The 72,089-nt window shown below is 32.4% G+C and overlaps 2 protein-coding genes and 1 non-coding gene across 4 annotated transcripts; all 3 read left to right on the forward strand.

The window, feature by feature from the left end:
• Positions 1-13,603: 13,603 nt before the first annotated feature.
• On the forward strand, positions 13,604-13,710 carry LOC121218744 (small nucleolar RNA R71). The gene has a single exon (XR_005915221.1). It is a non-coding gene; the product is annotated as a small nucleolar RNA R71 (small nucleolar RNA).
• Positions 13,711-25,857: 12,147 nt separating this feature from the next.
• Positions 25,858-31,454, forward strand: LOC107963026 (ATP synthase subunit gamma, mitochondrial). Its single transcript, XM_016899626.2, has 6 exons — positions 25,858-25,879; positions 29,509-29,540; positions 29,698-29,820; positions 29,920-30,039; positions 30,890-31,011; positions 31,181-31,454. The coding sequence occupies exons 1-6, from the start codon at positions 25,858-25,860 to the stop codon at positions 31,248-31,250; spliced, it is 489 nt and encodes a 162-aa protein (XP_016755115.1). The 3' UTR covers positions 31,251-31,454.
• A 1,310-nt stretch (positions 31,455-32,764) lies between these two features.
• On the forward strand, positions 32,765-34,879 carry LOC107961713 (probable WRKY transcription factor 17). 2 transcript variants are annotated; one of them, XM_016897786.2, is made up of 3 exons: positions 32,765-33,825; positions 34,327-34,452; positions 34,541-34,879. In XM_016897786.2, the coding sequence occupies exons 1-3, from the start codon at positions 33,101-33,103 to the stop codon at positions 34,740-34,742; spliced, it is 1,053 nt and encodes a 350-aa protein (XP_016753275.1). In that variant the 5' UTR covers positions 32,765-33,100; the 3' UTR covers positions 34,743-34,879.
• The last annotated feature ends 37,210 nt before the right edge of the window (positions 34,880-72,089 follow it).

Raw genomic sequence — 72,089 nt, forward strand, 5'->3', positions numbered from 1 at the left:
TTTAATTCTGTACCCAAAGATTTGTGCAACTATTTCCAGAATCTTGCAGTAAATCGAAGATCTAAATCAGAGATAACCAATATGGGTACGCCATGCAATCTAACAATTTATTGAATGTAAACTTCAACTAACTTTGGAAGTGAGCAATCAATTCTAACGACAATGAAATGAGTTGATTTCCTAAATCTATCAACTATTACCTAAATAATATTTCTTTTGCTCGGAGACAAAGGTAACCCTGTCACGAAATCCATCATTATGTGCTCCCATTTCCATTTAGGAATCGAAATAGGCTGAAAAAGTTCAGTGGGAACCTGATGTTCTGTCTTAACTTGCTAACAAGTTAAACAATTAGCCATTAACTCAACTATTTATCTTTTCATTCCATACAACTAATACAGTTCGCGCAAATCGTGATACAATTTCGTTCTGCCAGGATACATAGCGAAAGGGATATCGTGAGCTTTATGAAGTATTAACTCTTTCAAATCGATAACGTGTGCAATAAAATTTGATTACGACACCTCAAACAATTACAATCATCAATACTGAAGTTTTCTATCGAGCCATTCTAAGCCATTTCTCTTTTTCCTAACAACTTGGCATCAACTAATTGCGTTTCTCTGATTTGGTCAAACAAAATTGGTTTAACTTTAAATTCAGCCAACAAACTATCGTCATTTCTAATACTGAGTTGAGCGAATATCGCTCGCAACTCAACTGATGCCTTTCTACTCAACACGTCAACTACAACGTTAGCTTTACTAGGGTGGTACTTAATAACACAATTAGAATATTTCAACTATTCAACCCAACAACGTTGTCTTAAATTCAACTCCTTTCGGGTTAGGAGCTATTTAAGACTTTTGTGATTGGTATAAATATGAGACTTTTCACCATACAGATAGTGGTTCTAGATCTTTAGAACAAAAACCATATTTGCAAGCTCCAAATCTTGTGTCGGATAGTTGTGTTCAAGTGTTTTAAGCTAGTGGACTGTATATTCAATCACTTTCTCATCTTGCATCAAAACACAGCTTAGACCGTTCAACGAAGTGTCACTGTAAACCACGAAGTCTTTCCCCGATTCAGGCAAGGTTAGAATTGGCATTTCAATCAATATCTTTTTCAATTTCTCAAAACTTTCCTTGCACAAATCACTCCAAAAGAACTGAACATTCTTTTGAAATAACTTCGTCAATGGCATAGCTATCTTTAAAAACCCATTTAGGAAACTTCAGTAGTAACCAACTAATCCAAGACAACTGTGAACTTCTGACACATTTCTCAGTTCTTTCCACTGTATTATAGCCTTGATCTTTTTCCAATAAACCCTAATCCCATAAGCTAAAATAACATGCCCAAGAAACACAACTTCGGGTAACCAGAATTCGCATTTACTAAGCTTTTCATACAATTATTTTTCTTGTAACACGTACAAAATGATTCAGAGGTGTTGCTCGTGCTCAAATTCAAATTTCGAATAGATCAAAATGTCGTCGATGAAAACTACCATAAACTGATCTAGATAGGCCTAGAAAATATAGTTAATGAGATCCATGAATTTCGCAGGTACATTTGTGAAACCAATAGGCATCACCAAGAATTTGTATTGGTTATAACACGTACAAAACATTGTTTTCGATACGCCGTTATCTTTCACTTTCAACAGATTGTAACCCAATCTCAAGTCAATCTTGGAAAAAACTTAAGCTTATTCCAATAGATCGAATTAATCATCATTATGAGGTAGGGGGTATCAATTCCTAATTGTCAGTTTAGTCAGTTGTCGATAATCTATAAAAATTGCATCGAACCGTCTTTCTTTTGAACAAACAATACTAGAGCTCCCCAGGACGATATACTAAAGCGTACAAATACATGGTCTAATAAATCTTGCAACTGAACTTTTAGTTCCTTCAGCTCCGTCAGTGCCATACAATAAGGGGAAATTGACACCGGAACCTAACCGAAGAACACTTCAATTGTTAACTGAACTTCTCAATCCGGTGGTAATCCCAATGATACTTCGCAAAACACATCAAGGAATTTATAAACAATTCGAACCTTGCTGATCTGACTATCACCAACATTCGAGTTAACATCATAGGCTAGAAAAGCTTCATAACCTTGAGTAAGGAGTTTTTTAGCTTGAACTACTAAAATAATATGAGTTGAACCACTCATTCTAACACCATTCACCTCAATCATGCTACCATTGAAACTCTAAACCAAAAAACTTCTTTTTATGGTAGTCCAAAATCCCTTTGTGCTCAATTAGCCAATCCATTCACAAAATCAGATCAAACTCACGAATGGATAATCAGCAAGTCAATTAGAAAAGTTACGTTCTTAATATTTAAAAGACATCACCTACACACTCGATTGACTAACACTGATTACCCCAAAGGACTTGACACAACCATAGCTACTTTCGACGTCTCAAGCTCTAGATTCCTTGATTTAACCAGTTCAACATTATATAATAATGTAAGGATCCAGGGTCTATCATAGTGTAAACATGCCTAGAGAATAGTAAAAAAATATCTGCTACAACATCAATAGCATCTCCCTTATCGTGAGTTCATACAACATATGCTCAAGCCAGCGCTCTGGCCTCTGTCTAACGAACAACAGCTTCACACCCTTTCTCGCACCACCACTAGAAACAAAACCACCACCACTAATTCCAGAACCCCTAATCGCAGGAGCAAACTTTTAAGTAGAGACAGGATTAGCATTATCACTTCTTGGACACTCTCGAGGTAAATGCTTTAAAGATCCACAACAAAAATAAGCTCGCAACAATTTTCAGCATTCACCTCGATGCTTTTTCCCGCGAACCTACGAGCATGAAACGCCTACTAAGTATATGAGAAAGTTTTAGGAGCACTAAAGTGTATTTAAGACCACACCACATTCGAGTTACTGCCAAGGGTATGGTACGTTCGGTTTGCTCGAACACTGTGCAAATTGGTTTTGCGATGGGATTAGTCCAGAGTCAATTAAATGGACTTGACTAGTTAAATAGTATTTGCATCTTGATTTCCTTTTATATTTAAGAAACAATTTCAATATTCATTTAACACTTCTCAAGATACATTGAAAGGATATTGAGCATATAGAGTAGGAAGGGAACATTTCAAATGGTATTTATTTCCTTCTACTCTACGTTCTAGTTTTTCTTCCTAAACCTAAATAATATCTTCTTCTTCTTCATTAGGACTAGAAGCTAAGATTTTTTGTTTTATCATTGGATGTTTCAATCTCCTAGTAAGTTCTATAACTCTGCATGTTGAGATTTTTAATGAATAGGGATGTTATAAGGTGTAATCACAGTATAGTGTGAGTGGGAGGCCCTGCATAAGGGTCGCATGAAATTGATATGTTGGGAAAGTGTTTATAAATATATTTTTAATGGAATTTTCATGATCTTTTAAGTAGTTATTGCTGCTGGTTCTGGTAGAACTATCAGAACAAGAACTCTGAGCTAAAGTAAAGGTGAGTTTCATGTGAGTCTTTAACCTAACTCGTGCATGTTAATTTACAATGGTTGTCCGTACGTTGATGTCTTCTAGGATAATTGATAAGTGTGTGTGTGTGTAAAGTATCGTAAAGTTCTACATGTTCACAAATGAGGTATATGATGTGTTGCATGAATAAGATGATGTGTGGTATGTATTCATGTGAAATTAGGTATTAGAAAGTACGAATCTATCAGGAGTATGAATGAAATCTAAGTAAGTGCGTTCAATGTTAAATGAGAAATGGCTGACAATTATGAGTTATGTTAAAAGGTGAGAAAGAGATCCATTTGTGTTGCCTCGAATAAGGCAAGTACATTGCTAACCGGACAAGCAGATCAGTGTAAAAATGTAGATTTATTGTGTAGCCCCCGGTGGGACAGCTATAACGCTAATCGGATTGGCAAATCACGAAATAAACCTGTGGAAAGTTCATGACCATGGCACTTTCTAAAAAATCAATATGATAAGATCAATTCTGTGATGCCTTTTTGGCGTATTCTATGCTGCCTTTGTGTCGTATTCTGCGATGCCTTTGTGGTGTATTCTATGATGCCTTTGTGGCGTATTTTGTAACGTCCTTAGGGAAAAATCTGGTTAATCGCCTTTGTTGTGAGATCTGGGTAAGCTTTAAGACTTTTCTGCTAGTGGATTCTATGACAGAGGTTTGGGAAAGTTTGAAGATATCCCTGTCTAATTAGCCTTGTGGAGAAAATTGAATATGTCCTAGGGGCATTTCCTGAAAAGAGTTATCAACAATGTTTCTGAAAAGTGAATTCACCATAGTGGTTCGTCAGTACAAAAAATTTGGTGTATTCATAATTATGAGTGGTCTAAGTGCTCGCTATTACTGAGTTTGTCTATGTTATGTATAGAAGTTATCTAAATATTATGGTATCCACCAAACCTAAGTATTTTCACATTATGTATAGAGGTTATTTAGAGTTTAAGTTGTCCACCAAACATGGGCATTCTCATGATATGTAACATGGATGTCTAGGATTCCATGGGATGACTTAGAATGTTTCATCCATCAGAATAAGTTGTGGTCTGGAGTGATTTAAGATATGACCTAACTAGTATCTTGATATTTTCCAAATTCAGTATGAGAATCCACCAATGGTAGGACTAAAGTTCATCTTAAAAGATCAATTAGTAAAAGTATCTTCCAAAAATAACAACTGTGAGTATACCATCCTGGGTGAAGTGTTCAACATCCATCTAAGTGAGAATCCGCTGAAGGTAGATTCTATATGAATATCTTTCTGAGTAACACGTTTGTTTTCCAAAGAGAAAATGAGATCTACATTAAATGGTGAAATCTATAATTTTCCTAATGAGTGAATTAGCCTATATGTATACATTCGGTATTAGAAAAGTATTCGCCAAAAGACTGAAAAGAAATCCAAAATCTTCAAGTTGAGGAATTCAACAATAAATGCTCAAAGGTGACCTAGGTTAAAATTCACTAAGTTCATTTAAACTTACAAGCGTCTGTTTGTGATACAGGTTTTGATTAAAGAGTAGGTATGACAAATGGGACTAAGCCAGGAATGCACCAATGTGCAGTTCAAGTTACGATATTATGCATCATAGGACACTGTAACGCTGGGGTTAGTGCAAGTGTACCCAGTCGTTATCAAGTAATAAGTAAGTATTGAGTTATCGTCTTCACAAGGATTGTATTTGTGCTAAATCACTTACATTGTAAAATTATATTAGCAATTTGATAAATAAAAACACAATATAGATGAAAAGTGGTGATTATAATATATTAAATTAAATGCAATGATCCCTAATGCAAATGATCCTAAGGATGCAAACTATATGAATGAAATATATTTTAGTTAAATTAAACACAACTTGCAACAATTATAACATAAATAAACTAGGACAATTACTTTAATTAAACTCAATTTATTATCAACATGCTTAATAACATTCGGAAAAACATTCCATGGCAACTCGATCTTTCATGAGTTTGGAAACCACATTAGGTCCTTTCGGAATCCTTTCCTTAGTAAATACGCATTTTACTGATCCTTATTTACTAAGGGTTTCTTAGCATTTGTGTGAGGTAACAAAGACGTGTTAGGTTTGAAATAATTTAATCACACAAATCGAAAAACTATGCAGATAACAGAGCTTGGTTAGAGTTGTTATGCAACCTACAATTCAATCGGGTTAGGATCTAAATTAAGCATGCACATTTCACTTATGCATCCATTAGCCATTGTTTGGTTAGGATCGCTCAGCTAATTTAGATGCATTTCAATCACGTATGAACAAAATACAGACTTGATTTTAATTAAAAATATGATCGATTGAGGCACAAACATTATAAGCATGAATCAAATAAATATTATTTAATCAAAATAATCATCCTAGCTTAAATAAAATTAAGCTATCATTGTTGTAAACAATAAAAAATAACACGTATCAAACATCTTTAAATTAGATTTTAAAAAAATAAAGATTAAACCCAATTCAGAGTGGTTGTCACCCAAGACTCTGACTGACGAGGCTCTTTCACTTCTTTGCGTAGCTCTTTTGCTGATGGCTCTCCAAGGTGGCCGACCAAGTGTTTTTTAAGAGGCTTAATTGCTAAAATCCTTATGCAAGGATTATGAAGGGGAAATATAGCTAAAAGAGTTGAGAGAATGATGAATAAGTGAGAGATGATGGGATGAGGGATGATTGAAAAAGTGAGAAATGAGCTCTTATTTATAGGTGAGGCAATGGAGCTAGTTTGCTAAAAATAGGAGTGGTCATCCTTTGAAACTTCCTCCAAGAGTGGCCGGCCATGAATTGAGGAAAGGTGGCTGATTTTTCCATGATTTTTGGTCAATTTGAGTACCACAACAACTCAGGACTAAGACTTGGTCATCAGCAAATCTTCGGGAGAATCTCTGATTTCTTTAACTCTTCAAGGACTTTGTATAATTAAACCGAAAAATGTTTTATGACATCCATGTGCAGCCAAAAATTGGGTTGACTTGGTCCCCAATTTGGACGGTTTTACAATTAGAAGAAAATTCTCAAACCTGTCCAAAAATAATAGATAGTTTAGAGGACCAAATAATATAATTTAACGACTTTAATTAATCAATTTACTTAATTAATTAAAACCCAATTTATTAATGAATTATTAAAAATGAATTATTAAATATAACTTTATATTTTATTATTTAATTTAATCATGCATAGCCCACTTTATAGCTTAAAAATATAATATGCTCAAATTAACATAATATAAGCCATTTTATGCATGAAAACTATATAATAAAGTATAAAATCACATTTTAATAATTTCTGTCCTAATTTCATATTTTCGCATATTTCATTAATTTATTAAACAATTACTTGGTTTTAACAACAAATTTAAGTAAAAAGGTGATGAAATATATAGGAAAAATCCTATATATTTTTTAGTTTACACACCCCCTAAACTTAAATCATTGCTCGTCCCCAATAATGTTCATGCACAGCACAAGGTCTTGCTAAGGCAAATTTTGCTAAGAGCGTAAGTAGCATCAATCTTTGTCTCATAATCATGCATCAATAAATTCATGCTCATAGATCTTCTTTATTAACAAGTAACTCATATACAAACATTTTGAAAATTGTATTCTAAGTTTCAAGATATGTCAACATGAATCATAGTTTGCATGTATGTCACGGCTATAGATAATATTCTCCATTCAACACAATTTCTCATCAACCAAGCAAAACAACCATAAGGCTTATTTATGATCTTCATATGTTGAACTTAATACTTTGTCTCCACTATTGTAGGTAACATAATCATCAAATCAATAGGTCTTTTATAAGGTTGTAATGGGGCTTGGTTAAAGGTGGGGATTTTAAGAGATGGGACATTTCGGTTTCAAAATCTTAACCTTTAACTTGTCTTGTATTTCTCGAAATTCAACATTTTTCTTCAAGTGAACCTGTGGAATTCCCCCAAACTTATTTTGAACTCATACTCATACATTTTCTTTGTGGAGACTGAGCAAATTTTTCTTCACTCTTTCTTTGTCTTTGTTATTGTTTTTTTTTTAAGCATGAGCACATTCATCTTTATGAAAATTTCTCAAATGTTGATTCCCAAGACAACTTTAGTTAAGATTGGTGCACAAAATTAGGATAATTTAAAAAAGATGGTACTGGCTTATAATGTAGGTTTATTACAATGAACAGGCCTTTAAGCTCAAAATTAGAGTTTCAAGGGTCTAATATCATAAGGTGGGCTTGAAAAGGCTCAAATGATCCAAAGAAAAATGATGCATATATCATTTTAGATTTTTATGTCCCCTAGGATTTCGCCTCAAGAAATTTATTAAGTCAATTCTAAAAATATAAACCTTCATGCATGTCTAATCTCAAGAGAAACTAAGTTTTCATAGCAAACATTACCTAAGACTAAGATCATAAAAACATTCCATTTTTCATGATAACATACAATCACTCAGATAAAATCATCATTCATGCTTGCATACAAGCTATCTTATTAAAAAGAATTTCTCTAAACATTCATTAATTAAAACATACTTCTAAAAGAAATGATTTGAAACATACTTGAAAATTTTAAAAATTTTGAGCAATTATTTGCCTTACCCCCTTTAAAAACAAACAATGTCCTCATTGCGTGAATAAAGTAATGAATGAAAACTGAACACCAGGTAGGGTTGTAAAGAAAGAGAGGTGAGTCATTAAGACTGCTTAAATACCAAGTCTTTCCTAATAACCCAATCTTAGACATGTTTATTCTCATTGCCACATCACTTAATCTATTTCTTTCTAAAGAAGTATTTATTCATGCTTGCTATGTTTTATTTTGAAAAAATTAAATCCTAATTACTAAATAAATAAATTCCTAAAGACCTAAAAATAATTAAATAAATAACAAGACAAGAATCCCCCCTTTTATTTTTCTAACTTATTCCCCTTGTCTTCTTTAGCTCCGTCTTCACTTGCATCGCCAGTCTCTTCCGTCCATGTGTCAAAGATAGCATCTGAGAACTCAGGAACAAAAGTATTAGAGACATTCTTAAAAGTATTTTGAATTGAATCGTCTCTAATTTTTGCATATTTCCAGTAAGTTTGTTGCTGATTGTGCATGAATTTGCACATATCCATCAAAATTGACAACTCTGATTTCCTTGAAGTACTTGTAGAAGTCGGCATGGGAGTTGTATATTCAGGTTCAACACTTAGCTTGACTGGTTTTTCTTTTGGCTCAACCCTAGGTTCAGGTTTTTCAGCTCCTTCAACTGGTTGAGGACTATTTGGTTCCTTATTAGATTCTTCTTCTTTAGTGTTTGTAACTGAATCAGCTTCAGTTTCTATTTTATTTGTTGACTCTTCGGTTTCTAGCTCACTTGGTTCCTCTTGCTCACCTTGGTTCAACTCATGTACTCTTTCTACCAACATTTCAAGATCATGACTTGTAATACACCCTTGAACATACTGCCCCTTCAGATTTGCTTGTGTTTTAACACAACCCTTAAGCAAAGTGAAGTGATTAATGATGGGAAATAAGCACTTACTGTCTTCTTTTTAGCACAACCATGAATCTTCTTGAGGATAATTTTCCCAAAATTAATGGACTTTTTTGTCAAAATTACATATAACAAAAGCATCTGTTGCATCGAGATGGTAGAACTGTGTGAGATAGGTATAAAACTGTAGCGAACAAAATAAAACCATACCTTTGCTACTGGTTTCAAGTATTCTCTTCGACAAGAATGGCTCCCGTACTTTTTTATAATCCATTGGGGTCCTGGATTTGTCACCACATCAAGCACTTGTTGAAGAAAATCCCAATTGATATTGTTTATCATAGGGTAGTACTCATCTTCTTCAACATCAAGTAAATTAAACAAATCATTGATGGACTTAGAAGTAAGAGGTACCTTTTTCTTTCGAACAATGACTTCAGTAGCATCTTACATTGTCAAACTAGTATAAAATTCTCGAACTAGTTCATCATCGAGAAGTGAACGAGCATCACAGAATCGTTCCCATTTGAGAGCATTGATTATCTTTCTAATTGGCACAAGAACAACCATCACATCATTGCTCTTTAGATTAAAACCTTTTTTGGCATCATATGTTGATGCTTGAAAATTGAATCAAATCGCTCTTTCAGTTCTTCATCAACCACAGTCAGGTTTTAGGGAGTAGTCTTTGATGATCTAGTTCTTTTGCGAGACATGGTACTTTCCCGAAAATTCGACAGAATTTCTACACAAGAGAGAAAACGGAAATCGGCAAAGTTGGTATAACTTGCTACGGCAAATATCTTGCAACAGCAAGGATGGTGCAGCGGCGATCTCTTTGCGGTAGCAATAGGGAATTTCGGTAAAAAGAAAGAAAAGGACTAGGGTTTCTTTCGGGATTTGAGGTTGATGGCACAAAGAAGAGATTTAGGGATTTTTAGGGTGGAAGTAAATTGCTTTGAGGGATATAAAAATTAGTAGAATGAATAGGTGTTTATATAGGGAAAAATTAGGACAACATGTAGCAAAAATTTAGCTGCATTAAAGTTACTTGGGCTGCAAGTAATGGGTGTGACGGCAGGGCCTAATTTTTTCCCTCCTTTTTGTTGCCTTGGGCCTCAAACTCAGACTGTATCTTGAAAAAACTTGATTAGTACTTGGGTCAAATTTGACCCCTTTTATTAACATAAAAATTTAAAATTTAAACTGAACAAAATGAAACTTAAAAATTTTAATTAGAAAATTTCTTCTTAACAAATTACATTAAATTAATTCCCAAGAAAGGTTGAATGGGTCACAACAGTCCCGCTTAAGTTCCAATCTCCTAAGACAGAATTAATTAAATGTAATAAATTAAGAAAATAAGTTCTAATTATTTGTTTATTTACACAATGAGTTCATGAAAAATTAAGGGTCTGCTAAGATGAGTGAGGATTCAATTCGCTCAACTTCACCATCCCAGTAGTGTTTGAGACGTTGACTATTAACTTTAAACGTACCTCCATAATTATCGTATAATTCAATAGCTCTGTAAGGATAAACTTAGTAAATGGTATAAGGTCCCTTCCATCGGGATTTCAGCTTCCCAAGAAATAACTTCAGCCTTGAATTAAACAACAACACCTTCTGACCTTCTTTAAACTTGCGAAACTGTATATGAGCATCATGCCATCTCTTTGATCTTTCTTTACACATTTTGGCATTCTCATAGGAAAACAACCTCAGCTCTTCCAACCCATCCAATTGTAACATCCTTCTCTCACTGGCCTGTTTTAGATCAAAATTTAACTGCTTCAAATCCCAGTGAGCTTTATTCTCCAACTCTAATGGCAAATGGAATGCCTTTCCAAATACTAACCGATAAGTATTCATTCCTACCGGAGTCTTAAATGTTGTTCAATAGGCCCATAATGCATCACCGAGCCATTGAGGCCAATCTTTTCTACTAGGGCGTACTACCTTTTCAAGGATACCTTTGATTTCACGGTTCACTCTTTCAACTTGCCCATTGGACTAGGGGTGATAGGCAGTAGCAATCTTATGCTTCACATCATATTTTTCAAGCAACTACTTAAGCCATTTGTTCACAAAGTGAGAACCTTCATCACTAATAATAGCTCTTGGTGTCCCAAATCATGTAAACACATGCTTATGTAAGAATCGCATGACTACCTTAGGATCTAACATCTTATCCAAAAAATGGTCCTTTCGAGTGGCTTTGTTCAACTATCTGTAATCAATACTGATTCTCCAATCGGTAACAGTTCTCATTGGAATTAACTTGTTACGTTCATTTTCAACAATCGTGATTCCACCTTTCTTCGGCACACACTACACTAGACTTACCCACAAACTATCTGAAATAGGATAGATGATTCCCACTTCTAACCATTTGATCACTTCCTTTCTCACAACTTCTTAAATAATAAGATTGACCCTCCTTTGCCCATCAATCTGAGCTCTTTCACCTTCCTCTAAAATAATTTTGTGCATGCAAAAAGAAGGGCTTATACCTCGAATATCAACTATGGTCCAACCATGTGTTTTCTTAAATTTTTTTAGAATAGCAATTAGTTGCTCCTCTGGATCTTTCGTTAGTTCTGCTGAAATAATCATAGGCAAAGTAGAACAGTCACCTAAATAAACATATTTCAAATAGGAAGGAAGCACCTTTAGTTCGAGTGTAGGTGGTTCTTTGATTGACAACTTGAGTTGCAAAAATTCTCTGACTTCCAACTCCAACAGTTCAACCCGTGTGGATTGAATAAAATTTCTCAGATTGGCTTCCATTAAAGCCATGTTTTCTTCACCTTCTTCATTCTCCGAAGGTTCAAGATCTAAAGCTTTCTCCAATGGATTTTCTTCAAAAAAATTTTCCATAGAAACCAAGGTTTCTATCTCTTCCATAACTGAACACTTTTCTACCGGATCGGGAAATTTTGTTGCTTTAAGAATGTTAAAAGTTACCTGGTTGTTTTGAACTCGCATGGTGAGTTTGCCTTTCTGCACATCAATTAACGTTCTCCCCATGGCTAGAAAAGGTCTCCTAAGGATAATTGGCACTTTCTTATCTGCTTCAAAATCTAAAATAATGAAATTAGCAGGAAAAATAAATTTATCGACTCTTACGAAAACATCCTCGATCTTTCCTTTGGGATATGCTAAAGATCGATCCGCTAGCTAAAGCGTCACAGTTGTAGGTCTTACTTCACCTATCCCTAACATCTTGAAAATAGACTTAGGCATCAAGTTGATACTCGCTCCTAAGTCACACAAAGCTTTACCACAGTAAGATTCACCAATGTTACAGGGTATAGTAAAGCTTCCTAGGTCTTTCAATTTGGGTGGCAGTTTGTTTTGTAGGAACGCACTGCACTCCTTTTTCAAGGCAACAGTCTCATACTCACTCAGTCGTTTCTTCTTGGATAGTATATCCTTCATAAACTTCACATAATTCAGCATTTGTTCTAAAGCCTCCACCAAAAGAATATTGATGTGTAACTACTTTAGAACATCCAAAAACTTCTTGAATTGCATTTCTGCTTGTGTTGCTGCAATCTTTGCGGATATGGAGGTGATGGAACTTTTGGTTGAACCGGACAACTTTTTTGAGTAGGTAAATCTGCATCCAAAGAAGATGTTAAAATATCTGAATTCATTAAGTCAGGGTTTACCTAGTTAGACTTTGTAGATTCTGATTCCTTTGGTGTAGGAACTTCAACATCTGGTTGACTTTCCTCCTTTTCAACATGTTCATCTTCGACATCAATCAATCGGGGTTCCAAAGTCTTACTAGTTCGTATTTCCACTACCTTGATATGTTCTTTACCCAAATTCCTTAGATTCTCAGTATTGCTTGGCAAGGTTCCTTACGGTCTATTACGAAGCTCCGTAGCCAACTGACCTATTTGGTTTTCCAAATTTTTCAGTGTTGCTACTTGGCTTTGAATCAAAGTGTCATTCTTTGCCATGTACGCTTTCAACAAGTTCTCCAAACTGTCTGATGCATCAGCTTGATGTGGTTTTGGAGTTTGCTGATTAAACCCTTGAGATTGGTTGGGTCTTTGCTGTAACAAGTTGTTGCTCAGTCCATTTCCTTGGTTGCTTCAAGAAAATTTAGGATGATTACACCATAAAGGATTGTAGAAGTTAGACTGAGGGACTCCTATTTTGATATTGGTTCCCCACATAGTACACTGACTCGGGATTTGATAGACAATTCTTAAAAGAATGACCTTCCCCACAGTATACACAGAAAACTACTTCAAACGGACTTGGTGGCTGAGCTGCAAAATTATTAGTACTATTAGCGGTTAACTGTTTTAACATAGAGAAAATAGACGATACCTGAGCTAATAACGAAGTGAGGGAGTCAACTTCATGAACTTCGGCTATATGTCTTCCTGAAGCTGTTCGATTTGTTGGCCATTGATAGTTATTACTCGCGATCCTCTCGATGATCTCATAAGCCTCATTATAAGACTTAGACAAAATTGCACCATTCGTGGAAGCATCTACCATCAATCTTGTATGTGCATTAAGACCATTATAGAATTCTCCAACTAGATACAGTGAGAAATCCCATGATGAGGACACTTACGAAGTAAATCCTTGAATCGCTCTAAAGCCTCATACAAAGACTCGTCATCCAATTGTTGGAAAGTTGTGATCTCATTCCTCAACTTAGCGTTTTTGCTATGTGGGAAATACTTAACCAAAAATCTCTCTACTAATTCTTGCCATGTAAATATGGAACTTGGTGGCAATAAATTGAGCCATGCTCGTGCTCGATCTCGCAATGAGTACAAAAACAACTTCAACCTCAGTGCGTCTTTAGTCACATCGGCTATCTTGAATGAATCACTCACCTCCATAAACAATCGAAGGTGGAGATGTGGATCTTTCGTGGGCATACCACTAAATTGGCCCACCGTTTGTAGCATTTGAAACATCATTGGTTTCAATTCAAACTGGATTGCCACAATATCTAACCTTTTAATTCCTGGGTTTAACTTACTGAAAAGTGGCACAACATATTTTCTGATACATCAATCCCTATCATCAGCAATGAGAATAGGATTTCGTACATTATCGGCTTCATTGACTTGGTCTTAATTCTGATTTCCAAAGTCCATCTCGACTTGTCTTTGAGCTATTCAATCAAATCATCTTTTTCTGAAATTTTGCTCAATTTCAGGGTCTACAAGGAGTAAATCGATAATTTGATCTATGCTCATAAACACCTGAGATGAAAATCACAAAAATTAAAAATAATAAGTTAGTAATGTTAGAAATAAATAAAATGAAAATAAATAATTTCACGAAAAAATGACTATGGCAACAGTTAACAATCCCCGGCAATGGCGCCAAAAACTTGTAACGCTAGGGTTTGTCCAAGTGTACACAGTTGTTATCAAGTAATAAGTAAGTATCGAGTTACCGTCTCCACAGGGATTGTATTTGTGCTAAGTCACTTAATTTGTAAAATTATATTAGCAATTTGATAAATAAAAACACAATATAGATGAAAAGTGGTGATTATAATATATTAAATTAAATGCAATGATCCATAATGCAAATTATCCTAAGTATACAAACTATATGAATGAAATAGATTTTAGTAAAATTAAACACAACTTGCAACACTTATAACATAAATAAACTAGGACAATTACTTTAATTAAACTCAATTTATTATCAACATGCTTAATAACATTCGGAAAAATATTCCATGGCAATTCGATCTTTCATGAGTTTGGAAACCATATTAGGTCCTTTCGGAATCCTTTCCTTAGTAAATACGCATTTTACTGATAGCATTCGTGTGAGGTAATAGGGACGTGTTAGGTTTGAAATAATTTAATCACACAAATCTAAAAACTATGCAGATAACAGAGCTTGGTTAGAGTTGTTATGCAACCTACAATTCAATCGGGTTAGGATCTAAATTGAGCTTGCACATTTCACTTATGCGTCCATTAGCCATTGTCTGGTTAGGATCGCTCAGCTAATTCAGGTGCATTTCAATCACGTATGAACAAAATACAGACTTGATTTTAATTGAAAACATGATCGATTGAGGCACAAACATTATAAGCATAAATCAAATAAATATTATTTAGTCAAAATAATCATCCTAGCTTAAATAAAATTAAGCTATCATTGTTGTAAACAAGAACAAAGAACACATAGAAAACATCTTTAATTTAGATTTAAGGAAAAGAAAGATTAAACTCAATTCAAAGTGGCTGTCACCCAAGACTCTGACTATTGAGGCTCCTTCGCTTCTTTGCGTAGCTCCTTTGCTAATGGCTCTCCAAGGTGGCCGACCAAGTGTTCTTTAAGAGGCTTAATTGCTAAAATCCTTATGCAAGGATTATGAAGGGGAAAGATAGCTAAAAGAGTTGAGAGAATGATGAATGAGTGAGAGATGATGGGATGAGGGACGATTGAAAAAGTGAGAAATGAGCTCTTATTTATAGGTGAGACAAGGGAGCTAGTTTGCTAAAAATAGGAGTGTCCATCCTTTGAAACTTCCGCCAAGAGTAGTCTGCCATGAATTGAGGAAAGGTGGCTGATTTTTCCTTGATTTTTGGACAATTTGAGTGCCACAACAACTCAGGACTAAGACTCGGTCATCAGTAAATCTTCGGCAAAATCTCTGATTTCTTGAACTCTTCAAGGACTTTGTATAATTAAACCAAAAAATGGTTTATGACTTCCACGTGCAGCAAAAAATTAGGTTGACTTGGTCCCCAATTTGGACGGTTTTGCAATTAGAAGAAAATTCTCAAGCCTGTCCAAAAATAGTAGATAGTTTAGAGGACCAAATAATATAATTTAACCACTTTAATTAATCAATTTACTTAATTAATTAAAACCAAATTTATTAATGAATTATTAAAAATGAATTATTAAATATAAATTTATATTTTATTATTTAATTTAATCATGCATGGCCCACTTTAAAGCTTAAAAATATAATATGCTCAAATTAACATAAAATAAGCCATTTTATGCATGAAAACTATATAATAAAGTATAAAATCACATTTTAATAATTTCTATGTCCTAATTTCATATTTTCGCATATTTCATTAATTTATTAAACAATTACTTGGTTTTAACAACAAATTTAAGTAAAAAGGTGATGAATTATATAGGAAAAATCATATATATTTTTCAATTTATAGACACCATAGAGATATGGTGCTTAGTACTTTATGCCATGAAAAGAAATTGTCTTTAACAAGGTTTTAAGTTGTAACGTCATATGTTGCTTTTGAAAACTTGATGTAATTTTTAAACATTTTCTTTTCTTAATCTTTTGTTTTAAGAACAGTATATAAAGAAATAAGAAGTATGTTTTAAAATGGTTTGACGCCTGTTGAAAAAATTTTGCTAAGTGTTTAAGTTTTGTAACATCCAATATTTGGATCTGATAATTCAAGTCAGGTATAAGGTGTTACACGAACCGCTGTCGACCACAGTCGTCAGCCATCACCGTTGGCCCTTGCCATTGATCATCACCTATCAGAGCATTGGCATCCTCTGCTACTAGACTACCGTTGGTTTATTTTCGATTTTGGCTGGGTTAGGTTTGTGTCGTCTCGGTCAGCCTAGGTGTTTCTCGGTTCTCTGAGTTTCACCAAAAATTATAGGTTACAAAAGTTTTATGTCTGTTTCTGACTCACATAATTTATTCTAAAATAATAAAATCAATCCAACATGGAGGTGATGGTCCATATTCTAATTTTACATACCCGAAAATTAATAATAATTACATTCAATTTTCTAAAAATCACAAGTTTTGCAAAATTACTTTATCATATATAATAAAATAATAGCATACATTCATTCACATACATATCCATAAACATGCTAATAATTACAAAAATATCACACCTTATCAAAATAAATTATAGATGAAGAAAAGATAAAAGTTTTAGTATTAGTTTATACTATAAACATAGCACAACCTGATTCTGATACCAATTGTTGGAAAAAAATCTGGTTTGAAAACGATTTTCTTACATAGAGGAAAATTAAAATTTTGAAAACAGAGTCAGTTTGTGATATTTATAGCAATAAACTTTTTTCCGAAATTACACCCATGTTTTTAGCTAAATAGCTCCTAGTCATTCCTAGCTTTCAACTGAACGGCCTTCTTTGTTATTCTCGTACCACAAATTGCTTCGAGTGTGAGCTTGAATGAATTCGAATCAAACATAGAACAATAAATTATTTGCTTTACTTTCAGTGAGAAAGCAAAAATCTCTCTTCAATAGAAACCGATAAAATTGTTATTCCAAAAAAAAGAATTTACACTTAGAAAATAAATTCTCACTATTTTTGGGCAGAATAACAATATCTCAAGGTTTTTTCAAACTTATTATATGTTTTTTGCCCTATCAGTGCAATCTATTTATATGGAGAAGAAGTAAAACCCTTGTTGAATTAGTAGAAGTCTATTTAATAGAAAAACAACTTCCTAGTTGAACTAGAAGAAAGAAGGGTGGCAACCTTAGTTAAATATACTAGGGTTTGTCATCTCATGTATTAACATGAGCATCTTTTTGGCCTCTCCTGTATCAAGTCAATTATAAGTGCTTCTTGAACTTTTAATCGAGTACTTTATAATTCAATCCAACCCAATAAATGTTTTTCTATTTTCCAAATTAAACATCATAAATTAATTTCCAAATTAAATAGTTTTCTCAACCCGATTCTAATTCCATTAAAATCATGAAAACTTTTACCGTAAAAGAATATATGAAAAATATATTTAATATTTCTACATTCAATGGGTTCACAATTACCAATTAATTTAATTCTATTTTTAAAATTAATTAATTAATTAATTAATTAATAATTTAAAAAACCATAAATTAATTACATGACAACCAAGTGAGTATTTTTTATTTAAAAATGTGACTTCAACAAAATTGACAAAAAAAATTTAACGATGTCAACAGTTAGACTTGATTTTCAAATTTGAAAAGTAAAGGGACTAAATTCTTGAAAATAAAAGTACAAAGACTAAATTGCAAATCTGTGAAGTGTACATAGACTTATGACATATTTTAACCTTTATACTACAAAACATTTATTATTAATATATTTATAATTGTAATAAATATTTATTATTAAAACATTAATATTGAATATTTTCAATAATATGTGAATAATATTACTTAAAATTATTTTTTAAAATTTATTATTAAAATAAAATTGAAATTTTAAATAATTTATTATATGACTAAATATAAATAATTAAATATGTATGTTTAATAATATTGAAAAATATAATATTTTAATAATTTTAAATATTTTTAAAAATAAAAATAAAATTTATTATCAATATAATAATATTAAGCTTGGTTTAAGTTAATTTTTATATAAAAATAAAATTATCTATAGAGGAGCTCTTTTTCGGAAAATGACTTATGTTTTTCAAAAGAGTAAGTCATTTTACAGAAAAAATGGCTTATTTTACATTGACCTGTAAGTCATTTTCCGTTGATCAAGCCGTTTTTTATTAAACAAACACAGTAAAATGTAGAAAATATTTTCCGTAAAATCTTTTACATCTAAACAAACGGACCCTTAGTGAGAAAGCCACATTCTTTTCTGAATGTCTCTCATTTCTCTAACTTTACCATTTCTATCCATTTCTGTTCATTTGATTCAACATGGAATTTATTTTTAGTTTTAACGAGCTAGCGGAGGGACCGATTGGACATATGTAATTAGGGATCAAATTATTTATAATTTAAGTTTTGGGCTTTTGTCTATTACTTATAAACTCATTTAGTCACGGAGTCATTCTACTATAGTATCGTGACTGAGCTCTCCCTAATGATATACCATTACAAAAACAATTCGAATGCTCGTCTAATGACCTTATCATAAGTGTGTTACTCTCATAAGATATCCTTAATCTCTTTGGGATAAATCCACTCTCCTAATATGATCCTATTTTATCTCATGGTAATCATTACATCTTCCTCTATAAAAGTCGATTACTACCAAATAGTAATTAAGTCATTCATCACAAAGATGAACGACCCGTGGTCAAGTTTGCTTTTCATCTACCATGTAATGCCAATGAGATGATATCATTTACTTATGTATCGAGCTATGAATGCCACTTTGTGAATGATGTTACGTATTGTAGAAGTTGTATGCCCAATGCACCAGCTTTTGGTTCCTTATCTATTTAAACCCAAGCTTTTACTTACATCAAATTATGTGAGTCAAACATACATAGTCCATCATCCACTCAGGATTAAGGTATGTCACACTATGAATGTCACAAGTGAATAAATTCATAAACAGATTCAAGATTTATTCTTCTTGGGTCCAATATGATGTACTGTTAGTCCAATCAGTCACATATATGTCTCTATCTTCTGAGATACATCCGCTCCGATGCCCAAGATAAAGCATTTCCCCAAGTGGACTTGATAGACGACATATTATTCTTTCAACCAGTTTCCTCATTTCCAATTAGACTAAGGACGTGTTTAGGTTCATCTACTAATATAAGCAATCTTTTCGTATTACGATCCAAGCGTGTAATACCGCTTAGTATTAGTGAACCAGTGAGCTAATATTTGCTTCTAATTTACTTTGCATGCAAAAACCACATGAGGACATTATACAAAGAATGTTAATGTAATTCATGGATCATTTTATTAACCAATTTGTTTGAAAAAATTACAAGTTTACAAACAAATAGACTACACTTAGTGTACCAGATGCAACACAGACCTACCATCATCTTTTGCTGGAACATTACTTGATCTACTCCTCACTCTCACCATGATTTTCATAGAAAAAGCGCTAAAGATGCTAAAATAAAGAGTAAAAAGGAAATGTCGCACCATAAATCAAAACAAGAACTCGACGCATAAATTGAGCAAAAAACCTAGAAACCAAAAAACTTAGAAAGTAAGAACACAATTGCATATCAAGAAGAAAAAAAATGAATTTTGAAAAAATACGCAAAAGAAAAATAATTTCAATGAAAGAACAAACAAAGAATATATAGAGGTTCTTTTTAAAATGCATCATTTCATTATTTTTTAAACAACCAATAATACTTCAACACATGTCACTACAAACTAATGTTCATTGTTATCCCTATTCTCTAGGCATGGTCTCCAGATTATAATTATTGTAAACACTCTAGAAGCTTTCATAGCGACTCTTCAATTTCCATGTCAACCTACACTTGCATCTTCAACCATCTGTTGTTGCACCTTTTGTAGAAACCGCAACAACAATTTGTCTTAAGGCAGGCCACTTTATGATCTACATCTCCACTTGAGGGGGGAAAGTCTTCACTCAGCACCTACTCTTCTGTTTAGAATGTGACTCTTTAGGCCAGCAAATCTCATGTGAGCTTAATCACTCTCCACCATGGTTCAGAGTGAATGACAAAATGTTTCCCATAATGAACATATTTCCCATACATTCCACAATAATGGCATGATAACAGATCCACCACGTCAACACCACCAAACAAGGAACCTTCCCTATAAATACCCCCTAGTGAAATGAAGAAGGGATCAACCCTCAAGCATTCAAGCATCCTTATTGCCTTTAGCATATTCCATCGCAACCTTAGCCTTCTTACTCACTTTCCTCATCCGACTCTCCGCCCAGACTAGATGAATCGACCTCTACTAGCATCATCCTATCCTCCTTCATGTTTCCTCTCTTGTTGATATCCAACATCAACAAAATCAATTAAATTGAACTTTTAAATTTTAGTGAAAATCAACATGTTTAAATCTTCGTGGATAGTGAACCAATTTAATTTAAAATTTGGAGTCAAATATGAAGATGTGCTTTGGCTATAATAATAATCACTTCAAGCATTTTTATTTATTTTTTGGGGGTGGGATACCGTTGAACAATACATGGTAGAAAAGATGTTTTACTAACACAACCACCATGTAAGTAAATGAGTATTAAAATGCTAAACTCTTTATTTCGCTCTCCACAAAGGCAATGGAATCCACAAAAGCAATGAGTATTAAATATTGTAAAAAGAAGTCGGATCTTTTATCTCTTTAAAGGGTTTCCAATAAAGCAATCCCACTATTATTCCAAAGCAACCATCAAAAGTTTCCCAGCAATGTTATAGCTTCCAAATTCCGTCAATTTCAATTATTAGTCCTTATTTTTTATGTTGTAGATTTAATTTGATCAAATTTAATTCATGTATCTTTTTAAATTAGTTAGTTTTATTCTTTATATTTTTTTGAATTTTGAAATTTTAAATATAACCGAACAATAGCAATTAAATCCTTTTGGTTAAATTCTTTTATTACTCATGTACGTACTATGCATAAAGTTCTAAATTTAATCCATGTTCTTCCAATTGGATCGTTCTTAGTTCTTATACTTTTTGAAATTCAAAATTTCAATTTAGAGGCAAACAAAAATTGTTAATCTCATTAGCTAGCTTTTTTTTAAGTAATATGTAGAAATAGCAATCTGGTAAAGCATTACATATGTGATAAAACATTTTGCCACACCAAAATTTGGAAATACTTGAACTTAACTTAATTAATTTAACAACAATCATTTGGTTAGAGTTGAAATTTTAAAATTCAAAAAGTATGAAGACTAAAAATAACTATATTAAAGTACAAGGACTAATGAAAAATAACATCTAATTCCAATAATAATTGTAGGCCTAATTATAATTTCATAAATTTTATTATCTTGAAATTTAAGTTTGATTTGGTATAATTTGATTTTTCTACTTTTTATAATGTTATTGATATATTTAAATTTATAGCTTTATTAATTGTTGTTGTTAAAATGATAAATTCTTTTTCTTCATTCTCACAATTAGCATCACATGAAAATCTAATAAATTATATTCAAATTAATAATATATTTACGTATACTTTAAGTTCTTTTTTCACCATAACAATAGCAATTAATGATCTTATTTATCTATCTACACCTACTCATATACTTATAAAAATAGAGTAATTAAATTATTGTAAATTAAATCATTAAATTCCATATAGTACAGACTTAAACCAGAAGTAGACTATTAACTATATTATATATTTATTTCCATGCATGGTGTAGGCCACGTGACGTGAATAACCTTTAATTATCCTATAAGTCAAAGTCAAAAAACGAGGAAATTGATGGATTTACAAAACAAGTTAAACATGATTTAAAGCCCCAAAAATCAAAAAGAAAGTTTGTTCACCCACCTACCATAGAATAATGCAATATATACGATGCCTAATGGAGTGGCCAAGAAACATCTTAGTTTAACCAATAAATTTAGTCCCCTTTGTGGGCTCTTTCATTTCACCCTCATGTTTTAAGTTGACTTCTAGAGATCATAAAGACTTTTAGAAAGTTAAAACCAACAAAAAATAATAAAAAATATTAATTATATTTCAAAAGTAAATAAATTAAAACTCGTGTTATATTTATATCTAGCAACCTCACTTCACATCTTATTAATTTTATTGATGAATATCATAGACTAGAATCATTTTGCAAGCTAAGGACACCTACGAGCCTAAGACTTTGAAATCACAAGCCATGGGATCTCATTCTTGATACAGACAGAATACTTGCCATTCATATATCTCATTCATCCATTATTCTGATATCACAACCTATACTTATAAAAACAAGACATTCATAAATCGGTTGAGCTCCAAAAAATACAAAATCAATACAGAAAAGACACGTGACATTTTGGGAATGATGAAAGAGGCTCCTATGATCATTGAAATAGAACAACTTTTGTCTCTCCTCTTACCGTCTTTGCTATATCTCTTTTTATTCCTGTTCAACTTCAATTCTTTTGAAAATGTAAAATTTCGATTACCTTAAATTATTTACGATCTATATAGTATGAATAAATCGTCACAAACTACTATAATCTCTATCGTATGTAAATAAAGTGAATCATTTGTTAATGGATATGTTAGGTTGGCACTATTTTAAAATTAATATATAATTACATTTGTTTCAATGCCAAGTTGTATGAATTAACATATCAAAGGAATCAAATCCTCAACAAAATCCTGTAGAATGTTGCTTAGTGACACCAACTAAAGTTTTTTTATCTATATTCTCCTTCAGCATTTACTTTAATTTAATTAACCAAAGTCAAACTAATATACATATTATTTTTTTAGCTAAGAGATGCCAACTGGTATATTGTATAATTTAAAATTTGTTTAAAATAAATAAAATTATAGATATTGATCTTTGTTTTTTTTTTCAGCACAACCTTAGTTAATACCGGTCTACTTAGAGCTATTTAATTGAATTTAATTAGGCGGTTTCATATTAATAATATAAATAGTGTAAAGTTAGTGTACATCATTATTTTAGGATATTTTCATCACTCTATTTTATAAAAATTTAAAAATAAAAATTAGTTCTTCAATTTTAATTAGCTAAATTTTGATTTTTTAATTTATAAAAATTAAAAGGTTAGTTCAATATGTTAATACTGTTAAACCTTATTATTAGATTGATATCATAAAAATCAACGTTTAGAAATTTAAATACAAAATATTAGCAAAAATAATCGCGTCATGTACAAAAAATTGGTACTTGAATTTGTCCATTTATCTTAGACTGATACTTATAGGTTTTTTTTTTCAGATTGGTACCCAAACTTTTTTCCATCCGCTATATTAGTACCTGAGACTAATGACATTAATTTTTTTTCCTGACATGGCAGCGTTGGCCAATCGCGTGTTGTCATGTACTATCTTCTTGTATTTGTTTTTGTTTTTTGTTTTTACTTTTCCTCTTTTTCTTCCAATTTTTTCTTTTCTTTTTTGTTCTTTTTTTGGCTTAATCTTTCTTCTTTCTTCTTTCTTCTTTCTTTCTTCCATCAAGTACCCCAAAATTTTTCCCTCACTTTCTCACCATCCAATCACCACCAAAATCACATCTCTTAAACCCCTTTCGTTTTACTCGCCATTTTCTAGCCACCATCAACCAACCCCTACCACTTCACCTCCCATTTTCAAACTAATCCACAGGAAAGTTTTCTTTTGGGAGTCCAAATCTAACCACGATTTTTCTAGAAAGAAGAGCCCCGTAGAGTTCAAAATGATTAATAAAAGACAATCCGAATCCATGGTAACTAAACCCTTAGGGAAGAATCTAGTGATGGGCCAAGTCAAGATCCTAAAACACAGTAAACTGTTGGCCACCGCCATGGAGAAGACCGATCGTTGATGTTCCTATGGATCGAAGGGCGGCTATGAGGTTGATTTGAGCTTGGGGTCAATGAATTGATTGGGCCCAGATCTGGAAACGATGCAAAATAAAATTAAGCTCAAGGAATTCAAGAATGGCAATGGGTTTTATGGCGGCTCTTCTTCCCTCGTTTTCCTGCCGCCTAATTTGGTTCTAGTCCCTGAGTTTTTGGGAAAGAGAACGAGGGTATGTCCTTAATCGCTACGTCTAATCATTAAAACTAAACTTGGTATGATTTCAAGTGGGAAATTAAAACCTGGGTTTTTGAAATCATTGCTATTTGAATCCTATATTCTTCCTTTATTTTTTTCAAGAGGAAGAGTGAAAGAATCAATGGAAGAATATAAGGTTTGGAGTGGTTCTTCTTCCAAGGTTCTTACTATTGAAATGTGTGAAGTCCATGAATATCTTGGTTCTGATTTTAGATATTTGTTGAACGTAAAATAACTGCTAAGGATAGCCTAGAGACACTTCTGATGAGTTTAATTTTAGTAGTTCATATGTTTAATTGCTTTTTTCTCTTAATTTTTGAAAAATAAACATAGGAGAAATTGTTCAAGGGAAATGAATTGATTGCAATATTTTTCTGGTATTAGTTCAACAATTTGATAAATTAACAAAGCTTTTCAACTTAGAATTAATTTGTAACACCCCGCCCAACAAAGCCTTAATGTTTGGATGTTGTTTAGGGAAACAAGATGGATGAGATAAATTTTGAATATGTATAGTGTTAGAACTAGACTAAGTATAAGAACCCTTTAAGTATGTTTGTGACGCCTTGATGTTGGTGAACATTAGGTTGGCACATAGTGATCAAGAAGTGTCTTTAGTAAGGAAGGGTTCTCCCAAAAGCTTTGATGGCACATAGAGTGGGCAAACTCCATTATGGATAAGGGAAACGATCTTTATGATGCGATTTTATGTCAGTAGTGTAGAGTATCCTATAAGGTTGGCTTTGAGCCAATCAAAGATGGAAGGAACAATAGTCAGAAACCAACCAAACGAGAAGCGAGATAGTTAAGGACAAAAGGTAGGTACTCAATTAGTTTTCTTGGAAATTGTATATTAGGATTATACCACCCAATGACTGATGTGATGTTTAACAAGTTTCAATAAAGACTTAGGTTGAGTTAAGTGTTTAAGATAGGGTAAGAAGAAAATATATTGTCTCTTCCTTTTCTTGAGATAATAGGACTAGAAGAAAGGTGAGGTACTCCTCTAAGCTAAGTCTAACATCACGATGTTTGAATAAGATTTCCTTAAAAGTAGGGTAACACCCGGGATTTTGGTGAGCCCTGAACTTAATAAGTAAACTAAGTATTACTTCAAATGGTGAAGAGTTGTTCGCCCCATTGATGCTCTTGGCGTGTTAAGTGGGTGCATAACCAATATTGAACTATGGCAAAAAATTGCCTTTGAAAAGAATAAATCATTAGGAAGAAGAAGCCTAGTAAGGTATTAAGGAAACTCGAATAATAGGGTCATCGCCAATAAGGCGTGATGCACCAAGTGTGATTAGTTAAGATACCAGTTACGCTTTAATGTAATGACTGAGGACAATGGATGGATTAAGGCCTAAAGGTATGTTATGTAAATATATGTATTCCCGTACACATCTCTTTTGTTAAAAATTTATCTGGTGGATTGTAAGGGATAGGACATGTGTCAAATATCCATAAGGATAAAGGTAACATATCAAGGTAACCCGAGTACGAAATGGGAGACCTTTCTCCATCTTCTTCAAGAAGTAATCTTTGTTTATAAAAAGGAGAAAAATGAAGAGAATTCCTCTCATCCTTCAAGTTGAGTTGAAGATATGGATCTAGGCTCTAAGATGCCTCTTGTTAAGGGATTGCTGATATACTGTAAAGACGCAAGTTAGGTGAGTCCTTAATCCAACTCTTGCAAATGTATTATATATGTTAAAACCTTCTATGAAATGAACTAAGAATATATGATGTAATGATTTTGTGAGAAATGTATAATGCGATGATTTTGTAAAAATGTATGGTGTTTAGAGCTGAATGATTTGTATGGAATATGGTGTCATGAGTAAGTCAGATTGAATGAGTCTATCAAGTATGAGTCTGTGCGAAGTGTCTGTACCTATCTCCAGAATCATCTAAAGGGGTCCGTCAGGCTAAAAACACAAATCTCTGAAAGGAAAAGTCCATGGCACTCTGAAGACCATTTAGTGTAAGACCATGGTTGAACTATGACATCATATAGAAAAGATTTAAAGGACGGTTGGGTGAGTACCAAACGATGAGGGGAAAACTTCACGACGGTAAGGGGAAAACCTCATGGCGATGAGTTTAAGCGAATCCCTATTGTCAAAAACACTTATATTCGTAAAAGTGAGCCTTTGTGGCTATCTTTGAAAGGACGCCTTTATGACAATCTCTGTTAAAAAGACGCCCTTGTGGAAATGTTTATTAAAAGGAAGTCTTTGTGGCGATCTCTGTTAAAGGAATCCTTTGTGGTGATCTCTGTTAAAAAAATTCTTTGTAACGTTCTTTGTTAAAGGAAGCCTTTATGGCTATCTCTGTTAAAAGGATGCCTTTGTGGCTATCTCAATTAAATGAATGCCTTGTGGCAAACTCTGTTAAAAGGATGCCTTCGTGGCGAGACTCTGAAAGGAAAGCCTCTGTGGCTATCTTTGGAAATGAACGTCTTCGTGGCAAAATCTGAAGGATGAGTCTCATGATGACCATTTGAAGATAATGCCTTTGGACGGATACCGAATGGATGGTGAACCCTGTATAGTTACAAGAGATTTGGCTAGTGTGTGCCAGAGTACGTGGTGAGGCAAGGTAAGGTTATGTATTGAAAGTATGTATAGAGTGTGCACTAAAGTAAGGAAGATATAGTGCAAATTCTGAGTTAAGTATTGGGCGTAGTCTACCTCGCTTGAGAAAAATGATAAAACTAGTATGGAAAAAGATATTAAGTATGATAATAATGTAAAATTTAAGAAATGTTATAGAAAGTAAAGAAATGTTAAGTATAGTATTCTCAAGAGATGAGAATATGGTTTTGAAGAGAGAAAGATGGTAGCCTTAGTATTGTACCCACCAAAGAAGGAAGAAATGTCAAGAAATACCCCAAGGATGTGCAAAATAACATATGCAACGTAGAATGAATGAAAACAGTATTCTAAGGTTTAACTCACTAAGTTCTCACGGACTTACAAAAGTTGTTTCTGTTTTCAAGTTTTTAAAGGAATGTACACTGAGAAATGATGCCAAGGTTACGCTAAAGAAACAGCGTGTTGGGCTGTTATGCATACAAAGTAAGGCAAATGGCAAGTTCGTGTCTGCGTATAAGTTCATTAAGTAGTATCCCAAAGTATATCCAATAGACTAAGAGATAAAGTAGAAAAGTCTGAAGTTTTATTAAGTCAAATTAATAACCATACATTGTATTTTTACAAGAAACTCTATAGTAGTCATAGATAGTAGTCTGTATATAGGGGAAATGTAAATGTAACCCTACAATGTATGCCAACAATAGATTCTGATACACTCATAGAAAGACGTTTAAGTCAATGAATAAGAAAGAAAAAGTTTTAAGTTACATTTGTATAAGGCGTAACACCTGAGATTTGGATTCGGTAGATCAGGTTGAGTCAATGGCGTTACATGCTTAGATGGTGAGAAAGTGAGGGAAAATTTTTGGGGTTCTTGGAAGAAGAAAGATGAAACCAGAAAAAAGAAAAATAAAAATAAAAATAAGAAAAGAAAAGAAAAAGGGAAGAAAAATTCAATTTATTTTTAATTAAATATTTGTTAAAAATGGATAAATTTAAAATAATGACACGTAGAAATAATTTGAAATAGAAAACATAGAAAAATATTTGTTAAAAATAGAAAAATTAAAATACTATTATTTAAAATAATTTTAAATTTTTTTGGGTACATGACTGATTGATTTTTAATTTATATATTAAATAATTTCATATATATTTGTAAAAGATACGATAGTATTAATTTTAAAATATTTAATTAATTATCATTATAGTTAAGGGTTTAATATATATGGTTTAGGGTATATGGTTAATTTAAGATTTAAGGTCGGTTTAGGAGTTACAATTTTAAGGTTTATGAATTATGGAATTACGAATTATGGATTAGAGATTATGGTTTAAGGGTTGTGATTTAGGGGTTAGGGGTTAGATATTATGAGTTAGGGATTTAGGGTTTATGGATTCAGTGTTAGGTTAGGGTTTAGAGTTTAGATTAATTAGTGTTTTTTTAATTTATATATTAAATAAAGTTTAGGGGTTAGTAGTTAAAGGTTAGAGGTTAAGAGTTAGTGATTTAAGATTTAGAGATTTGGGATCGGGTTAGGGTTTAAAGTTTAGATTAATTATTTTTTTAATTTATATATTAATTAAGTTCTTATATAATTGTAAAAGAGGGGTTAAGGGTTAAGGGTTATGGGTTTAGGAGATAGGGGTTAACGGTTTAGGGTTTAGGGTTTAGATTAATTGGTGTTTCTTAATTTATATATTAAATAATTTATTATATAATTGTAAAAGAAATAATTTTAATTTTAATATATTAAAATTATGATTATAGTTTTAATTATTTAAGAGATAATAGATAAATTTTATATATATTAAATGGTTTAGGATTTAAGGTTTATTTGAGATTTGTTAAATGATAAAATTTTATACAATCAATTAATGCTTTTATATTTAAAAATATTTAATCTAAACCATTTGATATATTTAAATATTAGATTTAAAAAATATATTGATAAATAAATAAAATCACTTAACTAATAATTTTTAACAGATAAAATAAAAAATTTTTAAAAGAGCAAAACAACGTGATTTTGTTTAAAATAAAATGATTTTTGCGACGTTTTTTATAAAAACGCCGCAAAAAGGTAAGCAATAATCCACAAAATTCATTTTATCTAAAAAATTTCGTGCTGATTTTTCCCAAATTTCCCTTTAAACCCCTAACTTTGCCCAAATTTCGCGCTGATTTTTTTCCCAAATTTCTTGCTGATTATTTGTGTGTGTGTTTCATCTTGTTGTGTTCATTACTCAGATCCCTATCACTTTTTTTTCCTCTTTATTTTCTAATTTTGGGTGTTATTTATTCCATATAGATTTTTAATTATAATTTTGATCATCTTCCAAAAGAGGAAACTCGTTTTTTAAAACCCTAAGCAGAAGGAAGAAATCGAAGTGATTTGAGCCACCGCCTCTGCTCCGCCGCCAGCCATAAAGGTTCTATCTCTCAACCATGAATGTATCTTGCTTACACAAAAAAATAAGCTTTACAAAGTTTAAAATTCACAAAAAAATAAGCTTTACAAAGTTTAAAATTTAACCATGCTCCTTTTCTATTTCTTTTCGCCATACTTACAAATATTTGCACTTTCAGGTTTCTATTCTTGCTGATGAGATCTTAAAGAATGTGGAGTATGATGCCTTGAGGATTGTCTTCAACAAGTTTCACTCAGTAGTTTCATTTGTACCGACAGTCTCAACTGTATTATCACCTGAAGTGAGCAAATCTTTCAGATTGATAGTTATTTTAACCCTAATTAGTTGCTGCTCTGGTTATTCTCTGTTATTCTTTTTAATTTGGTGTTTATTTGTATAGATTGTTGAAAGGGAATCTGAATCTGGGGGAAAGCTTGGTGAACTAGACCCCTATGAAGTCGAGGGTGGTGAGACAAAGGGTGAAATACTTCAAAATCTGGCTGAGTTCCAGTTCTCTTGTGTAAGTCCCTGCTGTTTGAAAGAAATGTCCTTATTTCTTGTTATTCTGCATGAAAGTCATACCATGTAGGCATGAACTATAGGACTAAATAAATGAACCCTATTTTTCAAAATTTTGAATTTAATTGATACCCTAGGTCATTGAGAGTTGTTTTATGGTGACAAGATTAATACAAATGATTCCTATGGCACAAGCAGCCGATATTTTGTCCATGGCAAAATGCAGTAACGAGCTCCACTACTACCTGAAAGGGAAAAAAACATATAAACAGAGGGGATGCACTGGGAAGAAGAGGAAGCAAGGGACTAAGCATTTAGACGAACGGTTGGTGAACAGAAATAAGGTAGACACGATAACTGCAGATTCGTCGTCAATACCAACACACACCTATATGATGATGATGATGATGATGATGATGATGACGACGATGATGATGATGATGATGATGTTATTAGCCTTTGAAGCCCTCGGCCAACCGAACCCGAACTTAAGACTTTCACTTTCTAGTTCATGAATTACAGATATGATCCCCCCGCTTTGTTTGCCCTTTTGTTTGTTTGGGTAAGAAGACAGACATGTTTGTTAACCCATGTTTATTGTTCTACTGCCTTTAGGTCTTCGGGCACCAAGGCATTTTTTCTATTCGTAATTATTTTTTTTTTTACTTTTGATATTAAATTAGGGTTTTTTTCAAATTATTTGTGAGAAATAGTTTCTTTAAAGACAATATTCAAATAAAAAAATTACCTTTCAAATCCGTCAGTTAAATAAAATTATTTGTGAGATTAAATAAATAAATGTGCTATAGTCTCTGTAATTTGCCATCTAAGCATTCTTGTATTTCCCCCAGGTCATGTTCAATGCGGTTTTGGAGAATGCTTGTAGTGAGCAAGGAGCAAGGATGTCTGCTATGGATAGCTCAAGCAGAAATGTCGGCGACATGCTTGATCGCCTGACTCTTACATATAATAGGTCTTGTGCCTCCCTTGTTTTCATATACATTAACTTTCATATGAATTGGTTTATACACTTCATTAGTATTCTGTTGTCACTTATGTTGCATGGAACCACATTTGTTTTACCTTTTATTCCTTTTTCATAGCTGAAGTATATTGTTTTTTTGGTCATATTTGTGTTTCAGAACCCATCAAGCTTCAATCACCACGGAGTTGATTGAGATTATATCTGGAGCATCAGCACTGGAAGGTTAATTTCAAATATTTTTCACTGCTAGATTTTTCCAGACGGTAATGACATAAAATGTCAGTGCACTGTTTGTTTCTCTATAGGTTAATCCATTTTCATCAGAAAATCCCAGTCCATCCAAATTACAGGATGGTACTGAAGGAATAAATCTCAGAATTTGTGCTGCTAATGCTATATATTTTCTTAATAATATTTCAGGAAATTTTATATTTATTACATTAAAATATTGATAATTGAGGAAATAAACTCTACTGATTAATTGTGTTCATAATATTTGGAATAAAAAAGTAATTTGCATTACTACAGTATGCAATGGTAAGTAGAGTGTTTGTCGAAGTATAGACCAGTAATAGAAATCACCTTGGGGTAATCTAACTTCCTGAAATCTGAAGTTCAATAGAAGCATGTCATGACACGATAACAAACAAATTTATTATACATAATTTTTTTTCTTGATTTATTTATGTGTTCTTGTTACTGTAAAATAACATATACAGCATGAATTAGTGTAAAAAGAAAAAATGGAAGGGTTAAGAAAAGAATTACCGGCACCATCCGGTTTTGTAGAAAAACTAAAAATAAAAAAAGTTGGTCAACTGTTTTATATTAATAAAAAGGGAAGGACTACACGTGATTCCCGACTTTTAGTCAGCTTTGAGCCTGTCTTTGAAATTCTTGTTCATGTAATATTTGTTTAAATCTAACATATTTCAACTTTTTATCAACAGATTTGATTGGCTTAAGACTTTTTCAATATGAATTAAAAAAAAAAGAACTAACACTAGTGTTTCTAGATATCATCCATTCAAGTTTTGTTTTGTCTAATATGAAAATTGATTTAAATTTTGCCATTCCTTTTGAGTTTCAAGGCGAAAGGATAATATAAAAACTAAAATTGACTTCACCCATCACCTAAGAGTTCGATCAAACCTTAACCCATGCCTATAAATATTTGCATGTCAAGAAAGGAAAATTAAAATGAAGTATGATACATAACGACTCCTCTTCTCCATGCCTAAGGAGGAAAAACTCATGTACCAACTTCGAAATAAAACGAATATAAAAGAAACCTAAATTTGATTAGTAATAGCGAGAGCTTCTACTTTATATGTTCATTGTCAACGTTGTTGAGTTATTTCAAACCCCTCATTTTCTCCTTTGGACCAAAACCAAATCTTACATCACCTTGGGTCCAAAACTTCCAAGAAAAACAACAACAACACGATACAAAAGCAATTTGGTTTAATTTTGGTCTTGCTCTCTCTTCTCTTTCCTTTTAATCTAAAAAATCTACTCCAAATTAATAATTCAAGTTGAATTGATAATCATTATAAAAAATTTATCTTTAAATTGGATTACATATTAAATTTAAAATTATATTTCTTTAACACGGTTTTAAATATATATAACGAACCATAGATTTTGGGTGGCTTTATATTGGCCATAGAATCAACTTTATTTTACAAAAATGCTATATAAGCCAGTTTAATTAAAGTTTTTAGATTGCACGTCAATTATTAAATTAGAAAATAAAACTAGAGATTAAATTTAAAATGTGTAATCAGTACAGGGACTGAGAATACAATTTAGACCCAACAATTATCAAAGCTTTCTCCAAGAAATTCTTAAAATCAATCTTAGCCGTTGGACTAAAACTCCACTATGGATTCCCATCATTTCTATTACCCGGTCACCCGGTCATCGTTCAACCTTTATAATCAACCCTTGTTGCTCCCTCAGCTCTAACTCTTTGCCTTCCATCTTCTTCCCTTCCTTTTTCTCAGGCTTCAATAACTTGCTGACCTCTCAAGTTACCTTCCCTGCAAAGCTTCGTTTCTGTTTCTTTGACCTCAAAATGGCGGTGGATCTGATGAGTTTTCCGAAGATGGATGATCAGATGGCGGTACAAGAGGCTGCATCGCTAGGCTTGAAGGGCATGGAGCACCTGATCCGTCTCCTTTCTCACCAGTCCAACAACGTCGACTGCACCGACCTCGCCGATCTCACCGTCTCTAAATTCAAAAAGGTCATCTCACTTCTCAACAGAACCGGTCACGCCCGGTTCAGACGCGGGCCGATTCAACCCCTTTCTTCCTCGTCTTCCCCCTCGACATCATCCTCTGCTTCTCTGTCTGTTCCGAATTCTCAAAACAATCTAACTCTAACTTCTGCTGCGATCTCAACGCCGGCGACCATAAATACGGCGGTGGTCGGTACTTCGGTTATCAGTCCTTCTAGCTTCGTTCAATCGCAGCCGCAGAGTTTGACTCTGGACTTCACAAAACCTAATTTGTTTGGCTCCAACGGTAAAAGTACCGAGTTGGAGTTCACAAAAGAAAGCTTTAGCGTTTCCTCTAACTCTTCGTTTATGTCTTCTGCCATCACCGGAGACGGCAGCGTCTCGAACGGGAAGCAGGGATCATCTCTATTCTTGGCGCCGGCGCTGGCCGTTTCGACGGGAAAGCCGCCGCTATCGTCGACACCGTTCAAGAAGAGATGCCATGAACATGACCACTCCGATAACGTTTCCGGCAAGATATCTGGCTCCGGCAACAGCAAGTGCCATTGCTCAAAGCGAAGGTATATAATATTGTTTTCCTAGTTTTATCCTCCAATTCATGGCATATTTTAACCGTCAGTTTAGGTTTTTGACTTTTATGGGATACCGTAAACAAAATTCAAAGTCGAATAATTTAAAGTAACTTAATGAGATAACTCGAGTCGAGTTGCTTTGAAACCGGCCGAGTTTAGCTGGAATCAATATCATGTAGATCGTGGGGCGAATTATTGGTCAAAGCCTGGGGGGTTGTTGAACAGTTTAGGCATATTAAATGATAGAGCGCGCGCGGTAACCAGAAAAGCTGTAAATTTAATTGGGAGTGGCAATCAAATTTCTGAACCTCGGTGTTACAACTATTTTGTCTTATGAGATGCTTTTCAAGTTTGACTTTTCTTTTTGGTTAAATATATGGGACCATAGAACTGGCGGTGCATGATAGGGAATCCTACTCCACTTTATTTATTATTTTAGGTCAAATTATTGCTTACGGTTTGTGTATTGGTTACTTGAATAATTTTCAGGAAAAATAGGGTGAAGAAAGTAATAAGGGTTCCTGCCATAAGTTCGAAGATCGCCGATATTCCACCAGACGAGTATTCATGGAGGAAATACGGGCAAAAGCCAATCAAAGGCTCCCCATTCCCGCGGTATCCTGCTGTTCTTCCTTTTTCAATGTGCAACTTCATATCATTAGATCAAACGGTTGATAATTTGTGTTTTGACTTATTTTCTCAGAGGATATTATAAGTGCAGTAGCGTTAGAGGGTGCCCCGCGAGGAAACACGTGGAGCGAGCCCCCGATGATCCGTCAATGTTGATTGTAACGTACGAAGGGGAGCACCGACACACTCAACCCGCAATGCACGAGAATATGGCTCCTGCCGTGGGAATGGACTGGACTTCGAGTCAACGTGATAATAAGCAAATATTAATCTAAGTTAATTTATACATAAAAAAAGAGTTTAGTGGTGTTTTGTAATATTTTGGAGTAGGTTGGGGCAATTGGATGTAAATAGGTATTGTACTAATTGTAATGCCAAATTAAAAAGTAGACTGACAAAGTCGTTGAGATTATGCTTAAAGCAAAAGTTCTTTCTCTCTCTTCTCTACTGTGTGGATGCAACGAATGAGATTCTGTGACAGTGAAGATTATATATTTTGAGGCGTTAAAAATTAATAATTATCTCTATTTTTTAAAAGGGTAAATTACCTAGTAGTTGAGAAACTACGCTTTTTAAGTCAACTCTATAAGTTTATAAAAGGGTGATTTAATTATTAAAAGTTTCTTTATTTATAAAAAGATTAAAATAATTTTTTATTTTTTCTCTGATTTGCAATAAGGTGATTATTTTATAATTTTTTATAATTGGTGATAAAATTATAGTTAAGTGACTTCTATTATAGCTTATTTTTTAAAAAACTATATTTGATTTATTGATGATGCGTGGTTGTATAGATAAAAATTTATAAAATGTCCAATATTTATAGGAATGGGAGTAAAAAATAGGTAAAAGTCTCCTAGAGATTCTTGTATTAGGAGTTAAATTAGTGGTAACAAAAAATGTACTTTCAGGACTTTTTTCTAAAAATTGAACCCATAAATATTTTTATTAAATATTTACGAATTTATATATAAGTAAATTAAATTTTGGATTGGTAATTTTGCTAAATTTGGGATTAGTTAAGGTACAATGACTAAATTGTAAAAGAGGTAAAAGTTTGATTATTATGAAATTTTATTAAGTAGAGATGGAACACAGACTAAAGTGGCAATTAAACCACTTTAGAAATAATAGTGGACGGTAAGTAGGTGTTTTCATCATAATTCGGCTTAAAAATTTAAAGAAATAATAAATAAAAATAATGGAGAGTGGGGGAGCTGGTGGACAGACAAAACAAAGGAAATTTTCTTTTCTTTTTTTCTACCATGGGAGATACGACTAGTGTGAAAGTACTAAAGGGAGATACGACTGTATGGGGGTGGAAAGGAAGGAAGGAATGGAGTTATGAACAAGTTGTTGAACTCTTATACCAATTACAATGGGATACGGGGGGCAGTGGATATTATTACAAAATTACAACATAAAACTAGTAGAAAGAAAAATGTTTTTACAAAGTAAGAAATGATAGTGGATACAAGTAGATATGAAGAGAGATTGGTAGATGAGAAGTGAATGGAGAAAGGTTTTCTAAACTTTTTTCGATGCCTCTTTAGGCTTCCTTCATCTCCTTTTTATAGGAGAATTCTTGAACTCTATTTAAATTTTTTTGAATCCCGCACAGTGGTTTTGATAAGGATAATGTCTCATCATTGATTTGACATGGTTGCTTACACGTTGTGTAACACCCCAAACTCAGCCTAGACGTTAGGTCGTATCTGGCAATGTCACACGATAGTATTTTTGCAACCTCATTGTTACGTTGAAAACATTCCATATTATTATATTTAGTAAACCTTTGTTAGAACTAAGGAAGTCGTCTTTATTCATTTAAAACATTTGTTTTGAAACATCCTTCGTTGCGGAAGCTTTAATAAAACAGTCTAAGTGATCATGTGTTTAGAAACTACTTTAACTTTTTGAAAACCAAATTTCCTACGACCAATAGATATAAATCTATAAAGTAAAATAAATAAATAAAAACCCAAAATTTAAAACCAAAGTCCCAGAGGGTCCTTAAATTACAACCCAAATAATCAATAATAATTAAATTGTAAAACATAAATTGAAAACCATGAAGTCCAAAAATTTCTGTGGTCATTTCAGAGTCCTCCGTCGCACCGGTCCGTCTAAGTCTAGGGATTACCTGTGCACATTAAACAAAAAGGGCGAGTTTACGTAAACTCAGTGTGTAATCCCGCATAAACAAACAATCAATCAGTATTCGCAGTGCACAGTTGAGCAGTTTTGGGCCTAAGCCCTTTTCAGTATCAGTGACAGTTTGGGCCTTAGCTCATATTGGTACAGTGTCAAAAATGCAGTAGGGCCTTAGCCCATCACAGTATTAGTAGCAGTAATAGTTATGCAGTAGGAAGATCCTACCCATCCAACCTCTACACACCATCTCTATCCAACCCTACACTCCATGTGGGGATATAATCATCCCACCCATCCCTACACTCCAAGTAGTACCGAATGCGGAACAAAATAGTAGTTTTCAGCTAAGCTGCCAGTAAATTAGGCTTAAAACCTTTCAGTACACTTCCTCCGAATAAAAACCCCCAACCCAATGCAATGCAACATACAATGGATGATATGCTATAATGCAATTTTAGTACATATATTCGGTTTAGATATTAACATGCTCAGTACAGATATCATTCAGTCAATTTCACACATTTAGGGGTTTAAGTAACACTTATCGACCTTACAGTAGGTTCACAGTCGACTTGGATGACCCGTGCAACCTTAGAAACATTCTGGTAAAAATGGGCCCACACGCTCGTGTGTGCCTGTGTGGCCCACTCGGCCCAAATTGGCCTTAGTCGTGTGATCCATTTTTAATGTAACCCATGCTAACTAAATATTAATATATGTTTTCACTATTTACTTATATGTTTATTCAAAGTTGTCTACTTGAGTCATTGTCCCTAAATTATTTATATCTTGAGCTACAAAATTCCAAATTAAGATCCACTTGATGTATTCGAAACTAAACTCAAATACCTTACTACCATAAAGTTTTTAGATTTTATAGTTTATCAAATAAGTACAGTAAAATCTTCAAATCTATCCCGATTTTGCTGTTTGACAGCTTTAACCTTTCCTTACTAAAAATTATTTATCTCTTAGTACAGAATTCATATGATGTTTTTGTTTGTTTCTCTTGAAAATAAACTCATTAAGGATTTAAAAATATAAATTTAAGCTCCGAATTATTTTTTACAATTTTTGATAATTTTTCCAAAGTCAGAACAGGGGAACCCGAACCCATTCTGACACTGTCTCACAAAATTCATTATATCTCATAACTTACAATTTCATTGCTTACACTGTTTCTTCATGAAAAACTAGACTCAATAAAATTTAATTTCGTATTTTATTCAACCTCTAACTCAATTTCCTCTATTTTTGATAATTTTTTAAAGTTAGACTACTGCTGCTGTCCAAAACTATTTTAGTGCAGAATGTTGATTTCTAAGTTTATACCCTTATTTCCTTTCTCTACAATTTTTCGCATCATTTTCTCTTATTTCTCTTATTTCTCAACAACAAGTAATTTTAGCTTTTCGCCAAATCCCATTTTTTGCGTTTTGGGTACACACCTAGTATTATTTCTGATGCGTAAGCACTCTTAAGCCTCCAGAACCAAAAAATCGACCAACAAATCTCCAGATTAATCACTTAATTCATTTTTAATCAACCAATTTTAGAAGAAACTCGACTAAAAACCTACCAAAATCCTTACCTTGCTTGAGTAACCATGACTTCGCACAATCGGAACGTCGATTCAAAACCACTAGCCCCCTGATTAACTCCTAAACACCAAAAAGGAATCCCCCTTTCAGAGATTAACCAAGAACGATTAACAATAGAAACAACTATTATTTACCGAACGCACACAACCAACGATGAACAACCAAATCAATTGGAAAATAAAGAAAGAAACGGAAGGGGAAAAAATAATGGAAATTTCGGCAGCAACTAAGGGAAAGAATCGGCAAATGAGGGAAAAAAAGAAGAAAACGTCAGAAAAAGTTTGGATAATTGGAGAGAAAACTGAAAGTCTACTTTTTTTTCTGCAACAAAAATATAATCAGATTATTTCCTGATAACCTAAAATCACTCCTTATTAACCCACTAAAACACAACTACTCAGAATTTAGCCCAACACAACTCTTAGCTAAAATTGAATAAAAAATACTGGCTCCATTCCATCACAGAGAATTGAACACTGGACTTCCTTCACATCAACACTCCACTTATCCATCAGACCAGCAGGCCCATTCTATTAATTATTTGCCAACTTTTACTTAAAAGCCTACTAACCAAAGATAGGACTTATTCATAAAAATACCAAAATTTGCCTAAGTCCTGGCTTGAACTTGGGACCTCTCACACACCCAGGGCACTTAACCACTAAAGTAGATACACAGTTGTGTCACACCTTCGCAAGAAAAAAATAAAAATTCTAGGGCATTACACGTTGCTTCCTTTTTTGCCGACATCTAGAAGTCGTTTACCCAAGTTGTTTCCTTAGATGTCATTTTCCTACGTAGCTTCCTTTTTTGTTTACACTTGGATATAATTTTCCTAAGTTGCTTCCTTGATATTTTAATTGGTTTTTTCCAATTGGCTTTTATCCTTCCCGAATATTATCTAGATTTATTTCCTCCATTTCATCTAGATGTAATGAATCTATTGACAAACTTGGTGAGTTCCAACATTCCCATGCGTTTTTTATTTCTTCTATTATGTGTGATGGAAAATCATCAATCTCCATGTCAGCTATCTTTTTTAATAGTTGCACGGATTCTTCGTCTCTATCATCTTGAGTGTTTCCAGTATCATATGCCAATATTCTTCTTCCATCAGTCCATAGGCCATAAGTTTTTTGTTAAAGTAAATATTGAGCTTTGGTCATTAAATCTATTCCTGTTTGGATCTGATAATAACTAGGATTATTATAACACTTGTCAATATTTTTTTGTCAAGTGTCTTTTGTCTTCTTTGTCTGCTGAAAGTTTGGGACTTCCAATCATTTTTTGAATGATCCAAATTTGATATGGCTGATAAAATTTTTCTTTTTCAGCTATACCAATAAGACAACTGATTTCAAGATGAAAATAATAGTAAAAATCATCTTCATATATCATGCGTAATAATATAGATTTAATAAATGCAGAAAAATATTTTAATAAATGAAAAGAAAAATTTTGAACTGTTATTTCTTTAACAAAACCCCATTAAATACTACTTATATCAAATGGTTCATGATCAAGTCTAAATTTTATACTAGGAAATTTTTCATTTAAATCATTTGTAAAAACATAGGCTTGTAAAAAGTATTCTGAAAAAGCTTTTTGAAATTGAATTTGTTGTTTTCAAATAGCTCCATTTTTTTTTTTGTAAATATTTCCACTAGTAAAATTTTTCTAGCCTTATTATATAAACATAACCTAAACATTTTATTCATGATAGGACTATTTGTTCCTTTATTAATAAAATACTGAAATATATCAAGAAGATTGTTTATCTCTTTAATATCTAAATAACCGATTTCTAGTTCTTCCCAACCTCTATATAAAATAGATTTTAATAATAAATCATAAGCTTAATATTCTCTAGTTGTTTTTTTCAACTAGAAATTGTGAAAGTTTAGTAAGAGTTCTTTTGAAATTAGCTCTTTGTTCAGTAATATGAGTTTTCCAAATATCATTAATAAAATTATATAATTATGGTGGTAATCCTGGATTATAAAAATATTTTATTTCTTGAATTTGTTGTGGTTTCAACAAATTTTCTGACGCACAAAATTTTTCTGCTCTTTTTATAATTTCAGCATAACTTGCTTGATATGCCAAATCTGGATCTTGTGACCAAGAGAATTGACTTACCAGTTGTGGTGTAAATGATAAATGATTTCCAACTGGTTGTCTTATCATTGGATATGGACTATAATATCCTTGGTTAGGATAAAAAGATACTTGAAAGGGTATTGTCATAAATCCTTGATGAGGATTTGTTGATTTAAATGTTTCCCTTTGTTGGGTCTTTGGTGAACAGTAGTTCATTCACCGGTTTTTTCTAAAGGGTTTTACCTCTATCAATATGACCTGCTAAGATAATCAGTAATAATATTATTAGTTCCTTTTACATATAAAACTTCAAAATTAAAAGTACATAATTTATTATACCATCTAATTCTTCAAGGTACCGTTTCCAAACTTTTATTAGTAAGGAAATGTTTAACTGCCTGGTTATCAGTTTTTATAATAAACTTTTCAGGTGCTAAATATATAAGAAAGTTTTTTATTCCGTTCTTTATTGCCAATAATTCTTTTTCATATATGACATAATTAATTTCATTTAGTTTAAATTTTTCTGAACTATATCCACATATTAATTCTTCGTTATTTATTGTTCTAGCTTTTAAAATACAACCCCAAAAATTTTGTGAGGCGTCTGTTTCTAAAATTAATTTATCACATTGTTTAGGTAAATAAACTTTTGGAATTTGATTAATTTTAGATTTTAAATTTTTTTATGATTTCTGAGTCTGTTTTAGACCAGATAAAGGGTTTATCTTTTTTTAATTTTTCATATAACTTACCTATTTTTTCAGGTAAGTTGGGAAAGAAATTTCTTCCATAATTAATAATTCCTAAAAATTGTTGAACCTGTTTTTTATCTTCAATTTTTTTAGGAAATTCTTTTATTTTTACTATAATATGATCTTATAGTTTAAGACCATCTGCCGATAATTTTAATCCTAAGAATTCTATTTCTGTTTTTTCTAGCTCTATTTTCTTAGGACTTAGTATAATTACATGTTTTATAAATTCTTGAGAAATGATATTTAAATGTTTTCTATGTAATTCTAATGTGTATGAAAATATTAAAATATCATCTATATAAACTACACAAAATTTTTTATATTTATTAAATATAGAATCCATCCATCTTTGAAATATTTTTGGTGCATTACATAATCCAAATGACATTACTTTGCATTGATAATGTCCATTAGGTGCACTAAAGGCTGTCAAAGGCTTGGACTCTTCTGTTAGCATGATTTGCCAAAATCCTGATTTATAGTCAAATTTACTAAAATATTTTGCTTGTTTATCTTGATTAATTAAAACATCCTTTCTTGGAATAAAATAACCATCAAAAATAATATTTTGATTTAATATTTTTTAATTAATAACCATTCTAGCTTTTCCTCTTTTTATTTCGGTATGATTTCTAACCATAAAGGTTGGACTAGAATGTGGACTATTAGTTTTTTCTGTTAAACCTTTTTCTAATAATTCTTTAATTTGTATATCAAATTATCCATATCTTATTTAGTATAGATCATTGGTTTAACTCTAATAATTTTATTAGGATTTTCTAATTTAATTTCACAATATCTAGGGCTATTTTGCTATAATTTTAATGGTTCTTCACTAAAATTATTTTCTAATATTTTAAACAACCAATAACTTGTTTCAAGTTGTTTAATTTTTTATTTTCTTGGTGGTGTAAAGTTTTTATCACAAACAAATTTATGATTTTCTACCAATGGTGTAACAGCCCGATTTTGACCCTAATCGGACAAAGTAGTTTCAGGACCACAAATCCGAGTCAGAAAAATATTTTAAAATTATTTATGGTATTTTCAATATGTGAATTACTATGTGTGAAAATTTGATCGTTTGAGTGCTCAATTTAATAAAAAGGGCTTAATTGCGTAAAATAAAAAATTTAGGGTTTTAACTTAAAAGCATCTATTTGTGGTTTTTTTAATTATGAGGCTTAAAAGTGCAATTAACCCACTATATAGATAGTGGATGGTTATGGACTAAATTAACCTTAATGTTTATATATTATATATTTAGAAACCAAGGTTAATTAAGTAAATGGCTAAATATTAATATATATGTTAATTAAAACATAAAAATTACATTAGCCTTCATATTTTTTAGCCGAAAGTAGGAGAATAAAAAGCCATGGAAGCTTTGAAAGGTTCGGCTATGTTCATCCAAAATTAGAGGTTCGTTTTTGTTCGATTTTTGAAAAGTTTTACGTTTTTGAGACCGTTGCTTTGTATACTACAAGACCCATGCTTTAATTTTAGAATTTGGTGTTGATTTTGTGTTATGTAATTGATGAATGCTTGAGCTTTTTGTTAGTTAATAATGGGATATGAAAGATATGTGAAAGATTAACATGATTTGTCTTTGAATTTTTGGTGAAATTGAGTAATTAGGACTAAATTGTGAAATTAAATTTTTGGGGACTAAAATGTGAAATAAATGAAATGTGTGGACTTGTAGGAGTACTAGGAATATTTTTCCCTTATATAGTGTGGGCAAATTTTGTGTATTTTGTGTTTTATGTAATAGGGACTAAATTGTAAAAAGTGTAAATGTTAGGGGAAAATGGTAATTTTCCCATTTATGTGTTTTTAGACTAAATTGAATGTAATAATATTTAAACTAGCTCATTTTGAATATATTTAGATCAAGAACCAAAGAAATCGGATTTGGATCGAGGAAAAGCTAAAGTCGTCGACTAATTGTCTAGTTTTGATTTTTCACCGTCCATGGTAAGTCTATTAGCTATTTAATGTTATTAAATCAGTATGTATATAAGTATGTATGTATGTCTATTGTATTTTTGTTGAGCTATAAATAAAAGTAATTTGATTGAATAAATTGAAGTATAAATGGTATATATGTATATACAATGTTCGAATTGAGAAAAATATAATGTCGGTAATGACAATATATCGCAAAGAAAAATAGAAATAGAAAAATAAAGAACACACAAATTTTACGTGGAAACCCTTTCGGGAAAAAACCACGGGCAGAAGAGAAGAAAATTCACTATGTCGAAAACTTAATTATAAGAGGAGTAGACTATGCCTATTTATAGGCTTGTAAACCTTATTCTAATAGGAGTGAAACTCCTTATTCAAATAATATCAAATAGATGGAGTTTAATAAGGTTTAGAAACCTTATTCTAAAATAAAATAAAAGAAGTATAATTCTATAGGGATTTTACTTTTATTTTATTTTACCATAGTATTTTATTTAAATAAGGATTTGAATCACTTAATTCTAACAATCTCCACCTTGACACGAATTCTTATTGAACAAGTTCTTCATCGCGAACTCTTAACGAACAAGTTTCTCCACCTCTTCCATAAAACCCTTTAAGGGTTTATTTGCAAACAATGAACACCAACCAAGTCTAAGCAATACTCAAACTTGGTTATAGGAAGTGACTTAGTCATCATATCTGCAGGATTTTCATGAGTACTAATTTTGCTCACAACAATATCACCACGAGCAATAATATCACGAACAAAATGATACCGAACATCAATGTGTTTTGTTCTCTCATGAAACATTTGATCTTTTGTAAGGAAGATGATACTCTGACTGTCACAAAATACTGTATTGATTTAAAGGTCTTCATTGAGTTTACTAAAGAGTCCCTTCAACCATATAGCTTCTTTACAAGCCTCAGTAATCGCCATGTACTCAGCTTCAGTGGTAGACAAAGCGACTGTAGTTTGCAAAGTGGCTTTCCAACTGATTGCACAACCTCCGATTGTAAAGACATAACCGGTGAGAGATATTCTTCTATCGAGGTCCCCAGCAAAATCAGCATTAACATACCCAATGACTCCATCTCTAGTTCTTCCAAACTATAAGCAAACATCGGTAGTACCTCGTAAGTATCTTAAAACCTACTGAACTTCTTTCCAATGTTCTTTACCAGGATTCGCCATGTATCTGCTAACTGCACTAACTGCATATGATAAATCTGAACGTGAACAAACCATGACATACATGAGAGATCCCACTGCACTAGAGTATGGAACATGTGACATGTGCTCAATCTCATCATCTGATTGTGGAGACAAAGCCGATGAAAGTCTAAAATGGGCTGCTAAAGGAGTACTAACAGGCTTAGCATTCTGTATATTGAATCTAGAAAGAACTTTCTCAATGTACCCTTTCTGACTTAGATACAATTTTCTTACTTTTCTATCCCTGAGAATCTCCATACCAAGTATCTTCTTTGCTGGTCCCAAGTCTTTCATCTCAAATTCTTCACTTAGTTGGGCTTTGACCTTTCTTATCTCTCCTTTATCTTTCGCTGCTATCAACATGTCATCAACATAAATGAGTAGATACACAAAAGAACCATCACTGTTTTTCTTAAAGTAAACACAACTGTCAAAGCTACTTCTTTTAAAATCATGAGAAGTCATAAAGGAATCAAACCTCTTATACCACTGTCTTGGTGACTGTTTCAAACCGTAAAGGGACTTTTTCAGCAAGCAAACATAGTCCTCTTTTTCTGAAACTGTAAAACCCTCTGGTTGTTGCATGCAAATATCCTCCTCAAGTTCTCTATGCAAAAATGCAGTTTTTACATCTAACTGCTCAAGCTCCAAATCATGCATGGCCACAATACCAAGCAAAGCTTGGATCGAACTATGCTTCACAACTGGAGACATCTGTGAAGTCCACTCCTGGAATTTGACTGTAACCCTTTACAACAAGCCTTGCTTTATATCTGGGTTCTTCAACTCTTGGAGTCCCCTCTTTCTTTTTAAACACCCATTTACAACGAACAACCTTTTTACCTTTAGGAAGTTTCACAAGATCCCATGTTTGATTTTTGTGTAGTGATTCCATCTCCTCTTGCATAGCAAACATCCACTTTTCTGAGTCTTCACAACTAACCGCCTCAGAATAATTAGATGGCTCTTGATTTGTATCTATATCTTCAGCCACATTTAAAGCATAAGCAACTAGATGAACCTCGGCATACTTCTTTGGAGGTTTAATTTCTCTTCTAGTTCTGTTTTTGGCGATAGAGTATTGTGGTGAAGAAGCAACTCTATTTTGAATTTTTGTACTAGCTTTAGTAGTCGACTCTGTTGTAGATTCTAGATCAATCTGATGCTCCATCTGCTTTTGATTTTATTTATTGGAAGAGTCTTTAAGAGATAAGTTAGGCAGCATAGCAGTTTCATCAAAAACAACATCTCTGCTAATCACAACTTTTCTATTTTCAGGACACCATAACTTATACCCTTTTACACCAGCTTTATAACCAAGAAAAACACATTTAATAGATCTTGGTTCCAATTTTCCATTATCAACATGAGCATACGCAGGATAACCAAAGATCTTTAAATCAGAATAGTCAGCAGGATTACTAGACCATACCTCTTGTGGAGTCTTTTTCTCAGTGGCAACGAATGGAGATCGGTTGATCAAAAAACATGCAGTAGAGGCTGCTTTTGCCCAAAATGACTTTGATAAGTTGGCATTTGACAACATACATCGAACCTTCTCCATGATCGTTCTGTTCATTCGTTCTACAGCGCCGTTTTTCTGTGGAGTATGACGAACTGTCAAGTGTCTCATGATCCCTTCTGACTGGCACAGTTTATTAAATTCATCAGAACAGAATTCTAAGCCATTGTCTGTGCGGAGATATTTTATTTGCTTTCTCGACTATTTTTCAATCATGGTTTTTCAATACTTAAATGCGGAAAACACATTGCTTTTCTACTTCAAGAAGAACGCCCACACTTTTCTGGAAAAATCATCAATAAAAGTTAGCATATAATTAGCTCCACCTCTCAAAGGCACTCTGGATGGCCCCATAGATCAGAATGAATATACTCTAACGTTCCCTTCATGTTATGGATTCCTCTGGTGAATCGAACTCTCTTTTACTTCCCAAAAATGCAGTGCTCACAGAACTGCAGTTTGCAAATTCTTTGCCCATCAAGAAGTCCTCTTTTGCTCAATTCTGCCATGCCATTCTCACTCATATGCCCTAAGCGCATATGCCAAAGTTTAGTAATATCATCATCTGACAAGGAAGAGGATGACATAGCTACATCACCAGTAACAGTAGAACCCTGCAAAACATATAACTTGGCAGTCTTTCTCTGCCCTTTCATCACAATGAGGGAACCTTTGGAAATTTTCAAAATCCCATTTTCAGCTGTGTATTTGTACCCTTTTGAATCAAGAGTACTCAATGAAATTAAATTTCTCTTTAATTTTGGAACATGTCGTACGTCACTGAGTGTTCTGACAACTCCATCAAACATTTTAACTCTAATTGTTCCAACACCTGCAATTCTACATGAAACATTATTTCCCATCAACACAATACCTTTAGACACTGTTTCGTAAGTTGTAAACCAATCTCGATTGGGACTCATGTGGAAGTCGCAACCCGAATCAAGGATCCACTCCCCGCTTGCTTTGGAATTGTTGACAGAAGCGACTAGAAGTTCACCATCACTGTAATCTTCTACAAGATCAGCTTTACTAGGATTTTTAGTTGTTTTCCATTTTGATTCGTAGCCTCCCTTTTGATCTTATTCTGTAGCTTATAGCACTCAGATTTAATGTGCCCTTTCTTCTTGCAAAAGTTACAAGTTTTACCTCTGTTTGAAGACTTCGATCTACCTTTAGATTTACTGCGAGGATTTCATTCCTGTGTCCTTCCATGATCATCATCAGCATTCCGATCTTGTCTCCCACGAACAATAAGACCCTCTCCCTGAGAGTCGATTTTAACCACAAGATGCTTCATCTTATCATACGAGGTTAAAGAATCATAAACCTCATCAACTGTGAGAGACTCGCGGCTATACAAAATCGTATCTCTAAAGGTTGAATAAGACGGGGGCAACGAACAAAGTAGAATCAGCCCTAGATCTTCCTTATCATACTGAACCTCCATGGCCTCCAAGTTTGAGAGAATTTCTTTGAACACTGTTAAGTGTTCATGCACAGTTGCACCTTCTTCCAAACGATGAGCATAAAGACGCTGCTTCATATGTAGTTTTCTAGTTAGAGTTTTCGACATACATATCTGTCCCAACCTCTTCCATAATCCAGCGGCAGTCTTTTCCTTCATCATATCCTGCAAAATTTCGTTAGACAAATGCAGATGTAACTGTGTTAACGCCTTTCGATCCTTGTGCTTCTTCTCTTCTTCCGTCAAAGTTGAAGGCATCTTATCTACCCCTAGTAGGGCTTCCTCTAAGTCCATCTGTGCAAGAACTGCTTGCATCTTTATCTGCCACAATGCAAATCTGGTGTTGCAATCCAACAGCGGAATTTCGTACTTCAAAGACGTCATTACCGTGATTGAGATGAACAACCCGGAAGCTCTGATACCAATTTGAGAAAAATATAATGTCGGTAATGACAATATATCGCAAAGAAAAATAGAAATAGAAAAATAAAGAACACACAAATTTTACGTGGAAACCCTTTCGGGAAAAAACCATGGGCAGAGGAAAAGAAAATTCACTATGTCGAAAACTTAATTACAAGAGGAGTAGGCTATGCCTATTTATAGGCTTGTAAACCTTATTCTAATAGGAGTGAAACTCCTTATTCAAATAATATCAAATAGATGGAGTTTAATAAGGTTTAGAAACCTTATTCTAAAATAAAATAAAAGAAGTATAATTCTATAGGGATTTTACTTTTATTTTATTTTACCACAGTATTTTATTTAAATAAGGATTTGAGTCACTTAATTCTAACACGAATATATAGGTATATACTTATATAAATCTTTGAATTAAGTTAAAGTATGAATGGTATATAGATATATATATAATGTTTGAATATTTATATAGGTATTTATATGTATATGTTCTTAAATTTAGTTGATTGTGTGAGGGTTATATATGTATACACAAGGTTCGAATACATATATGTATATACATGTATAAATTCTTGGTTTAATTAAAGGTATGTATATTGTAATTGTATAGGTAATTTCGAATAAGTATGTATATGTGGGTTGGAATGTATATGAAAATACTTGAATAAATCTTGAATATATTTTAAGGTATGAATGTTAAGTATGCATGTGGAGTTTTGAATATGTATGAATATACATGTATATGTTTTTATATTGAACTTAGGTATGAAATTAAATATATATATGTTCTTTTCGAATAAGCGTGTATATATGCATGTAAATTTCTTGTATTGAATTTAGTTAAGTAATTATATATATACATGAATAAATTATGAACTTAGATAAAGACAAGAATGTGTATATATGTACATATAGATTCGAATATAAATGTATATACATGTATGAGTTTATGATTTTAGCTAAAGGTATAAATGTTAAATACATACATGAGAGTTCGAGTATATCTATATGTATATTAGTATATAGGTTCTTAGATTGAATTAAAGATATAAAATCTTATATTTTTATATGTGAGGTTTGATTATATATATGTTTATAAATTTATAAATACTTGAATTGAATTGAAAGTATGATTTGTAAACTCTTTTATGATTGAACATGTACTACAACGAACATGTGTTTGCTATTAAGAATTTTTTGAGGAATTATTTTGTGTATGTGAAATTGAGATTTCAGGCTTAGCGCCTAGCAGGCTTATTGCCAGTGAAACAATATCAGACTTTACGTCTAGCAGGCTTAATGTCGGTGAAATAATTTCAAACTTTATGTATAGCAGGCTTAATACTGGTGAAATAATATCAGACTTTACGTCTAGCAGACTTAATGCCGGTGAAACATTTCAGACTATATGTCTAGCAGGCTAAGTGCCGGTGTACTGAATCAGGCTTTAAGCCTAGCAGGCTAAGTGCCGGTGAATCTGTTTAAAGTATGAGATTAAGTGTACAGTTATATGATTTTGGTTATCTTTAATTGATGAACATATATACATTTGGTTAAGTGTGTTTAATGAATATGTATATATTCGATCTATGCATTTGTAAAATATACATGTATGCTTGCGATTTTTGCAGTTGATAAATGTAGATGTATAAATATTTGGTATATGTATTTGATAAGTATCTATATATGAAATTGAGATGTATATACATTTGTTTATAAGTATTTGATGGAGATGAATGCATTCGGTCATATGTATTAGATTTGTATTTGGGTATAAGTTTATCATGAGTATACATACACAATCAGATATGATATGTATTTAACATATATATATGCTTGGTTATATACATTCGGTTGTAATGTTGTTCGGTATAAATATACATATATTTAGTTAAACGCATTCAACAGGTACACATATTTGACTATAAATAAAATGGTTTGAGTACAACAAATGTATGGATATTAGTTTTATGTGTTAATTGCAATCTCAATGAATTAAATTTAAAAGTTATATTATATATATGTTTAGTTATGCTATAGACTTACTAAGCTATAAAAGCTTACTTTGTTTGTTTATGTCTTTCTATTTTATAGACTTAAAGATCAAGCTTCAAGCTCGGGGATCGTCAGCAAGATCATCACTCTATCTACTGTCTCGGTATTAAAATGTTTAAATTCTAACTATGGCATGTACAGACTAGATAAATGTTTTGAAGGTCGTAATTTGTTATATTGTATATGAATTTAATAGCCATACGAAATTGGTTTATTTCCTTATGGATTTGCTAGTTTGTAATGTCTTTGTTTTGTTTTAAATGGTCAAAAGAGAAGCTTAAATTTTGCATGTTTAATATTAGACCTAGCTTATCATATGGAACTGTTATAATTATTGAACTTTAATGAATGTTTGTTCTGAGTTGTGTTTTGATTAGTAATGCCTCTTAACCCTAATTCGGCAACGAATACGGGTTAGGGGTGTTACAAATGGTATTTCTACAGAAGTTTTTTCTATTGATAACATAATGAAATTTTTATCAATAGAAAATGGTAAATGTTGATATATAAAATTATTATATTGTATATGAACTTAATAGCCATACGAAATTGGTTTATTTCCTTATGGATTTGCTAGTTTGTAATGTCTTGGTTTTGTTTTAAATGGTCAAAAGAGAAGCTTAAAATTTTGCATGTTTAATATTAGACCTAGCTTATCATATGTAACTGTTATAATTATTGAACTTTAATGAATGTCTGTTCTGAGTTGTGTTTTGATTAGTAATGCCTCTTAACCCTAATTCGGTAACGGATAAGGGTTAGGGGTGTTACAATTGGTATTTCTACAGAATTTTTTTCTACTGATAACATAATAAAAATTTTATCAATAGAAAATGGTCAATGTTGATATATAAAATTATTATATTGTATATGAACTTAATAGCCATACGAAATTGGTTTATTTCCTTATGGATTTGCTAGTTTGTAATGTCTTTGTTTTGTTTTAAATGGTCAAAAGAGAAGCTTAAAATTTTGCATGTTTAATATTAGACCTAGCTTATCATATGTAACTGTTATAATTATTGAACTTTAATGAATGTTTGTTCTGAGTTGTGTTTTGATTAGCAATGCCTCTTAACCCTAATTAGGTAATGGATACGGGTTAGGGGTGTTACAAATGGTATTTCTACAGAAGTTTTTTCTACTGATAACATAATTTAATTTTTATCAATAGAAAATGGTAAATGTTGATATATAAAATTATTACCTAATAATATATCTCTATGCATTGTTAGAAAGCATAATATTTTAGGTATTACAAATCTTACCTTATTGATGTAGATTGGTATATTTCTAGCTTTATATTTTATGGTTTCATTATCATCTATTCCTATGACTTTTATTGGATGTTTCATAGGTTCCCATTTTTCTAAAGGAATGACATTCTTTCTGCAACTACTAGTTGTAGCTATAGTATCTTATAAAGTATGTAAAGATTATGTTTTATATTCTCTAAATTGAAATGTAATTTCAATATATGTGTAATATTTCCTGGATTGGAAATTTAAAAATGTAATTACATCACTTGTTCCAAGTTTCATTTGTTGAATTATTATCGAAGTTTGTATTTCTTCCATTCTAGTGTTTCTAGAAGATACAAAATTTCTACTTGGTTTTGTAAAAGAAATAGGAATATGAACTGTTTTCATTCCTATCAGTGTTGAAGATATAAAACTCTACTTGGATTTTCCATCTTCCTCTATTTGAGCATTTGAAGGTAAAACCAAATTATCATTTGTATTTGTTATAGTTGTATTTTTAAAATATAATTTATCACCAGACAACATATATTCTATTGTACTTATAGGTCTATAAGTACTTGCACTACTTATCCTTTCTATCATCCAATCTCCTGGTATTGATAAATCTCTTAAATATAATAATTTTGGTTGTATTTCAGTACTGATTTTATTGGGTTCAAAGAGTACAATAATTTTGTTATTAATTTATTTGATTTCTACTTCTGCTATATTCGTGTATTCATTAATAAAAGTCCAACTGATTGCTAGATTTTCTGCCAAATCATTAATTTCAGAATTTTTTATTTGAATTCTAAGACATAAACATTCTTCTATCAAAGGATCTATAATAGATATAAAATAATTTGGTTTAACTTTAAATCCTATTACTCCTGTATGTAAATTTGATTGAATTCTTCCAATAAGTGCTTTTATTGGATTTTCTAATCTTTTATCTAATAAAACTGCTATTTAGTATAACATGACCTTTTCTAAATAAAGTTCTTATAGTTATCATTATTATTCCTAAATGTATATATCTAACTTGGGGATATTTATTTTTAATCCTCTTAATTTTATCTTTATTAAATAGTGGGATTTCTGTTAATCCACCTCTAGTATCTTTCGCTACTGTATTACCACTTATTTTTTCTATATGTCTTTGACTCCATATCTTATATTTAGATATTTTATAAATTTCTTCTTTAGAAATATGATTTTTATTAATTTTTCTATCATTTCATCAGAAAAGTCTTTTTCTTCTCCGATTATATTTCCTAATTTTATGTCTTGTTGTTCTTTCTTAGGAATTTCTTCTAATTGATTAATAGAACTGCTTTCTATACTAAACATAAATATATATTCTTCTTAGTTTGTATGAGAATCTGTTTCTGATATTAATTCATATAATATTTCCTCAGAATTTATTTTCTCTTCTGAACATATTTCTAAATCTTGTTCTTCAAGTGTTTTAATCATTTTTCTTGCACTTTTTCCTTTATTAGGACAATTTGGTGCTATATGTCATTCTTCATCACATATAAAACATTTACATATTCGTTTTTAGGTTTTTTAGAAGTTTTTCTTCTAATAAATCTTTTCTTTTTATTATAACCAAAGTTTTTCTTATTTCCTGGTTTCCATCTAACTAGCTTATATCTTCTATTTTTTTTTCTTATAAGTATTAGGACTTACTGATTTACATCCAATTCCCCATTCATTTTCTAGAACTTTTGTACAATGCTTATTACTTATTTTATGCTTAACTTGTTCAGAAGCTTTACTTTGTAAACAATGCATAGTTATTCTTTCTTTTGCAAAATTAATTCTATTTCCTATAGAGTCTATACTTTCTGGTTTTACACCAACTATTTTACTATGCTTTTCTAAATAAGAATCATACTTTTTTATACAAATTTCATCCCAAGGTGGTGGTAATTTATGAAAATATTGGTTTTTCCAGAAATTTATATTTTTATTTTTTAGTTTTTGATATTCATGAAGAAATTTTTTAGAAAATTCTTCTAGGTATCTTATGTCACATAGTTTTATTTTTGACAATACATAACTAGATAGACAATCCTGATCTTTCTTATCAGTATATACACAAAATTCTATTTTTAGAATAAAAGTTAATCCTTTTAATAAATCTTTGGGAGTTCCAATTTGGTTGATTAACTGCCCTTTCTGTTCTTTTCCTTTTTCTGATTCTTCCCATCTTCATAGGAATTCTAAAACATCTCTTTGAAATGTCCCAACAAAGTAGTTTAAAATTTTTTCGTTTGACCACATGTTATTGTTAACAACTATAGTCATAGATTGTGCCCAATCATCTATGGTTTTTTCATATCTTTCTATAAAAATATTAGTTAAATCTAAATATATTCCTCACTGAGCAACATTTCTTTTGTTTAGATCATCTATTCTATGTGGGACTGGTTGAGTAGATGATTCTCCTAAATTTTCAGATTTTATATCATTTGTAGCAATATTTTCGGTTTGATGACCAAAAATTCTAGTTGTATTTTCAACTTGTTCATAGCTTTTATTAAAAGATCTTAAATAATAATCTTTTTGAAGATTTAGCTCTACTTTTCTTTTTCCATGAGGATCTGTTTGATCAATATCCATTGGATCTGGTATTTGTATATTTTCTTCCTCATCTGTTGAAGTATTTTCTTCATCAGAATTTGAACTTGTTACCTTTATGTCTTCTAAGGTATCATAATTATTAGAACTACTACTATGTCTGCAGTGTCATAATTTAACATATAATGATAATTAAATAATGTAAACAAATCTTTATGTTTTTCATAAAGTTTTTCTATTAGTTTAGATATTCTATTCTTTCATTTTTATCAGATGTCGTAGTAAATTTATTCTTCCAATGTTCTATAAGTTGTTTATAGGATTGGAAATCATATTTTTGTTGATGAGTATATCTTCTTTTCTGTTTTTTCAATTTTTTTCTGTTTTTTGTTTGTAGAAGACGATTCTTCAGAGGAAGTATCTTTTTCTTCTGATGAAGTTAATATTATATTACTATTTCCATAATATAAAGGTCCTAAATCTATTTCTTGTTCTATATTTTTATTAATAATAACTTATTCTAATTTATTATGAACTTCAGATAAGATTTCTTTAGATTCGTTGTTCAAATCTAGTTCTATAACTCCTCCTAAATTATTTACTTATTGTTCTATTTTATGCCCGTGTGCCAGCCCGTGTCGATTTCGTACTCTGCTTCTCAAATACGCGGAAAAACTTAATTTTTAGGCTTTTTGAGCATTTTAAAGACTATAAATACCAATTAGAAGAATAAAGAAAGGGAGCAATTAGAGAATATCGAAGAAAACACTCGAAAAACACCATTGGAATCAACTCGGAAGCGGATCTCCATCAAGATCAAAGAGCTCCTTTTAATTTCTTTCGAAGTTTTATTGAGTTTCTTATGACTTGTGATTATTTTGACTTTGAGATGTTTTCATTCAGAATTATTAACTAAATTCCCTAGATACCTAGGGAAGATGAAACCTATGATGAATTTAATTTGATTTCTGATTTACATGATAAATACTTGATTCTTGTTCTCAATTATGTATGCTTATTTCTTGTTTTAATATTTCTGGGATATTAATTCATGTTAATGTGCTTATTCAATGGAGTAAAAGGCCCTGTTTAAGAGTAGATGTAGCATAATTGGGTGGAGTTGCATGCAATCCTAGAAATAGGACCACATAAATCTATCAGATTAGAGTCAAATCTAATAGGAGAATCCATAGATCGAGTTAATGCAACAATAGGGGTTTTAATTAGAAAGAGATTTCAATTAATCAACCTAGAGTCAGTTGTTCTTACTCTCGAAAGAGATATTAACATAATTTAGAGATTTCTACGGATTAAGACATAAGTGAATAAATCGTTTAATTCAGGTTCATAAAAATAGGTGAAGTCTAGGTGGAATCTTTCATGGGTATTGTCTATCTCATTGGTCATCTTCGATTATTTTCCTTTTTCATTCTCTGTTTCGTTCTTAGTTAAATTAGTTTAGTAATTTTTAGATTAAAACACAATCACTCCAATTTGTCGGCTAAATAATAAGAAGACGGTAATTACTAGTACTTTTAGTCCTTATGGATACGATATTCCCTACTCACCATAGCTATACTATTGTTCGATAGGTGCGCTTGGCTTTGTCGTATTTATAGTTAGTTTAGTGACCATCAAGTTTCTGGCGCCATTGCCGAGGACTAAAATATTAGGAACACTTTATTTTTATTAATTTAGCCATTTTTTATTTGTTTTTCTTTTTAGTTTAATTTTTACATTCTAATTTATTTTCTTTTATTTGCTTCTAGGAGGGTCCTTTATTACTGAGGAGATGGGTGATAATCAGAGTAACTAACTACCACCTACAGTTCCTGCAAATCTTGTAGGCCTAGTCTTGTTCCGTGTACTATGTACGATTATGTGAAGCCCACTTTAACTGAGGCTGAATCGAGTATTGTGAGACCTATTATTGTTGTAAATAATTTTGAACTAACACCGAACACTATTTAGATGATTTAACAATTTGATCAGTTCGATGGTTTGTAAGACGAAGATCCATATACTCATTTGGCCAGCTTTCTGGAAATCTGCGATACTTTCAAAATTGATGGTGTCACTGATAACGCTATTTGCCTATGGTTGTTCCCTTTCTCATTGAGGAACAAAGTTAAGCAATGGTTGTACTCTTTACCATGAGGTTCCATCACTCCAATTTGTAGGCTAAATAATAAGAAGACGGTAATTACTAGTACTTTTAATCCTCGTGGATACGATATTCCCTACTCACCATAGCTATACTATTGCTCGATAGGTGCGCTTGCCTTTGTCGTATTTATAGTTAGTTTAGTGACCATTAAACATCGAAGCATCAGTCCTAGCTGAGATATATGCCTCTGTCCCTACTCTCCAACACATCCCGTATTGCAAGAGACTCTTTGCAGCCCAAAGAATTTCTCAAGTATAAGAAGGGTCAGTTCCAAAGGGTCGGCCAAAAGAATTTCTCAATTATAATACTTTGCTTTCAATGTGCATGATAACAATGAATCTAGTTAATACAATAATCGCCACCCTTGCTTAGCAAGTAAAGCTACATTGAATTTTGACAAACATCTAAAACTCATACCTCCATTCTCTTTTAGTGTACATAACTTGGTCCAGTCACACTAATGCATTCCACGTTTACCATAATTCTTCATCCACCAAAACTTGCAAATAATTTGCTCCATCTCCAAACAAATGAAGCTAGGAAGCATAAAACATGATATCGAGTATGTTGGATAACCTGTAAAATACATTTTATAAAAACATCTTTCCCCCTTTAGGAAAGATGTTTACAACTCCAACTATTAATCCGTTTGGTAATTCGATCTTTCAATACTTGAAAACCCAACTTCTTCCCTCGACCCACCATATTAGGTAACCCAAGATACCTTTTCGAATCATTAGAGCATCGAACATTTAAAATGCTTGTTACACACTATCGATTTTGGCTAGAAACATTTGAACTAAAGTAAAGTAGTGACTTATCAAAGTTTATACATTGACCAGAACAGTCTCCATGCTCTTGGAGGATATTCTTTAACGTATAAGCCCCCTCTCTATAGCTTCACTAAATAATATGAAATCATCAACAAATAATAAATACAAAATTGGAGGTCCATGCTGACTTACCTTTGCTCCATCTAGTAAACTCTCACGTTTAGCTAGTCTCATCAATGAAGAAAGTCCTTCACTACATAACATGAACAAGTAAGGACTTAATGGACCTCCTTGACACAAGCCTTTAATGAGTTTGATAATCTCTCTCACTTCTCCGTTGATAATTACAAAGTATGAAAAAGTGTTAATGCAATGCATTATAAAATTCACCCATGAGCTAGCAAACTCAACTTCATCATCATACTTCTCAAAAAAGACTACTCTACTTTGTTGTATGCTTTAATCATGTCAAGCTTCAAGGACAGAAAACTCTTTTTTCTCGTCCTTCAATGCTTAAAAGCATTCATAATATCATAGGCAAGAATAACGTTATCCGTTATTAACCGACCTGGTACAAAGGCACTTTGAACTTCATCAATGCATACATCTAAATGTTTTAGCAAACGATTGACAACCATTTTGGAAATGATTTTATATAACACAATACAAAGACCGATAGGAAAAAAAACTCATTAAAAAACTTGGGTGAGCTACTTTTTGTATAAGAACAATATGAGTGAGATTTATTGTTTCCAATAACCTACCTCAATTCAGAATGTCGAGGCAAAACGATCCAACATCTTGACCAACAATATACCAAAATTTCTAAAAGACTAATGTTGGTAAACCATTAGCCCCTGAGGATTTTGTTGGACCCATCTCCTTCAATGCTTAAACAATTCCCTCTATATTATATTTTGCATTCAACTGTGGATTCATGCTATCCGAAACACACTACTCTATACCTGAATGTATATGACACCTTATGTAGTGAAAAGTTTAGCGAAATAGTCATTCGCAATAGTTTTCATCTCTTGGTGGTTTGAAGCAAACTCCCTATTCTTCTTCTGTAATCCGTGAATATGATTTGCACGTTAACTTTGAGATACAAATTTATAAAAGAACTTCATATTCCGGTCCCCCATTTTCATCCAATTTGCTTTTACTCATTGTTCTCATTAGAGTTTATCCTTTTCAAATTCCAAGTTTAGGTGTAGTTTGACTTCTATTAGTTTTGCTAGGGTCTTTTCATTTCAGTCCATCCTGTCCAATTGGTCGAGGTGCTGTATGAGATTTCTTGATAAGCCAGATATTTGCTTCTTTAACTATTTTTCCCAATCCAGTAGCCCAACGCTTAATTCAACAAGCTAGTTAGGCACATCACCCGAGCTAGTTCCCCCTAGGCGTCACACCTCCAACTCACATGATTCTTTTAAACTCCACCATGCCTCAAAATGAAACCGTCTTATTCCATCTCTTTTCTATTATAAGGCCATACTTATAAATAAAGGACAATGAACAGAAAGCGAGTGTGGTAAGTGACGAAGAGAGAAACCTGGAAAAAGATTCTACCATTTATCTATCCAACCTTTCTCTAATATTAGTTTCCTGCACATTGCCCCTTTCCTAAGTAAACCATGTGCCTAGATAACCCATATCGTCCAATTGACACTCAGCTAAAACTGTCTGAAACTCCTCTATTAAACCTTCGTCCCTAGGCAAACCCCTTTTCTTCTCAAAGGAGTTTAGAATTTCAATGAAGTTAACACAGACCATCCACGGTAAAGCCTTATTTCTTCTTAACGACCTTAACATATCCCATGTTTCTACTCGATAACGAGCATCCGGAGAACCATAGAACCTTGTCATTTGCCACCTTGAGATATCCATCTTCTCTTAAATATAAACATTGATATGATTGTTGGAGTAACTTCTTAACATGACCTAGTTACCACCTCTCCAGCCAAGACTACTAAGACCACCACAGGTACCATCATTGAGTACATCAATACCATTCTAGAAACCATTACATTTGCGGACCTTTTCCATTTGAACTAAACTTAGTTTTGTCTCCATAAAGAAGATAATTTGGGGATGATACCACTTCAACAAATGCTAAATTTTTCAAATAGCCTGTGGATTCTCTAAACCATAGGCATTCCAGCATACAATTTTCATCGTAACTGGTTGACTAGCCTAATAGCAGCCGCCGATATTCTTTGAAAGCAAGCTTGATCACGCTCCTCAATGGTTTCCAAAATAATATGTATACTCAGAAATGTTCGAAACTGATTTTTCAAATCAGGCCTTTCCTTTCCATCACTGATTTCCAAAGGACTGTCCTACAAATCGTGTTCCACAATATCTTTTCCAGTCCACTAGAATATTTTGCCTCTTTCCTATCTGACACATTCAGATTTCATTCCAAATTAAATCCCAAAATAGGATTAATTGACAGTCCCGATTCTTGCCTTTGACTGTCCCACAAATTCCTCCTAAATTCTTTCATCCCCAAATTTGTTCCCAAAAAAACTTCGTTATCATCATCACAAAGCCATAAACTCATTGTGGTAGTGGCTCTTCTCAATGGTGCTTTTAACGACAAATCCCATTTTAATTCCAACTCTTTTATGGCGTGATTGAGTCGAGTGGGGCAAAAGTTATCCTCATGTCCAAGGCATACACAGAAAAAACAAAAATGTGTTAACCTTTCGTATCGGTATCTAGCATAAACAAAATTCGACGGAGAGATCAAGATCTTCCTCTATTTAAGCGGTATCCGAACATCCAATTGAACATGTACTCGCAAAAAATTCTTAAAGCCCCAATTTAACTATTTGGCATCGTAGTGCAAAAACGTACCAATGAAATCACCAAACTGCTTTGCCACACTCTCCGAGAAAAAACCCAGTGGGAGATCATGTGCTTAGACCCAAAAAGAAGCAAAAACCAGACGTACCTGCTTTCGGTCATCATTCTTCTGTAATAGCTGAAGCACCAAGAGATGATTATTGAACATCCATGGGGGCCCATTGATAACACAATCAATTAAACAAATAACATTTTCCCCCAAATCTGCAATCAAAACCCCTCTAAGGAAGTGCCAAAGATTAGCCATCGTATTCTGTATTGCTTGAAAATAGGCGACGCTCATCTTAAGGAAACATCTGACTAAAAAAAATCATACACCCATTTATGAGATTCTGATCCACTATGAAACTACCATGCCTCCTCCTTATTGTCTTCAATACTCTAGGCCGCTTATTCCTTTTCTATAGATCCAAAAGAAAATCGAACAAGCGTAAAACTCAGAAAAAGAAATGAAAAACATGCCATAGAGAGCAGACAAAACCAAAATGAAAACGTGTCACAGAGAGTAGACAATAAGTAATTTAATTTAAGACACATTTAAGTCTTTACCTTTAAAAATTATATAATTTTATACTTCTCATACTTCATTCCTTTCTCCATTTTCAACCATCAATATACTCTAAAATATTTAAATTCCTACTAAAAGTTGCCACCAACAGTCTTTTCATACCTTTCACCATCTTCTAATCCCTTTCTTCATAACTTATATCCTTTATATTCCCATTTTCCCTATCTCTCTACTATTTTATATCACCAATAAAAGTATTAGGTATTCAACATCTTCCTCACATCAAATTAAGCCCTGTTATTATTAATATTTGTCATTCATTCAAATATTGGTATGGCAAGTCAACATAATAATGATTTTTAAACCCCGTTAAAGAAGCCTCGCTTACATAAGTATGTCAAATATGTTACATAATTCTACTTAATTATCACTTTTTACTACATTTTCCATTATTGATTATCATCATGCTTGATCTATAGGAAAGAAAAGGAATAGTTGGAAGAATGAATGAAGATAAATTACATTTCAATAATTCAAGTCGCAATTGTTATCATTTTAAAAATTCCACACTTCACGTTTACGATTATAGATATTTGGGATTTTTATTTCGTAATTTCTTCAATTTCATTATTACAATTACTCATTTTTACGTGACTCATATATTAATTTATCTTAAGAAAATAATTTTTTCAAACACACAACACATTATTTACCAAAAAAAAAAAATACAACCGAAGTTATACTACTCCAAATATTTTCATAGATAAAATTAAGCATTAGCATTAATGAAAATCTATGGCTCGTGTGTTGCACATGTATGCACACTAGTTATATATATTACAAGGTTCTATATAAACAAGTGGGTTCACATACTTTTTTTTTGACAAGTGGCACTCTCCATTTGAAACATTTATTTTAAGTTTAGGTAAATTACTCTTTTACTCTTTACCTTTTTAAATTATATTAGATAATTTATTTTAAATATAACTTAATTATTATACGCATAGTTTATAATTTTAAAAAATTAATCTCATTATTATTTTTTATAATAAAGTTCTTTTTGTTATTGCTTAATATAATTATTTTCATAAATAAATTTGTTTGTTAGTACAAAAATTTATAATAAAATCATGAGATATATATTTACAACAATCATTTTAATATTATATTTTAAATTCAAACCTTTTCAATTTATTCTAACAATTGACATCCTTATTTATTCTAATTATTTTTGATAAAAAAAATTCTAAGCTTCATAGTAAAGCATATATTTTATATACCACTAACACCATGTTTGGTTCAATGTAATGGCTATTCCATTACGACGCGATTCAAAACTCTGCAGAAAAATAGACGTTTGGTTCATTGAATGCTCAAGACATAGAATGGTAGTTCTGGGATCATTCAAAAAATCGTTGAATAGCCATTTAGGGGAGGCGCTGAATTGGCTATTGCAGCCTCTCCACCGAATAACTCTTTTTCCCCTCCAAAACACCCTTCCTTAGACTCAAATTTCTCAACGGTTCCTTTTTTTTTTATTTGGCCATTCGACAATCTCATGCTCAAATCTAAGAAAATCAACTTGAAGGCCAAATCAACTAGATTTTGTTGTAAGTTCAATTCAACTAGGGTTCATTTTTCATTTTTTTTTTATTTTTTTCTGATGATTTGTCAATGGAAATTGAAATGGATTCTGCAACTGTTCACGAAGAGATTGATCCACCGAGATAAACGTGGTTGAATAGTCTCAGGCACTTCAACTCACTTCGTGTAAAATTTCTTTCTTGTTTGTTTGTTTGTTTTTAATTGATTTCAAATTCTCCGTCCAGTTCTATTTTAGCTTCTATGTTTTTGTGGTTTCCTTTTCTGTTTCAAAATTTTCCACTGAATTTTTTTGTTGAATGGAGAGAACTTTTTGAAATTTTGGATAGGAAAAGGTCCAAGAGAATCTATATATAGAACTAGCTAAAATAAGGCTTCTGATCAGGAACTTTTGGTCGTTGGAAAGATCAATTTGGTAATTTGATTTAATTTAATTTCAGAGTTTTTACTTGATTCATTTAGTTATTATATGTTTTCTTAGATTTGGTTTGCTTAATGATTCTTTTTTTTTTAACAAAAAGAGTCTCTTTTTATTGCTTAATCTAATTATTCTATTTTGATATAAAATAGACGATATTGTCCAAAGTTGAAGGTAAGAAGAAGAATGGTGAAGATTTTGGTAATAGGAATTTATTAAATGAAATTGAAGCTATTAGCAAGGCTTTGTATTTGGAAAAGATCCCTACAAGGACTTCATTTTCTGCTTTGAATACATGGTCAAAACCAACTTGGAAAACATACTATCCCAAACAAAAATCAAAGCTTAAGAATATTAATAAGGACCTATCTCGTAAAGACAAGAAATCCATTTGGAATTGGAAGCCTTTGAAGACATTCTCAAATGTTAGAATTCGTAGGTTCGCTTATTATTTCTCGCTTCAAGTATATTCCATTGAAGGTTTTTCGCCTAGTTTTAGTGATTTTAGTTTATGTGTGCACTAGAAGAGGTGGGATGGAGGGATAATGACTCGTTTGGTTCAAGGTACTCCATTGAAGGTTCTTAATGGAACTGCTAAATTTGAAGAGAAGCTAACGCATACATGTTTGGTACAAGGTAGTCGAAGAGGACCTCATCATTCAACCAAGTATGAAGCCGAGCATTTCTTGCTCTATGGCTAGTAAGTTGATTCCTTTAGAGGACATAACCGACAAGACTATGCAACAAGTAGCATGGAAATTGCCCTTATTTTGGAGGGACCAGAGAGGTTTGTGCCTCCATATTTCTTTCTTAAACTTTTTTTTTGCTAAATCATCCTATGTGTTGATATTGTATGTATTGATATTTCCTACTAAGGTTACTCGGTTATGTCTAATATTTCAGTGTGGCAATTTTGCATAAATCATAAGTAAGTGATGCTTTACTATGAACTTATGAGCTACTAGTTCAAAGTTTTCTACAATATGCTATGAAAAAAACTTTTTTTCAGATGGATTACTCCGCTTATACAGCAAGTTATAAAAGACTTATCACTGAGAGTGATGTTTGGAAGTTGGATACATGGGATCAGACTGAAATACTGATTCATAAGTTATCATTTTGCTACTTCCCTTACATTTGCTTCCACATGATAATGCATACAATTATTCAAAGATAACGATAATGCATAAAATTATTCAAAGATAACGATTTCTACCTCTACAGATTCCATAGATGTTGGGACAAAGAAGCTAAAATATTTAAGCCATGGCTTTTGAGAGCACTGAATAATAGTTTGAAAGGAAGGTTAGTTAACTATATGGTTATATTTTCCCCTTCCTTTATAATAAACTATATGGTTATATTTTCCCCTTCCTTTATAATAGTTGTAATGACTAATGAGAACTTATGCATTATGCATCCTGAAGAATTCCTCTGGCAAGTATAGATGTCATCTTGCCTTACCTATATTAACTATTTCTCTATAAATGAATATGCAAGTTTTGGTTAGAGTGTTTTCAAGGTTATGAACATGCTTTACCATATGTGTTGTAGTTTAGATGCTCCTCCAATTGTTGCTATTTGAAATGGTAATTAATTAAATTTTGCAATCCTCATCTAGTAACAAGGCTTGACTAATTGTCATCAAGATTTTGATTTAGATTTGTGTAAGTATAAAAGAAAGTTTAAAGATTACACTTTGAATTTCTGTGTAGTAAATAGTTCAATCTTGACTTGTCTATACGTTGGAGAGATTTGTTATGCTTTTTGCTTGACCTATTGATAACTCTTGGAAAGAGTTATATTTCAGGCCTTTAGACTTAGTTAATTATTTGTACTTGAGTAAATTTAGTTGCATTTTAGGAAATTATATTAGTATTTTTATAACATTGCATCATGAAGCTTGGATTACAATGTCAATATATGTTACTTTTACTTGTGGGAGGAAAGGAATTGCATGTTGTTTATGACAAGTGCAGAAAGGAGGAAAAAAAGTGAAGGAGTGAAGTTTTTTCATGACAAAAGGTTGGATAGATTAACAGCACAAATGCCATGACAATTCCAGGAAGATGCTGATGCCATCAATTAGTGCCATTCTCAGCCAGTTGTACTTGTACCAGAAATATCCACTAGATAAAGAGGGAGAAAGGAGTGTGCGCTAAGAGGGGGACCTACCCTATAAAAAGAAGAAAGAGAAAGAAAGGAGAGGGCAATTTTTCCTTACACAATTTCTCGTGGGAGATCAAGAAACGCAAAGAAAAAGGGTAACAATTAAGGAATAGAGCAACGACACAAGGAAGAATGGGAAGCATTCAACCTTGGGCTTTGTAAGGTATTGTAACACTAGAGTTGAGGGTTGGATTGACGAAAGCTTCCTGAAGTTCTTCCTTCATTATCTTAATTGATTTTTATGAATTTTAACTGTGGAAATATGTTGTTGAATGATACTTTCATTTTGGATTTTAATTTCCAACTCATGAGCTAATCTCATCGAGTTGGGATTACTGGATGAATCTTTAGTTCCTTTAATGACCAAGGCATTATCCTAATTTCATTTACTGTTTTATTCGATTTGTGCTATTTTAAAATGTATGCATGCAGTCTCTAGACATAGATGAATGTATGGTATGTTCATAAACTTGATTTAATTCTGAAAAAGGTTATATGAGTTGGATTGTGATTGAATGATACAAGCAAGTATTCAATAGAATACTCATAGCACTCTAGACATAGAGCTGCGCCTTGTATAGAGAAAGGAAGAAATAATGCTGGGTATCTTTCTCTTGAAAGAAGTAGACTACCTTAGATCTAATCTGAATAGTAAGATTTTTCCATGACATTATTGTGTTTTGAGGAAAGATTATTAGTAATCCCAACCTTCCCATTCAACAGCATTTTATGTTGCATACGTGATTATTCCTCTACAAATATTTATTCTATTTTGTCACAGCCTGATTCATATAGTTTATAGTAATAGTTTAACCGAATTAATCCTATCTGATAACTAAAAAGATGATATTACTTACTACTTTATTACTTTATTCGACGTGTATACTTGCACATTTTCATATTATATTCACACACGACAAGTTTTTGGCGCTGTTGCTGGGGATCGACAATTTGGTGAAATTTGGTTTTTTTATGTTCTTATATAATTTCATTAGTTTTATTTAACTTTGTTGTTTTTAATTTCTACAGGTTTGCTGTTAGTGCATGAGTAGATGCATTCCTGCTAACAAAGAGTATCCTTTTGACCTAGAGATTGAGAGAACTTTGAGAAGAAGGAGATGGTAATTGTAAGATATGGATAGGATTGGAAATGATCTAGGTAGGGGAATGATCCAGGGAACTTTGAGAAGAAGGAGACAAGACTTCCTGGTAACGTCAGGATGTTTTTTTACCTATCCTTCGTGTGATAAATGATAGAGATAAACCCATTCCAGAGCATGTTTTGCCAAGTTTGGATGATTTGAATCCAAGAATAGTCAGGCTGCACATTCAAGCTCAGTATTTCGAGTTGAAATGAGTAATGTTTCAGATGCTACAAATGGTAGGACAGTTCAGTGGATTGCCTACTGAAGATCCATGACTGCACTGAAGAGTTTTCTTAAAATCCTATGACTCATTTAGGCAACAAGGTGTTCTTGAAGACACCCTACGACTTAAATTGTTTTCGTATTCATTAAGAGATCATGCCAGAGCATGATTGAAAGTTTTGCCATCAAGGACGGTGGCATCTTGGAATGATCTTTGTCAAAGGTCTTTCCTGCAGTATAATCCTTCAAATATGAATGCCATGTTAAGGAATGATATCACATCTTTTCGGCAATCAGAGAATGACGTTATATGAATCTTGGGAGCGACTCAATGAATTACTTGTTCGATGCATGCTTTCCAACATTGGACACAGATGGAAATGTTTTACAATAGATTAAACATGCACACAATGATGGTAGTTGATGCGTCTACCAATGGCACTTTGCTAGATAAATCATATAATGAAGAGTCTGAGATTTTGGAAGGGATTGCCAACAATGATTATCAATACCCTACTACGAGAGTAGGGACTGGCAGAAGAGTTGTTGGCACAATAGTGCTTGATGCAATCACTTCATTAACAGCTCAGGTATCATCTTTAGCTAATATGATTCAAACACTAAAGAGACCAGTTACAATTCAGGAGATGAAATTAACAGAGCTATCATGTGTTTATTGTGGGGAAGATCATGTTTTTGATGAATGCCCATCAAACCCAGCCTCTGTGTATTACATGGGTAATTTCAATTGGAAAAATAACCCATATTCCAACACCTACAATCTAGTGTGGAAGTAACATCCAAAATTTAGTTGGAATAATCAAGGAATGGTGAACTCCAACAACGTTGTTCGACAGAATGCCACAAATGCACCACTTGGTTATAATCAACCCATGGCACGACAAAATGTTCAACAAAGTTTAGTATCATCTTCTTCATCTATGGAAGCTCTATTGAAGGAATATATGGCCAAAAATAATGCTATGATCCAAAGTCGAGCTGCATCCCTAAGAGTTTTGGAAAATCAAGTAGGGCAGATTGTCAATGCGTTAAACTCGAGACCTCAGGGAGCAATGCCAAGTGACACTTAAAATTCAAAATCTAAAGGGAAGGAGCATTGCAAGGTCATTACACTCAAAAGTGGTACTCAGTTACTTGAAGTTGTTAATGATGCCATTATAGATGAGGACAACTCAGGTCTCACACATAGAAAGAATTCAGACCCATCTGTGGAGCAATTTACAACTGAGCGGACCAATCAAAATAAACTTGTAACAAAATCAGATTGTGCTACCAATAAAAATGCCATAACAAAATAATATAAGCAATCTGAAGGAAGACCACCACCACCTTTTCCCCAGCGATTTCAGAAATTTAAGCAAGATTTTCAGTTCAAAATTTTTTTGGATGTCCTGAAGCAACTCCATATCAACATACCATTCGTGGAAACGTTGGAGCAAATGTCCAACTACGTAAAATTCATGGAAGATATCTTGTCAAAGAAGCAAAGATTGAGGGAATTTGAAAGTGCTGATCTCACTGAATGGTGCACAATGATGCTAATTGTAACACCCCAAACCCCTCCCAGTCATTGTGACCAAATTTGGAAAGCTACATTGGCCACTAGAATGACCCAAAAAACTTTCGTAATTTCAAATGTACTTTTTAAACCATTTGCACAGTTTGTTCAAAATTAATAAAATTGAATGTTCAACTTTATTTTCAATCTCATTTCAAAACCATTTGTCCACGAAAATGGATGAAATAAACTTTTAGAATTTTTGAAAATAATATTTTAAAACTATTGGCTTATCAATTCAAAACAAATGAAATAAAGAGTTTTTTTTTTAATTTTGTAAAAACCGTGCAAATTTTAGGAATCGCAATAAATAATATCTCAATTGTAAACATCCAATCATTTATTCAAAACTATTTCGGGGTTTTCAATCATACTTCTAAATCCCTTGTCTTTTTATTCAAAATTTAGAGAACTTGGTTATTTGTCATTAATTCAGAAATAAAAACATGTTAACTTCATAAATCAAATATCTTTAGAAAACTCATAGGTAAACATTAATAATTTTGAAAACTAAGTTTCATTTTATTAAAAACTCATTTTTTTAGAAATATATAGGAAAAATATATTATTGATAGATTTTATTTTAAAAATTGAGTTTCATGTGAAACCTCATCAAATACTAAACTTATGTCGTTTTTAAAATGTAATGTCATGAAATCAAGTCATGTAAATCATAATAAAGTCCCCCAAAGTAATGTCTCATGAAACTTATTACAAACCCAAAATATAAAAAAATTAATTACTTTAATTTAAAAAGAATTTCGAGAAACTCCTCCAAATGTCATCATCAAATCCTAACCTCGAGGTTATCTGTAAAATTATAAAACTAAAAGGGGTGAGCTTTTAAGCTCAATGTGAGTCTTATAACAAGTTAAATAACAATAAGTTAAATAACAAGTAAACACATATTCATGATATAACATATTCGAATTTGTTGAACATGATCATGATAGTGCAATTCTCGTAAAACAATTATTCAAGTTTTTATAAAATATCCTACCCATCACCGCTACAGTCCAAAAAGAGTTCCCCATAACTCACCCATCCAAACATTCCAATGTGGATGAAGCCACCAATATTTTTAGACAAGTTGCCATGTAGGCTGTGGAAGAAACCACCAATTCTTCCTCCTTACAATATCCCACCCCATGAATGTGATATGGTCATAATGAACATATATAAACATTTTACTCATTTCAAGATTTCATTTGTCACAATGGGCATGTCAAACATGCAAATCGGATAATATCATGTAGGGCATCTTTAACAGACAATTAAATCTCAATTTCAATATCGGTGGCATGATTTAAATATTATGCATATCATAGAATGTCATCTGTTAGACCACTGGCACCCCTACGGCGCAGAGGAAAAATTTAAAAATCGGCGACCCTAACCACGGATCCATGTGTGAGGAACGAATCGGGGTGAAAAAGGTTACGAAATTACCTAATGTTTATTCTAAGTAGACAGTAACTTCTCAACAACGTGTAGTCTGATCTACAGTCGAACCAAGCCGCAATCTATCGAGACTCTGACCTCTATGTAATCCACTCAGTTGACTACGAACGGAAGAAATCCCCAAAACAATTTTGAAAGTGATTTTTCTTTGACAGCTGCTAGACCCAAAAACAAGAAAAACGGGATTCTTATATATCCTTTTATTTTAGGGTTTTTAGGAATTAAATAAATATCATAATATTTTAAACCGAAAATTATAATTACATTAATTATAATATAATTTCGGTAAACCATATATTTATTTGAATTCATATGCTAACCAAAGTCATGTCCTCATTATGCGTACAACAACCTTGTACATAATGTGTTGGAAATTTGATTACCGAATTAAATTAATTCTATAATTAATTTAATTCAAGCGACACCCAAAAACAATACCAACTATGGTTTATTCCGTTCATTTCAACTATAGGGTGTGACCCTGTAGGTTCTTGTAACGTTAGCAGTAATACTAGAACGATTCCAATGTTACAAACAATGAGTGGCATCTAGCAATGCATCATTGCTACGTAAGTCACAAGAGATCATGATTCGACATAACCTTTTTATGATTAACCTTTTATGCAATAATCCTTAAGTCCTTTATCTCTGGATTGGACATAAGTCATGGAATAGTCACACTTGTATAGTCCATTCCATGTTCCTTGAGATCTTAAGCAGACTACGATATACAAATAAGTATGACATCTCATATCAACTTATTTGAGCATGGCCATGCATTTCTAGTCTCACTTAATCAAGTGGCCTAAGATATTACTCCCATTATGTAGGAGGGACTTATTTTATATCGACCAACCATATCCCTCTACATCGATTGTGGTATATCCAAAATCAGCCTTTATAGAACAACCAATTACGGTGTACGTTTGACTGTGTCAAAATATACTACTCACGATGTTGGGATTATGATGATCTCAAGTCTGAGGATCATATACATATTAATCACTATGAGTAATGTCGTGACAATTACATAATAATCCAAGAAACATACTCATAATGGGTCAGTCCAATATGTTGTTCTCTAACACACATATTCATGCATCGATTCTCACATTCCATATCAATGACAACTCTTTATCATCAATCAACTACATGTTAGTCTTAATGCATTATCGTTGTCCTATCAAATAATAATACTTGAATAAGGATCTTTTAAGAATAATCATATTATTCTTAGGACATTATTATAAAACATTTTATTTATACATACAGAAAAGAAACTGAAATAATAATGGTAACGCCTTATATTAATAAACATGATAAATCAAGTATGTTATTACAACCATCTCATGATTGATCTTTGGGCATACTCTAACATCATCATATCATATGTCATGAGAAATGGGAATATGTACATAGTATCGCAACATTCATCAAATCATATCAAATAACACATGAGATCATTAAACGAATAGTTCAAGGTACTTGCTTGAATATTACCCTTTTTATGGGTTTTAACATCCCTTTTTGAATACATAGTGTATTCTCAACTTTTCATGTTATAAAGATTTTTAACAAGGTTTCAATGATAAAATAATTATATTTTATCGGTCAACAAATATTATATATATATTTCTAATAAATTAACCCACACCTGATTTAAGCAACTTTGATGTAAAAAACTCTTTCTAACGCCCACTTCCAAACTTAATTAGATCTATCTCGAATCTAAACAAAAAATGAATAATCCATCATTAATTCATCACTTAAGTTATCCTTTTAAATAAAAATGGTTTAATCTTGATTCCAATACCACATTTATGCTTATACCACTAGAATCGGAGATGTGATTCACTATCGAAAAGTTAAAGCTGTTCCAAGTTTTTAGCAATCGACCCTCCACATAAGATCAATATACGAGATGTTAATATCGAAGAAAAATAATGTCTAACACTAATATTACATTCAGATATTAATAAAAATATGAGGAAGAAGTGGTGATTTAGTACCCAAAATCATTCCATACATACGTATTCTTTAACTGAATCTTTGTTGAATCAACCGATTAAGACGAGAGAAAAGATAAATCAAAGAAATAATTCATAACAAACGATCTTTTTAGGATAAAAGCAATAAAATTCCAACAAGTATTTATAAAAAAAGATAGAGATTAAGGTGCAAGTGGCGAGTTTTTGAGAAAAGAAAAGAAAAAATAGGAAAAATTATGGTCACGATAGTGGTCCGGCGGTTGTCCGATGGTGGTCCAACAGTGGTGAAGTGGTGGTGCAGCGGTGGTGTGGTTAACTAATGGTGGTGGAAGGTGGAATAGAAGCGGAGAAAAAGAGGTACAATAGTTTCTCAAAGAAGAAGAAAATGGTAGAAAATGAGGAATAATAGAGGAATTAGTCAAGAGAGGAAGAGACACCAAAATGAGAGAAAAAAGTGAATGGTGGCTAACTTAGGTGGGATGGACAGCTTAAGCTTGGTAAATGTGAGAAAATGGAAGCTTTGAGGGACAATTACATGAAAAGTGGATCAATGGAGAACATTTGGAGTTGAAAGGGGGTTTATTGGGGAAAGTTGACTAGCTAAAAGAGGAAAGAATCTTTCTTTCATGGTAACTAGGAGTGGACAGTTATGGAAGCTTTTACCAAAGTTTTATGAGCCCAAAATGAAATAAAAACATGAGAACATGGGGAATTAAATATAAGACCTTTTGGAAATTAACTAAGCACTTTACCACTTGACTATTCACTAGCTTGTTATATCCTACAACATTTATTTTAAAAGCATGGTGTAACCTTTGCTAAGGTTTGAGGTAAAATTGCACCACATAAAACATAACGTGAGGGAAGGGATTCGAACATAGATCATCAAAGATAGCTCTACCATTGCTCTGCCACTACACTTTATACTTATTTATTATCAAATGAGTAAAAGATCATTTAAAAAATTTCGGGAGTGGCCACTCTCGGTTCATTAACTCAATTTCTACTAATCCAAATTTTGGGATATGACACTAATGAACAAATTGCCCTCAAAGTTGAATGACCTAGGGAGTTTTACTATTCCTTAGTCAATTGGAAATTATTATGTTGGTAAGGCATTATGCGATTTTGGAACAAGTATAAATTTAATGCCTATGTCTGTTTTCAGGAAGCTAGGAATTGGGAAGGCAAGACCCACCACAGTCATGCTGCAACTAGCTGATCATTCCTATGCACCTTCAAAAGGTAAAATTGAAGATGTTCTGGTAAGAGTAGATAAATTTATTTTCCAGCAAATTTTATTATTTTAGAATGTGAAGCTTATAAAGAAGTACCAATTATTCTTGTAAGACATTTTCTAGCTACAGGTAGAACGCTAATCGATGTGTAGAAATGTGAGCTGACAATGAGGGTTATTGACCAGCAAATTACTTTCAATGTTTTTGATGCCATGAAGTGTGCAGATGAAAATGAAGAATAACACACCATTAGGTTTATCGAAACAGCAGTGGAAGTAGAGTTTGCAAAATTTTGTCACAGCAATTCTAATGATGATGATGTAGATCCATTTCAGTTGAGTGAAGCAGAAACGACTGAAGAACTTGGTGAACTTATGGAGACCAAG

This window comes from Gossypium hirsutum, chromosome D06 (genome assembly GCF_007990345.1).
Source record: "Gossypium hirsutum isolate 1008001.06 chromosome D06, Gossypium_hirsutum_v2.1, whole genome shotgun sequence".
NCBI classification, from domain to species: domain Eukaryota; kingdom Viridiplantae; phylum Streptophyta; class Magnoliopsida; order Malvales; family Malvaceae; genus Gossypium; species Gossypium hirsutum.

Bases quoted from the DNA above. Each gene is read 5' to 3' on its own strand.
- LOC107963026 (XM_016899626.2), top strand. From the start codon at position 25,858: ATGGATGGATTAAGGCCTAAAG. The intron at 29,541-29,697 runs GTTCTATCTCTC...TTGCACTTTCAG, and splicing joins CTCCGCCGCCAGCCATAAAG to GTTTCTATTCTTGCTGATGA. The intron at 30,040-30,889 runs GTAAGTCCCTGC...TATTTCCCCCAG, and splicing joins CTGAGTTCCAGTTCTCTTGT to GTCATGTTCAATGCGGTTTT.
- LOC107961713 (XM_016897786.2), top strand. From the start codon at position 33,101: ATGGCGGTGGATCTGATGAGTTTTCCGAAGATGGATGATCAGATGGCG. The intron at 33,826-34,326 runs GTATATAATATT...AATAATTTTCAG, and splicing joins TGCCATTGCTCAAAGCGAAG to GAAAAATAGGGTGAAGAAAG. The intron at 34,453-34,540 runs GTATCCTGCTGT...TTATTTTCTCAG, and splicing joins AAAGGCTCCCCATTCCCGCG to AGGATATTATAAGTGCAGTA.